Genomic DNA, 72,089 nt, shown 5'->3' with positions numbered 1-72,089 from the left:
CTAATATGATAACAACAATCAGCATTTATTTAGGCTTTACAATGTGAAAGCACTTTCCCTTTGTTCCTCATAGTTATATGACCTCATATAAATCTGTAGTCCTCAGTGTCCTCATCTAGAAAATAATGGGCTTAGATTAAATGATCTCACACTTCCCATTTAGCTTCAAATCCATTATCCAGTGACATTATAGTACACATAGGCACAGTTCAGAATAATATCACAATGTCCCTGGTCAAATGAACAGTTATTGTTTTACTTTATTTTATTTATTGGTTTGTAAGTCATCCCAAGGATGCTATTTATCAGAGACTCATAATATCTTATTGGTCTATATTAACTTAAGAGAATTTCCTCCCAAGAATGGGTATCACTGGATCAATATCAGGTTAAGTTGCTTTAGAATGGCCAAATTTTGGATGACATTCACAGCATCCATTTACATCCAAATTTGAAAAAAATGCCAGGATGAAAGATTTCCCAGCATACCTAATAGGAAAACCTAGTCATGGTAGCTAGTAATAAGGGCCCACACTACAGTGGTGCTAAGAGTGTTAGAGCTGATAAGGAAAGGGCAGATTAAAGATAACTGGCCAAGGTAGAATCGGGCAAAGTAGTACTACCCGATAAAAATTTGAAGGAAGAGCAAAAACAAAGCAGCCAACCAGCTCAATGGTTTGTTTGACCTTGGAACATAGAAAAGAGGGAGAATTGGAGTATCAGAGGTAACAATTAAGTCAGAGAAGCAGGTTTATGGAGAAGAAAAGGAAGTAAAGAAATAAGCATTTATGTGGCACTACTATGAGCCAGGCACTGTGTTAAGAAAAACAATAAAGAAAATCAATTTACCAGTATCAAAAACTAAAAGGGTGAATTCACCACCAATAAAGTAGAAATTAAAACAATAATTATGAACTATTTTTCCCAACAGTTTGACAATAAATTTGACAACCTTAGTGAAATGGATGAATATTTACAAAACTATAATTTGCCCAGATTAACAGAAGAGATAATAAAATACTTAAATAACCCCATCTCTAAAAAAGAAAATGAACAAGCCATCAATAAACTCCCTAGGAAAAAATCTCCAGGGCCAAATGGATGTACAAGCAAATTCTATCAAACATTTAAAAAACAAATAATTCCAATATTATATAGACTATTTGGGAAAAAGGGAGAGGAGTCTTACCAAATTCCTTTTATGATACAAATATGGTGCTGATACCTAAACCGAGAAGAGTCAAAACAAAGAAAGAAAATTATAGACCAATTTCGCTGATGAATATAGAGGCAAAAATTTTAAATAAAATATTAGCAAAAATATTACAGCAACTTATAATGAGAATAATACACTATGAACAGGTAGGGCTTATACCAGGAATGTAGGGCTGGTTTAATAATAGGAAAACTATCAGCATAATTGATCATATCAACAACAAAACTAACAGAAACCACATGATCATCTAAATAGGTGCAGAAAAAGCTTTTGACAAAATAAAACACCCATTCCTATTAAAAACAACATTAGAGAGCATGAAAATAAATGGAGTCTTCCTTAAAATGATAAGTAGCATCTACGTAAAACCTTCAGCAAGCATTATATGTAATGGGGATAAGCTAGAACCATTTCCAATACGATCAGGGGTGAAACAAGTCCATTATCACCACTGTTATTCAGTATGGTACTGGAAACATTAGCTTTAGCAATAAGAGAAGAAAAAGAAATTGAAGGTATTAGAATAGGCAAAGAAGAAACAAAGCTATCACTCTTTGCAGATGATATGATGATATACTTAGAGAAGAAGAAATCGAAGATATTAGAAAAGGCAAAGAAGAAACAAAGCTATCACTCTTTGCGGATGATATGATGATATGCTTATAGAATCCTACAGAATCAAGTAAAAAAGTACTTGAAATAATAAACAACTTTAGCAAAGTTGCAGGCTATAAAATAAACCCACACAAATCATCGGCATTTCTATATATTACCAACAAAGCCCAACAGCAAGAGATAGGAAGAGAAATTCCATTTAAACTTGCTTTAGTAGACATTATAAAATATTTAAGACTCTACTTACCAAAAGAAACCCAGGAACTATATGGACATAATTGCAAAACACTTCTCACACATATAAAATCAGATCTAAATAATTGGAAAAACATCAGTTGCTCATGGGTAGGCTGAGCTAACATAATAAAAATGACAATTCTACCTAAGTTGATTTTCTTATTCAGTGTCATACTAATCAAACTACATAAAAATTATTTTATAGAGTTAGAAAAAATAATAACAAGATACATCTGGAAGAACAAAAGGTCCAGATTATCAAGAGAACTATGAAAAGAAATGCTAGGCAAGGTGGCCTAGCCATACCAGATCTTAAATTATATTGTAAACCAGCAAACATCAAAAATGCTTGGTACCCGGCTAAGAAATAGAGTGGTGGATCAGTGGAATAGACAAGACACAGAAGTCAATGACTATAGTAATCTACTGTTTGATAAACCCAAAGATCCAAGCTTCTGGGATAACAACTCACTTTTTGACAAAAACTGCTGGGAAAACTGGAAAAGAGTATGGCAGAAACTAGGCATAGACCAACATCTTACACCATATACCAAAACAAAGTCAAAAACAGTACATGCTTTGCATAAAAAGGCTGATACTGTAAGCAAACTGGGAGAGCAAGGAATAGTTTACCTGTAAGATTTATGGAGAATAGAAAAATTTATGACCAAACAAGAGATAGAGAACATTATAAAATGCAAAATGGATAATTTTGATTATATTAAATGGAAAAAAATTTTGCACAAACAAATCCAATTCAACCAAGATTAGGAGGAAAGTAGAAAAGTGGGAAATAATTTTAAAACCAGTGTCTCATTTCTAAAATATATAGAGAATTAAGTCAAATTTATAAGAACACAAGTCATTCTCCAACTGACGAATGGTCAAAGGATATGAACAGGCAATTTTCAGGTGAAGAAATTAAATGTCTACTACAGCAATTTTAAATGGAATTTCTCTTCCTATCTCTTGCTGTTGGGCTTTGTTGGTAATAATATATAGAAATGCCGATGATTTGTGTGGGTTTATTTTATAGCCTGCAACTTTGCTAAAGTTGTTTATTATTTCAAGTACTTTTTTACTTGATTTTGTAGGATTCTATAAGCATATCATCATATCATCCGCAAAGAGTGATAGCTTTGTTTCTTCTTTGCCTTTTCTAATATCTTCGATTTCTTCTTCTCTAAGTATATCATCATATCATCTGCAAAGAGTGATAGCTTTGTTTCTTCTTTGCCTATTCTAATACCTTCAATTTCTTTTTCTTCTCTTATTGCTAAAGCTAATGTTTCCAGTACCATACTGAATAACAGTGGTGATAATGGACTTGTTTCACCCCTGATCGTATTGGAAATGGTTCTAGCTTATCCCCATTACATATAATGCTTGCTGAAGGTTTTACGTAGATGCTACTTATCATTTTAAGGAAGACTCCATTTATTTTCATGCTCTCTAATGTTTTTAATAGGAATGGGTGTTTTATTTTGTCAAAAGCTTTTTCTGCACCTATAATCATATGAAAAAATGCTCTAAATCACTATTGATTAGAGAAATACAAATCAAAATGAGTCTGAGGTACCACATCACACCTATCAGATTGGCTAGAATGACAAAACAGGACAATGGTAAATGACAGAGAAGGTGTGGGAAAATCAAAACATTAACGCATTGTTAGTGGAGTTGTGAAGTGATCCAACCATTCCAAAGAGCAATTTGGAACTATACCCAAAGGGCTATAAAATTGTGCATGCCCTTAGATCCCAGTTATACTACTATAGTTATGTATTGCAAAGAGATCATTAAAAAAGGGAAAAGGACCCACATGTATAAAAATAGTCATAGCAGCTCTTTCTGTGGTGGCAAAGAATTGGAAATTGAGGGGATGTCCATCAATTGCAGAATGACTGAACAAATTGTGGAACATGAATGTAATGGAATATTATTGTGCTATAAGGAATGATGAGCGAGGAGACTTCAGAAAAACCTGGAAAGACTTATATTGACTGATGCTGAGTGAAGTGAGCAGAACCAGGAGAACATTGTATACAGTAACAACCACATTGTGCGATGACTGAGTTTGATAGATTTAGCTCTTCTCAGCAATGCAAGGATCTAAGATGTCCATAAAAGTCTCATGATGGCAAATGCTATCCGCATCCAGAGAAAGAACTATGGAGATTGAATGCAGATCAAAGCATACTATCTGCTCTTTTTTTTTCCTTCTGTTTTGTTTGGTTTCTTCTTTCTTGTGGTTTCTCCTATTGATTCTAATTCTTCTTCACAACATGACTAATGTGAAAATATGTCTAATAGGAATATACATGTAGAGTCTATATCAGTTTGCACACTGTCTTGGGGAGGAAAGTGGAGAGGGAGGGGGAGAAAATTTAAAACTCAAAAACTTATGAAAGTGAATGTTGAAAACTAAAAATAAATTGATAAAATAAAATGAAAACTTAAAAAAAAGAAGACAATAGGCTACATTTAGGGCATATGACCTTCCAGACACCAGTGGGACATGGAGGTAGAGGGCCTTGTTCGCAGTTAGAGATTTGGTTCTGTTGGTCAGACGGAATATCAGAACTAGAGAGAGAGATTGAGAGTCATCTACATAGAGATTGTAATTGAAGCCACAGGAAGGAATCAGACTGTCAAGAGAAAGGATAGAAAAGGACAGATTTTTGAGCCCCCATATCCAGGTAGGTAATAAGTAGCAAGTGATGAGGACTGAAAAAATTATTTAGCAATGTATGAAGATTTAAATAATAATAGTCTTTACACAATAAACTTTGGCCATATGAAAGGTTTTTTTTTAAACAGAATGACAGGGAAGTATCCTCCATTTCAGCTATATAATTTTAAGACACATACTTAAAGCAGTAATATGACAGATTTGATTAGGTGTAAGGGAAAAGTTTCTGGTCATAAAGCCTATTAGACACTTGAAAGGATTTTTAAGGGAAAACATTTTTTTAAGAGTTTTAAAAAATTGTGTGGTTGTTCATCCACCATCAAGCTGTAGGATGGACTGGAAGTTTTATGATCATTTCTAGCCCAAGGTTTTTATGAATAAATATGTAAATATGAAATATATACATAGACATATATGCATGTATATATAAAGATACATAGTAAATTAATATATATGTGCATATGTATTTATACATGCACAAATCAGTCAAATGGGATATTCATATATGTGTGCATGTATGTATGCTGTATGTATGTATGTTAAGGCAGAGTGATTACAGAGTTTCATGAGAGTTGGCAGGGCACATATCTCTCCCTCAACAAAATTTGGAGATGGACAGTGGCACCTTGTTAAGAGAACAATTAGCAGCTCCCTACTGGTTTCCAATGACTGAAGCTGCCCTCATATATATGAATGGTGGGACTAAGGAAGATGAACTCTTGTCGCAAGAGCCATCCCTCTGAGCTGGATGAGCTGAATGGCAAGCCATTGTAGGTACTTTGGGCTTCTTTTCACCAAGTCCATGACCAGAAGACTGATTATAGCACAGAAGAAAGGACCTGATGGACAGGGGAAGACAACCCATGCTTTCAAATAACCTCTTCCCATGTGGTAATATTGATAATGTCAAGGGCAGAAAATGGCAGTTATAAGTGGTTTCCACCTTGCTGAGTACAGGTCAAAAGTCAGAGAATAAGCATTCCCAGACTAAGAGATCTTAGTAGCTGTAGGACTCATACTACTCCTCTAGAAGTACAGGACAACGGCATTCACGTGCTTTTACTTTTGAACTAAGTGGTGAGTTCCCGATGGTAAACCTCAGATCCCAAGGTACTCACCAGGGAACTGAGAGAGTTCCTGAAGAAGTTAATAGCGCACACACACACACACACACATTATACACACATATATACATGCACATGTATACGCTTGTGACTACATGTACGTATATACATAAACATTTGTATATATTTATGCATGCATACATATATGTATGTATGCATGTTTTTGCTTAAAAGGATTGTTCATGGGCTATGATACTGAGTTCCAGACTCCTGTGTCAAGGAGTAAGTACTGCAATTTTTTTTAGGCAGCATGATCCCACTATCAAGGCTTCTAGCCAGAGAGAGTTTTGGGGCAGCAGCAGCCTTCAACAGTTGCCTCAAGAGTAACCTCCAGATCAGAAGTTCAGAGATCCAGCCTTCTAAAGAAACAAGGAAAATTTCTGAGACACTTTCTTCTTTGAAGGAAGGAAGAAAACCAGCATTTATTAAAAACCTACTGAGTGCCAGGTATTGTGCTAAACTCTTTACAGATATTAGCTCATGTGATCCTCACAACAATCACGAGGGATAATTAATATGATTATCCTTATTTTGCTATTGAGGAAAGTGAGGCAGACAGAAGTTAAGTAACTGGACAGAGTCACATGCCTACTCAGTATCTGAGGCCATATTTGAACTGAACTTTTTCCTGACCTAGTGCTCTATTCACTGTGACACCTGGCTACCTTTGAAAAAGGAGAATACCTACATGGTGCCCAAGGCTGGAGTAGAAGTGAAGACAATCTGTGACTTGGGTAAGAAAGGATACTAAGCCATGCTACCCCTGCCTGCCACTATTATAATGAATGATTTGAATAGTCCACATCCAATGGAAAAGTCAACATTGTTTAGCAAATCTAAAGTGTTGGCCTTTCAAGCAGACTTATGAAGTACTATGGAAACTTTATGCATCTCTAGTATCTGCATATGGGCTCACATGAATCCTTTGGGGGGTCTTATTTGTTTTTTTAAATTTTTAAATTTTTCTTTTCAGGAAAGTGGGGTTAAGTGACTTTCCCAGGGTCATACAACTAGTAAGTGTCAAATGTTTTGTCTGAGGCTGGATTTGAACTCAGGTCCCCCTGACTCCAGGGCCGATGTTCTATCCACTGTGCCACCTAGCTGCCCCAGGTCTTATTTCTTTGTATACATTTGTTTATAGGTTCTTTTAAGTCCTTTCCACCTTCTACATTTATGAAATAAAGACTTGCCTCAACTCATTATTACCTTGAAAGTTTGTATGGGGAACACATTACCTACATTTAAAGAAATCTATTCATTTGCTATATTTAACATAAATGAGTAAATTTTAAATGGAAATTTAATGAGTCAAAAAAAGAAAGTTGTTGTCTTAAAGCCTTTTCATTTCCCAAGATCAAATCTACTCTGAATAATTCCAGAGAGTTTGTGGAGAACAAGTTCAATATGAGTCAAAGACTGATATGGCAGACAAGAATGGGTCTGATAGTCTCATATTATATCAAAAGCAACATAGTTTCCAGGAAGAAAGAAGTGATAGTTCTCCTGTTCTCCACACCAGTCAGCTCATCCAGAGTTGTATGTTCAGTTACAAGTTGCATAGGTTAAGATGGGCATTGATAATCTGGAGGACTTTAGAAGAGGGCAATTTGAATCTTAAAGGGTCTTGTGTTCATACCATATGAGTATCAGTTGAAGGAATTTGGGGTGTTTTTCAAAGAGAAGACAAAGAAAGGACATGATAGCTACTTTCAGTTATCTTCTCACATGGAAGAGGACTTAGATTTGTTCTATTTGGCCACAAAGGAACAATTCATAGAAATTTCAAGGAACCAGACTTAGACTTGATATAATAAATATTTTCCTAACAATTAATGCAATTTATAAAAGGAATAAGCTACCTTCTCAATGGAAATCTAAAAAAATATTAAAAAACTGGATGGCCACTTGTCAGGAATATTATAGTATGGATTCCTTTAGAAGTACAAATTGGACAACATGGCCTCTGAGGTCATCTATTCAAATACCTTTATACTATTGTTTTGGAATGCACTGGTGACAGACCTTGTAGATATATTCTGTGTAAAAGTCCTTGGGAAGTGTCATTTACAAAGAAAATGGAAGAAAGAAAGAGAGAAAGAAAGGAAGAAAGAAAGAGAGAAAGAAAGAGAGAAAGAAAGAAAGAAAGAAAGAGAAAGAAAGAAGAAAGAAAGAAAGAAAGAAAGAAAGAAAGAAAGAAAGAAAGAAAGAAAGAAAGAAAGAAAGAAAGAAAGAAAGAAAAGAAGGAAGGAAGGAAGGGAGGAAGGAAGGAGGAGGAGGAGGAGGAAGAAGAAGAAGAAGAAGAAAAAGAAGAAGGAGGAGGAGGAAGGAAAGGAGGAAGAAAGAAGGAAGGAAGAAGGAAAGAGAGGGAGGGAAGAAGAAAAAGAAAGAAATGAATGAATGAAAAAAGGAAAGAAGGAAGGAAGGAAGACAGGAGAAGAGAAGAGAACCAGACCACTGAAAAGTAATGCCATAGTTTTCTGCCCATTCAATAAAGGAGCTGTTACTGATTTTTTAAAAAATGGAGATTCTTCATGTTCCTTTGTGTGCATGTGCTACGGATTATGGTATTTAAAAACACTGAAGGCATGACTGAATACAAGCTTTTATGCAAAACAAATTTCTATATTATCCATGTCCAAAAATGCATATGAGATTCTACATATTGAGTTTACCATCTCTATGTAAGAAGGCAGATAATATTCTTAGTCATCAGGCCTATAGAATCATTGAAATGTTTCAAAGTTGTCCATTTTTACAAAATTGTCTGTGTACAAATTGTTCTGAGTATTCTCACTTTGTCTGCATCAGTTCACACAAGTCTTCTTAATTTTCTCTGAAACATTCATTCTCAATTTCCTATGGCCCAACAGTATTCAATCATATTCACAGACCATAGTGTGTTCATGTAACACATTGAGGTTTCTGAGATCTGTATTTCATCAGTGTAGACATGACCTCCACCAATACATGAAATTATTCCATTTCTTTGAACTTTTCCCTCTGACCTAATACTGCACCCCCCAAAAAAATAAAATAAAATCGTCAGACCACAACAAACCTGGTAATGAATCTCTGAATTTAACCACGCTGATCTTCATGACATCAAACAAATTGCCCATATCTGGGCACACACTCAAAATCTTCCCAGATTAATAGATAAAATGTGCATTATATTTCTATAGGATGTATTCAAGTTGGCAATCTTGGCCCATTCTCCTATATTTGGAAAGTTTTCATAGAAGAGAGTAATGATGCTTTATTTATAAGTAGAATTTACCTACAATATGTTGTTTACAGGAAACACATTTGAAAAAGAGTGACACATACAGGGTAAAGGTAAAAAACTGGAGCAGAATATATTATGCTTCAGCTGAAGTAAAAAAAGCAGGGGTAGCAATCCTGATCTCAGACAAAGCAAAAGCAAAAATAGATCTAATCAAAAGAGATAAGGAAGGAACCTACATCCTGCTAAAAGGCGCCATAGACAATGAAGTAATATCATTACTAAACAGATATGCACCAAATGGTATAGCATCCAAATTCTTACAGGAGAAGTTCAGGGAGTTACAGGAAGAAATAGGCAGCAAAACTATACTAGTGGGGGAACTGAACCTCCCCCTCTCGGCACTAGATAAGTCTAACCACAAAATAAACAAGAAAGAAGTTAAGGAGGTGAATAGAACATTAGAAAAGTTAGGTATGATAGACCTCTGGAGAAAACTGAATGGGGATAGAAAGGAATATACTTTTTTCTCGAGTACATGGCACATACAGAAAAATTGACCATGTACTAGGGCATAAAAACCTCACAATCCAATGCAGAAAGGCAGAAATATTAAATGCATCCTTTTCAGATCATGATGCAATAAAAATTATATGTAATAAAGGGCCATGGAAAGATAGACTAAAAAATAATTGGAAACTAAATAATCTAATCCTAAAAATGATTGGGTCAAACAACAAATCATAGAAACAATCAATAATTTCATTCAAGAGAATGACAATAATGAGACCACATACCAAAACCTATGGGATGCAGCGAAAGCAGTTCTTAGGGGAAGTTTTATATCTCTAAATGCTTACATAAATAAAATAGAAAAAGGGAGATTAATGAATTGGGCATACAACTAAAAAAACTAGAAAAAGAACAAATTAAAAATCCTCAACTAAACACCAAATTAGAAATATTGAAAACCAAAGGAAAAATTAATAAAATTGAAATTAAGAAAACTATTGAACTAATAAATAAAACTAAGAGCTGGTTTTATGAAAAAACAATAAAATAGATAAACCTTTGGTTAATTTAATTAAAAAAAAGAAAGAAGAAAACCAAATTACTAGTATCAAGAATGAAAAGGGTGAAGCTACCACCAAGGAAGAGGAAATTAAAACAATAATTAGGAATTATTTTGCCCAACTATATGCCAACAAATTTGACAATCTTAGTGAAATGGATACATATTTACAAAAATATAAATTGCCCAGATTAACCAAAGAGGAAGTAAAATACTTAAATAACCCCATCTCAGAAAAAGAAATTGAACAAGCCATTGATGAACTCCCTAGGAAAAAATCTCCAGGGCCACATGCGAATTCTATCAAACATTTAAAGAACAATTAATTCCAATACTATATAGACTATTTGGGAAAATAGGTGAAAAAGGAGTCTTACCAAATTCTTTTTATGATACAAATATGGTGTTGATACCTAAACCAGGAAGAGTCAAAATAGAGAAAGAAAATTATAGACCAATTTCTCTAATGAATATAGATGCAAAAATTTTAAACAAAATACTAGCAAATAGATTGCAGCAACTTATCACAAGAATAATACACTATGACCAGGTAGGATTTATACCAGGAATGCAGGGTTGGTTCAATATTAGGAAAACTATCAGCATCATTGAGCATATCAACAACAAAACCAACAGAAACCACATGATCATCTCAATAGATGCAGAAAAAGCTTTTGATAAAATACAACACCCATTCCTATTAAAAACACTAGAAAGCATAGGTATAAATGGAGTCTTCCTTAAAATAATAAATAGCATATATCTAAAACCTTCAGCAAGCATTATATGTAATGGGGACAGGCTAGAAGCATTTCCAATAAGATCGGGGTGAAACAAGGATGTCCATTATCACCACTGTTATTCAATATTGTACTGGAAACCTTAGCTTTAGCAATAAGAGAAGAAAAAGAAATTGAAGGCATTAGAATAGGCAAAGAAGAAACAAAGCTATCACTCTTTGCAGATGACATGATGATATACTTAGAGAATCCTAGAGAATCAAGTAAAAAACTACTTGAAATAATAAACAACTTTAGCAAAGTTGCAGGCTATAAAATAAACCCACATAAATCATCAGCATTTCTATATATTACCAACAAAGCCCAACAGCAAGAGATAGAAAGAGAAATCCCATTTAAACTTACTGTAGACATTATAAAATATTTAGGAGTCTACCTCCTGAAACAAACCCAGGAACTCTATGAACACAATTACAAAACACTTTTCACACAAATAAAATCAGATCTAAATAATTGGAAAAACATCAGTTGCTCATGGGTAGGCCAGCTAATATAATAAAAATGACAATCCTACCTAAGCTAATTTACTTTTCAGTGCCATACCAATCAAACTACCAAAAAAAAATTTTTGTAGACCTTTAAAAAATAATAACAAGATTCATTTGGAAAAACAAAAGGTCCAGAATATCAAAGGAACTGATGAAAATAAACGCAGGGGAAGGTGGCCTAGCAATTCCAGATCTTAAATTGTATTATAAAGCAGCAATCATCAAAACTGCTTGGTACTGGCTAAGAAATAGGGAGGTGGATCAGTGGAATAGGTTAAATATGCAAGACACAGTAGTCAATGACTATAGTAATCTATTATTTGATAAACCCAAAGACCCCAGCTTCTGGGATAAGAACCCACTCTTTGAAAAAAATGCGGGGAAAACTGGAAAAGAGTATGGCAGAAACTAGGCATAGACCCAAATCTCACACCATATACCAAAATAAAGTCAAAATGGGTTCATGACTTAGATATAAAGGCTGATACCATAAGTAAACTGGGAGAACAAGGAATAGTTTACCTATCAGATCTATGGAGAACAGAAGAATTCATGACCAAACAGGAGATAGACATTATGAAAAGCAAAATGGATAATTTTGATTACATTAAATTGAAAAGTTTTTGCACAAACAAAGCCAATGCAACTAAGATTAGAAAGGAAAGAAATTTTTACAACCAGTCTCTCTGATAAATCATTTCTAAAATAATAGAGAATTAAGACAAATTTATAAGAACACAAGCCATAGATATGAACAGGCAGTTCTCAGATGAAGAAATTAAAGCCATCTATAGTCATATGAAAAAATGCTCTAAATCGTTATTGATTAGAGAAATGCAAATCAAAACAACTCTGAGGTACCACATCACACCTATCAGATTGGCCAACATGACAAAACAGGAAAATGATAAATGTTGGAGAAGATGTGGGAAATTGGAACACTAACATTGGTGGAGTTGTGAAATGATCCAACCATTGGAGAACAATTTGGAACTATACCAAAGGGTACAAAATGTGCATACCCTTTGATCCAGCAGTAGCACTTTAGGGCTATATCCCAAAGAGATACAAATGGGAAAAGGACCACACATGTAAAAATATTCATAGCTCTTTTTAAAAGAATTGAGAGAGGATGGGAATGGCTGAGCAAGTTGTGGTATACGTAATGGAATACTATTGTGCTATAAGAAATGATGTACAGGCTGACTTCAGAAAAACCTGGAAAGACTTATATGGTCTGATGCTGAGTGAAGTGAGCAGAACCAAGAGGACTTTGTACACAATAACAGCCACGTTATGCAACGACTAAGATTGTTAAACTAAACCCTTCTCAGCATTATGAGGATCAAAGACATCTCCAGAGGCCTCGGGATGGAAAATGCTGTCCACATGCAAAGAAAAAACTGTGGAAGTAAAATCGCTATCAATTATTTTTACCTTCTGTTGAGTTTTGTTTCATCTTTCTGATGGTTCCTCTTATTGGTTTAAATTTTTACTTACAACTTCACTAATGTGAAAATATGTTTAATGGGTATGTAAATGTAAAGCCTATGTCAGATTGTGCACCGTCTTGGGAAAGGTGGGGGGGAGGAAGGGGGAGAAAAATTTTCAACTCAAAAGCATATGGAAGTGATTGTTGATAAATCAAAATAAATTAATAAAAAAATATAAAAAATGAAAGTAGAATTTAAGGGTCTCTATGCATAAATGATGTTAGTTACAATTAAAAATCTACAATCCATCACACATCTGACAATATTTCATTTATACAATTTCTCCTTGGTGCTAATAACTGAATATTGAAATTTATTTTGCTGTTATTTTCAACCAACTTTATTTTTTTTTCCATTTTTCAAACACATGGGAGAGGAAAAAGTCATTAGTGCTCCAAGTTGTTTTGACATTCTTACATTTTACATCCCTTTATGAATTATCAATTATAAATTGAATTACATGACCTTGAGGAATCTCCAAAAACAGAAAGAAATGTGGTAAGGTGAAAAGAGCACTGAAGTTAGAAGCACAGAACCTGAGTTTGAATCCTGGGTATGCTGCTTAATACCAGAGTGACTTCAGGAAAGTTGAGGGTAGAAATTGGCTTTACTTTTCTTTTTATTTGTTGTGGTTAGCACAATGCCTGGCACATAGTAACATTTGAAAATCCTTTTAAATTTGCTCTCTGGGACTGTTCCCTTATCTGTAAGATGAGGGGATTGGTGAATTGTTAATGTATAAGATCTTCCCTACCCACAGCCTAAGCCAAAGGACAAGGAACTTCCCTAACACATTGTTCTGGGATTTGTTTCAACTGAGACCTACCTTGGGGAACTATTCCTTAAAAACAAGTCTTGAGGGAAACATCCAGGGACTTGGCCAGTTCCCGGGTATTGACTCAAGACATTTTTGACATGACAAAGATTGTTTTTGAGGTTGGAGAGTTTTGGCCCAAACTCTCAGGTCCTTAGGATTAATCACCTATTCCCTGGCTCCCTGACTTCTTTGTGTAGGGATGATAAAAAGGGTCTTTCTTGGTAAAGTGACTTTGGGAGTTTCCCTCAGAGAGGACACTCGGCCATAGGGACTTTCCCAACTGAGACTCTGATGGCTGTGGTACAAGATTCCCCCAGCCAGATGTTCAAGAGTTTATGCTTCCTCGGATTGGTGATGTATTTCTTCTTTATCTTTCTTTCTGTATTGTATAATCTTCTAAGATTGTATAATCATATATAATCACATTTATGTGCATGTACCTTTATTATTATCATCATTATTAAACCATTTATAAGCTAGGAAAACTGTGAATGTTTCTTTGTGGGTACAGATATGAACCCGTGAAACAAGTTATAAGTGCTGTACAACCCATAACACCTTGCTGTTACAGTTGGAGTTGATGATCTTTTAGGTTCTTTCCAGCACTAGAGCTCTGGTCTTATGATTACTCTTAAGTTTCCATTTCCATTCATTAACTCTCACTTTCTCTCTAGTTTTCTACATTTTAAACTCAATATCTTGAGAAATAAAGTCTAATTTTTTTTCATGAAAACTGGCATCTCTTCCCAATCTCCCCAGTGTCTTGAGAACCACCATTATCCTCTAAATTCCTCGGCCTTGGCCAAGTCATTTGTTTCTTTCTACCCTAAACCTGGCACACCCAGCCCATCTTTAAAATTTGGCTGCTTCCATCAACTTTCTTTTTAGATCCATTCTTTACTGCATAGTTCCATATTTCCCATCCTTGCCCCTGTCCTTATCACCAAAATCTTACCTTTCTTCAGTTGTCTCTTATTTGATCTCCCTGACACATGTCTCTTCACACCAATTGATCCTGTGGCCCATTGCTAGAATTATCACCAAGTATCACCTTCATCGAGGCATTCACTTCTTTAATGGATAGATGGACTATTTTCTGAGTAGAGTGTAAGGAATTCTGTCACATACAAACTAGGTTCCTTGCAACCTTGATTCTTTAATTAACAAAATGATATTATTTCTTTAACCCATCAAATAAAAGCCAATACTTCTATCTAATAAAAATAATCATGATTATAAAGTCTCTACCACAATGGGTTGCTAGAAAAAAAATTATGCCCATTTCCCTTCTTTTTATCCCTGTTATTATCTCCCAACTGATTTCCTTGCCTCTATTCTCATGCCAAATTGATCTTCATTTATGGCTAAGTTCAAAATTTGCTTCTTCCACATTCCCACATTACCTCCATTCCAATGCTTGCTTGATTCTCCATTGCCATTGTTGTCATATGCTTTTTACGTTGCCTATATGTTGCCTTTTGAGGATTGTCATTTCATGTGCTTTTGTTCTCTTACCACATGCCGTACGTAATAAGTTTGTCATAAAATGTGGATAATAATACTAGTACTACCTATCTCTTTGTTTGTTTTGATGAAAGTGCATTATAAACTTTAGACCCCTGTTATTTTTTTATGAAATCCGTGCCATTTTTATGTCTCCTCCACAGCATCAAGTTTTTTCTTTTAAACATATTGGAGGACCAGATCTTGGCTGGACTGAGTGTAAAGAAAAAAAAAACAAACTAACTAATATCTGAACCTTTCTACAGGTTTGCTACCTGGGGATAGTCGGCAATAAGGAAAGGCTCTCGCACGCTGTTTCTTTATACGCTAGCAAGACCAGCACCCAAGTCAGTACAGTGATAGCTGCTTCAGAAAGATCATTATGCTCATGGTTTTTCTTTTCTTTCTCCCCAGTCCCAAAGAAGATCACATTACAGCTGAGGGCAATTCAGTCCAATATCATTTGGAGCTAACGGTCTAAATGTTTGTAGAATTCCCCAGAGCTGACTTAGGCTGATTCCAGGTGAAGGTGCCAGAGCAGTGCAATGAGAACAGCTGAAAAGAAGCATTTTACAAAGGGTATTATGAAGAGACAGCACCAAGGAGTAATTCAAGGGAAAACAGGAAAATACAAAGAAGCACATTAGGACTCTGTAGGGGTGTGTGTGTGTGTGTGTGTGTGTGTGTGTGTGTGTGTGTGTGTGTGTGTGTGTGTATATATACACATATATATATGTATATATATGTATATATATAATGTATGTATATGCATACGTATGTATATGCATACATATGTATATGTATATGTATGTATATGCACATGCATGTATATGCATATGTATGTATATGCATATATGTGTATATGTATATGTATATGTATATGTACATGTATATGTATATGTATATGTATATGTATATGTATATGTATGTGTATGTGTATGTGTATGTGTATGTGTATGTGTATGTGTATGTGTATGTGTATGTGTATATGTATATGTATATGTATATGTATATGTATATGTATATGTATATGTATATGTATATGTATATGTATATGTATATGTATATGTATATGTATATGTATATGTATATGTATATGCATATGCATATGTATATGTATATGTAACCATATGGATATTATGTATGTATGTATGTGTATATACACACATAGATATACGTGTGCATGTGCATTGTGTGTGTATACATGCACATGTACACATAGATGAGGCAGCTAGGTTGATCAGTGGTTAGAGTTGGATCTAGAGTCAGGAAGAACTGAGTTCAAATCTGGCCTGACACTTAATACCTGTGTGACCCTGGGCAAAGCATTTAACTTCTATTTGTTTTAATCACTGGAGAAGGAAATGGTAAACTACTCCAGTATCTTTACCAAGAAAACCCCATGAACAAGCATTCCTGTGCTACGGTCCACAGAGTCACAAGGCTTGGACACAAGTGAACAACAACAATACATGTATATATATACATATAATATATACACATATATACATATATACATATATATATGTGTGTATATATGTGTATATATATACACATATATACATATATATATATAATATACAAAGATGTGTGTTTATTATATATAATGCATACACATGCAGATAATGCATATTATAATTGTATGTTTACATATCCACGCATGTATGCATGCATGTATATTTGTGTGTTTGTATAAATATGTTTGCATCTAAATATATACATATAGTATATACATATTACATAGGACTTTTGTCTATTTGAGCATAGACAGCTGTCTTTAGGGTCAGCAAGCCCAGGGTTCAATTTCCACCTCTGATACAAACTAGCTTTGTGACCCTGGAGAAGTTGCTTGACCTCCCAGATCACCCAGGCAAGTCTAAAAATGATAAAGTTGCAGAACACTTGCTATTCTGCATTTACAGGGAGAGTTTCATCATCAGGATCTTCCTACCCCAATAAAAGAAAAGAAAAGAAGGAACAAAGGGAAAGAAAGAAAGGTAGAGAGAAAAGACAAAGAGAGAAGGAAAGAGAGAAAGAGGGGAAGGAAGGAAGCAAGGGAGGGAGGAATTGTTCATCAGGTTTGCAATCATTATAGGCAGGTTCATTTTTAGTACAGTGGCTTGTAGGCTTGGAGTGACAAAGAGATGCTAAAAGAACATCGCTATCTAGGTGGGAAAGAAGAAACACTCCCACTAGATTGGAGTCTCGTGCTGGGCAGTGTTCTCTCACACCAAATACATAACACAGAATCATAGAATTTCAGTTTTTAAGGACCCCAGCAGTCAAGAAAATCAACCCTTAGATAGAAAAGAATCCCCTCTACCACATGCCAAACCAATGGTCATCCATCCTCTGCTTGAAGACCTTCAGTGAAGGAGGATGCACTATCTTCTGGGACAGCTCCTTTGCACTTCAATGTGGTTCTAATTATTGGGAAAATTTTTGGTTTTGTTCTCCCCCCTGACAACATGCCTAAAATTGTCACTTTGCAATGTCATCCTATTACACTACTTCTACTCTCTAAGACCAAACAGGAAATTCTTCCATGTGGAAGTTCTCCAAATGCTTATAGTCAAATATCAGGTGCTCTATAAATCCCTTCTCTTCTCAAGGCTAAACATCTGTAGATCCTTTTAGCAATCCTCATAGGGATTATGGAATAATCCTCATACGGCATGAACTCAAGGCCTCCTCTGGCAAGTTATGTTGAAGAAAAAAGGAGTAGAAGCCCTACTATTATAAAGGGGGCTGCTAACAAGCTAAAGAATACCTAAAAGAGGATGACCAGGTTTGGTAAAAATCTTGAAGTGGATGCAGTAAGAATAGTACTGGCTTTGGCGTCCAAAGAGGTAGGTCCAACTCCACCTCTTCTATTTTGTGACCATCACTTAACCTCATCATCTGTAAAATGGAGTTAGAGTAAAAAATCCTGAAGCCAGAATCCTCTTAGGGAGCAACTGCATCTTTGCAATGATGCCCTGAGGCAGAGTCATTGGCCTTGCTCAGTTTGATCCAAGAGCAAGGACTTTTAACTTTGACTCTCCAGTGTAGAACATATAGTAGGTACTTAATAAATGTTTGTTGGTTGATTAATTGAATCAGGGACAATGAGTGGAAGTAGCAAAGAGAAATAATTAGGTATAACTTTAGAGAAATTTTCCTAATGATTCACTATTGATCGATTGATTCATTCATTCATTCCTTTATTTATTTATCTGTTTGTTTGTTTATTTATTTATTTATATTTTTGGATGAGATCCATTGATTTAATTGATACTAATGCGAATAGTCACCTGTTCTGTTCCTTATGGTCTTAGAGAATTGTATGGGGTACTGAGAGGTACCAAGTAACTTGCCCAGGGTCACACAGCCAGTATGTGTCCAAAATGAGTCTTGAGTCTTAAGTTTTCCTGCCTCCAGCACTGCCTACTTCCTAACAATTAGAGCTCTCCACAAAAAGAATAATACACCTAGAGATGTTGACAGTTCCTCTTTACTGGAGGTCTTTAAGCAGAAGTAGGATAAGCCCCTGTCTTGTCCTTAGAGATTCATGTTTAGGGTTGGGCTCAAACAATCGGGACTCAGGGATCTCTTCAAGCTCTGAGATTCTGTAATTCCACAACTAGCTAAGAAATCATATCATACAACAGACACTAGGGATGAACATAAACAAACAGATTTCTGAAAAGTGTGTGGATAGTGGCACAGTGGCATTACTTCAGGATTTGGAGCCTGAACTACTATTATTTAAAATTTATTCAGTGATCTGCAAGAGATGCTTAGAGAAATCCTGCAGTTTGCAGCTTCTATTAAACTGCTATTCTTGAGAGTCACTTTTCATTCTGATTGTGAGAAACTACAGGAAGATGTCAGATGCCCGAGCATGGAAAGTTTCTCCTTTCCTCAGTTGATCCTCTTCAGAGTAACCAATTTCCAAGAAATGGATATAGTCATGGCACATTGTGCTCACAAACCTTCAGTAGTTACCTATTGGCTCTGAGATAAGGTACAAACTCCTCAGCCTAGCATTCAAGGCCTTCCACAGTTGGTCTCCAAACTCCCTTCCTGGCTATATTTTACACTAGTCTCCTGCACACATGCCATGCCACAGTCATATTAGGCTGCTGGTGGTTTTCTTACTTCAACACTCCATCTATTCATTATGTGAATTTACACAGCTGTTTCACCAAGCCTGGAATACACTACATCCTTATCTCTGCCTCTGAATCTACATTTTCCTTCAAGGATTAGCTCACAAGCCGCCTTTGCAGTATAGCTTTTCCTAGTTGCCTGCCCCGAGCTGTCAGAGTTTACTCAGTCTTCATATTACAATGTAATTATCAGTCTACGTACATGTTGTATCACATCAAAACTCTCCATTCCCAAAAAGTAAATGCCACAAAGTGGGGTTAGGGTATATTTTATTGGTCTCTTTCCATAGCTGCATCTCCCGTGATAGTGATGTCACCATATTTGTACTGAAATGTCACAGAACCTAGTGTACCACATATGGAAAAAAAATCAACTAAAAGTAACAAAGATGAGAATCTTTGGGTATCTGAGCAAGCCGAGGATAAACTGAGGCGATGCATGTTGGAGGTGAAAGAATTTTAAGAGCATTGAGAGATCACTTTTCATGATGTATGAAAGAAAAAAATTCCCAAATGAATGAGAATAAGAAAAAAAATCATAGACAGTAATACTAAAAAGGTTTTTGAAAATGAATGAATTAATAAAAAAGTGAACAAATGAAAAAGCATTTATTTACTGCTTACCATGTGCCAAGCACTGTAAGTGCTGAGTATATAATTAGAAAAAGCAATACAATTTTAGCTGTAAAGGAGCTAACAACCTAATTGGTGGAGAAAATATTTTTTAAAAGTTAATCTGCTTAAGTTTTACCTCTACAAAATCTTTACAAGAATAATGTTCACATCTGCTAAGGGAAGCCTTGATGAAAATATAAGAACAGGCAGGCTTTTGTAGAAAATCTTGGGTAGCAGAGAACATATCTATGGTCACCCCAATTGACTGAAAAGTGCAGAGCACTCAATGACTCCAATAATCATTTCATTATATTGGTCAATATAACTTTAAAAGACGTTTTCAAGCAAGGTGGTCATCATGCTTATACTGAGATCATAAATGATTCCTTGACCAGTCAAACAGACAAATATTTTTGTCTGATGCTCCTTTGAACATTTGGACATAAAACAGCAAAGCTACCAAAATGAGATCCCTAGCAATCAAAAGAGTTGGATAATAGACAGGAAGCCCATATATTCTATTGGCATCTCTTATTTAGACCCACACAAGAATATCTCTAGCATGTTGAAATGGCCCCCATTGGAGGACATATAGGATATGGACAAGAGTCAGACTGGATAAAAAGGAACCCTTCTAGGGTTGAGTCCAGGATCCCATGAAAGTTGGCCAATTTGACTAGAAAAGAGAATATAAAAAAGGAATGGAGCAACATATAATATGAGAATATACCGGAAGAAGCAAGAAGCATTTACACTAGTATTAAGTGATGGCATTCTAGCAGGTAAAGTATTTGTTTTGGGTCCAGGACTTAATTTCTTTGGTACGGGCAGCATGTGTCAGAGACAGGATTTGAATGGGTGTCTTGCTAACTCCTAAGCTAGTCCTCTATCTGCTATTCTGCAATGCTTCCTTTACACCCCAGAAATATCAACTAGTGGTCACTTGAAGCTGGCAAGAGAATGCTAGACAAATCAGAGATGGAAAATAATAATCCCCTTAGTCCAACAAGCTCAGCTATCAAAATGATCTGATAGAACATTAGAAACAGACAAAATCAACCATTAAGATACATGTTAGAACTGGATTTTCATGATATTTTTAGGCTTTTATCTTTTATTTTGCATGGCAGGTCAGCCAATGTAGATTAATGAATAGAGCACTGCAGGTTTCAATAGAGAAGACTTGGGTTCACATCCCATTTCAAACCTTTCCTAGCTATATAAAGCCTGGGCAACTCATTTACATCTGTAAAAAGAGGAGACTGCACTCAGACTCTAAGGTCACTTTTGGTTTTAAATCCCTGATCCTATGATGCTCTTATAGACGGATCCATTTTTATTCTATTATTCTGGTAGAAGAGCTTCCAGAAGAAGGAAATTGGGATGGTGAAGGGCCTTGAGTTCATACCGTTTTAAAGTTAGAAGAAGAAAGTAGTGATGTTTAGACCAAAGAAGAGAAGGCTTGGGCAGCAGGGAAATTCAACTACTTTTAAGGATTGTCAGCTGTTAAGTAGATAAGTATTGTTATCTTTAACCCCAACAGAAAGAAACAGGAATAATGAGTAAAAGTCATAAAACAGAAAATGTTGGCTTGATATCAGGAAAAATTCCCTAACAAGTGTTCTAAAAACATTTTGGAGCTGTCCAAAAGTGAAATGGACTACCTCAGTGGGTAGTGGATTTCTCCTCATTGGAGTTTTTCCAGCAGAGTCTGGCTGGCCAATCATCCTATATGAAAATGAGGATTCTTTTTCAGATAGCGGTTGGACTAGGAAGCCACAAAGTTTTTTCCCAGTTCTAAAACTCTACTTTGGGCACTTAGATCAGTTCCTTGCATACAGCAGGAACTTAATAAATAACTGACTTTTATGATATTTGCCAACTCTACCTTTAAATATTGATTAGTCTCTAGAAAATGCATGCCATTTAAAGATATCACCTTTGAATAAAACATTGTATTTTAATCATCCCATCTGACCCTCACAATTACCCTGTGAGCTAAATAGATCATATCTTATATTCCCATGATATATGTAAAGGAATAGAGACTGGAAAAAGATCAAGTGGATTGTCTGGTGTGGCCTCGCTAGTGAGTGGAAGAAACGGTACTTTAAAACCAAGCCTCCTGATTCCTAATCCAGTGGTCATTTCATTGCAACCCTTTAAAACAAGTCAAGCTCTCATTTTGTCTTTTATAATAGAGTTTCCAGAGTTTAAAAAAAAATGTTTCTTAACCTTTGTGACACTATGAAGCCCCAGATGAGTTGCAGAGAATCTTTCCCAAACAGACCTTCACTATACATTTACCCTGGACACATTTGGCTTCCCTGGAAATCCTCCGAATAATATGATTGTGTCCGCAGGCTTCGGCCAAAATGGAAATTCCCCTCCCCCAGTGGTAGGGGGGATACTTGTGGGAAGTAGCCTTCCAAAAAAGAAAACAACAGGCAGAGGGAAGTTGTTCCCAGGAATTTTTCCCCCCCGCTGGAGCTTTGGAATGGCTTGCAGGAACTTGGTGCCAGGTGACAAACGATCTCAGTGCCCACAGCTGCAGCTGCCTCATTATCCCTTCTCCCAACCCCACTGCAAATGAGATTGACTGGGAAAGGCCACTTCCTAGTCCCCAAAGATCTTTTCTCTTGGCCCTCCACCCACTGGCACAAGAGAGGCCTCTTCACTATCTGAAAAACCCAGCTGAAGACGAAGGGTCCTTCTCTAGCACTTCGTCAAATGGCAATTGGCATGCCGCCAGGCAGCCCTTTACTCAGTCACAGCAGCAGGTTGGGAGTATAATTTTAAGTGTCCTTTCACTTTCAGTGATTATTTCCCTCTAGCCACTGACCTAAAAAATGCCAGTGCCTTTAAGGATCCTTAAGGTTAATTTGTTGCTTCTAGGAATTGCCTTAATTTGTATCAACTTGAGAAATCCCCTGCTGTGTCATAGGCGAAGTGAGAGAACACCCCGGAGGCACATCCAGGCTGGAAGACAGCAGCTCCCTATGTAAGTGGTTTCATAGAACTAGGGGTAGATGCTGTGGTGTGCAGGGTATGTATTTCTGCACCTTTTGGAAAACGTTTCTTCCCTGGTGGTGCAGGATCAAACAGGTTTATTTGAGAGGAGAAAATCTCCCTCTTGGCTATGATGAACTAAGCACGATATTCCCACTAGATGGACTTGCCTAGTAAAGTATCAGTTTTAGCATTCAAAAACCAAGGGCTTTTGATCTCATGTGTACCTTACATCGGTGTCAGCAGGTGACTAAGTTTACATCATAGAATCACAGACAAAAAGAGTTGAAAGGGATCTCAGGGGTTACCTAATCCTCAACAGAAATACTCTCCACAAATTCTCCTACTCCATTGAGCATCTCCACTGACAGATAACTCACTACTTCCCAAGAGAAAACATTTCTTCATTGGACAGCTCTCACTGCTTCCTTACATTGCTTCAAAACATACTTTCTTGTTATTTTGCGACATTGCTTCTTATTACGCTCTCTGGAACCCAAAACAAACAAATCAAACCCTTCTTCCACATGGCAACTTTTAAAAATTTCCAAGATGTCGTATCTCTAACATCTCCCCTAAGTCTGCTCTTCTCCAATTCCTTCAATAAAGTAGCCTAAGATATGACCTCCAATTGGGTCATTATCCTGGTTACCCTCTTCTGCACACATTCAGGTTTGTCAATGTCCTTCCTAAAATATAGCACCCCAAACTGAATTCGGTATTCAAAATACACTGTGACCAGAGCAGGGTACAACTGGACCATAACCTTCCCAATTCTAGATATTATACCTTGAATGACACAGCCTAAAGTCAAGTTAGATTTTTTTGACTGCAATGTCACCCTGTTGACTCATATCAAGTGCGTATTCCCTTCAAACACCCAGATCTTTTTCAAAGAACAGTTGTCTAGCCATGTCTTCCACATCCTGTATGTATGGAATGTAAGTTCCATGAGGGAAGGGACTATGTTCCAAATTGAATTGAATTCCAAATTCATGAATCCAAATTGCTGTCCAGAATGAGAACCTTACTCTTTTTAAAAAAAGATGATTTTATATCACCATTATGATTTCTTTATATTGTTTTAATAAACTCATGTTGAATTGTGTGGTTGATTTTTCAAATCCAACTCAAAACTTTCATATTTAAGGCACAGCTAGGTGGCACAGTGGATAGAGCACTGGCTCTGGATTCGGGGGAGCTGAGTTAAAATTTGGCCTCAGACACATAACACTTACTAGCTCTGTGACTCTGGACAAGTCACTTAACCCCAATTGCCTCACCAAGAAACAAAACAAAACAAACGAACAAACAAAATAAACTTTCATATTTGTGCCCATTGCATTTGTCGGTTTATCAGGATAAGAACTAGAGTTCTTTTCCATCAGGTTTGTTGGGGACCTGTTAACCAATGTGCTAGTAAACCTCACAGCTTTGTGTGATCTGCAAATCTGATATTCATGCCATTGTACCTTCTTCCTAGTCTTGCTAGAAATCTTGAATGACAGGTGGTTAAAGTGTTCCATTTACTACCACCCTCCATGTTTACATCCATCTATTAATCCTGGCTTGATGGGTCCAGTCATTTAAGTAGTTCAGATGTTTCATAATTAGGTCAACATTATAGCTCCTTGAAATTATGTGTAAATCAATTCCCCCAGGGCTTTAATCAGCATTACTCCTGAATTTCCTGTTGAAAAAATTCCATACTAGCCACATTTCCTTATAAGTGCTGTCTTCCTAAGCTACCTGAGAGCAGAAATGGTCTTTTATTTGTATCATGAGTATGGAGCATAATGTGTAGAACTTAGCACTTAATAGTTTTACTCTCTTCGTAGTCTTCAATTTGATTTCTTTCTAAGTTGTAATGTACCGTGAATCTCTGTTATACAACATTACAAGAAGAATATGATTCTTTGTAAAAGTGAGCTTGTGTTTCACAGAGGAGTTTAGGATTCTAAAGTAAAACAAAAACCAAAACCAGTTTGCATTTTCCAAGTCATGGCAGTACATTCATCTCATCTCTGTATCCAATCATCATCTAATTGCACCATTTTCTCTTCTTCTTCTTCTTCTTCTTCTTCTTCTTCTTCTTCTTCTTCCTCTTCTTCCTCCTCCTCCTCCTCCTCTTCTTCTTCTTCTTCTCCTTCTTCTTCTTCTCCTTCTTCTTCTTCTTCTTCTTCTTCTTCTTCTTCCTCTTCTTCCTCTTCTTCCTCCTCCTCCTCCTCCTCCTCTTCTTCTTCTTCTTCTTCTCCTTCTTCTTCTTCTTCTTCTTCTTCTTCTTCTCCTTTCTGTATGTGTGTGTGTGTGTGTGTGTGTGTGTTGTGTGTGTGTGTGTTGTATGTATGACTTGGGTCATCTGACTACAAATACACTCTGCCTTAAATAATGTGGCAGTTTCTAAAATCATAACATTTTAAATGTGGTGTATGGAAGAACATATTCATATAAGGAGCCTTGAGAGGGGAAAAAAAATAACCATCAATGACGGTGGGTTCAGGTTTTGGGCACTTGCCCAAGACCACCACAGGTGAAAATGGAACCATTTGTAATTACAGGATGAGAAGAAAGGCAAAAAGAAAAGAAGACACTAATGCAGAGCTTAGGGAATATAAGAGTGTTGCAAAGCCCATTGTCTTCTATCCTAACAATGAAGTGATTGTGGGTGTTACATATATTATTATTTCCATTCTTATAGATGAGTAAAAGGAGGCTCAGAAAGCTCAAATGACTTGACCATGATTACAAAAGCTTGGAACCACTGGGTTAGGGTTGGAAAATTATTAAGTATGTGTAAAGTATGGAAGAAATTAGTTTTAGACTAACACCTCATATGTTATGCAAAGGTAAGCTCCAAATGTATATGTGAACTAGATACAAAAGGTCACATCATAAACACATTAGAGAAATAGGGAAGAAATTATCCATCATACTATAGATATGAGAAGTGTTCATGACCAAACAAGGGATAGATATGATCAGAGAATATATTTTATAAACTTTTAAAAGTTTTCCCAGACAAAACTAATACAGTTGAGATTACAAGAGAACCAATTAAGCGGGGAAAAATATTTGTAGCAAGTTATTCTGACAAATGTCCTATCAAATTTCTAAGATACATAAGGAACTACTTCATATTTAAAATGATAATAGCAATGCTCCAATTGACAAATGGTCTAGGGATAAAAATGACAGTTCTCCAAGGAACAAACCCATGCTACCTATAGCCATACAAAAAAAAATGTTTCAAGTCACTAATAATTAAAGAAATGCAAATTAAAACAATTTTTTTAAGTTCTACCTAATGTGTATCCAATTTGCAAAGATGACCCAAAAAAGAAAATGAAAAATTTTGGAAAAACTTCAGGAAATAGGCACATTGATGTTCTGCTGGTGAGGCACTGAATACATTCAACCATTCTGGAAAGCAATTTGTAATTATGTGCAAAATGTTTCTGAACAGTTCATGTTCTTTGACCCAGATATGCTGACGCTAAGCCTAAGTCTCAAAGAGATCAAAGAAAAAGAAAAGGTCTCGTATGTAAAAAAATATTTATAACATCACTTTTTGTGGAAACCAACACTCCCCCACCCCCGAAACTAAAGGGATGCCAATAATTTGGAGAACAGCTGAACAAATTTGGCATATAAATGTAATGATGTAAGAAATGAGAAAAAAGATGGTTATGAAGAGACATGGAAAACAATGTATGAACTGATGCAGCCATGTGACCAGAACCAGAACAATTTGTACTTTAATATTAATACCATAAAAATGATCAATTTTAAAGACTTTAAAGAATTCAGACCAACTAATCAACCATAATTCTAGACTGATGAAGAACATTACCCACCTTGTGACAGAGAGGTGATATAATAATATACAGAATAAGAAATGCATTTTTGAATGTGTGCAAGGTAGAAATGTTTTACTTGACTATGCCCAGGTTATACAGTATCTCTCTCTCTCTCTCTCTCTCTCTCTCTCTCTCTCTCTCTCTCTCTCTCTCTCTCTCTCTCTCTCACTTGTGCACATTTTGTTGCTATCTTTCCAGTGTGTGGAGGTAGAACAAATGAATATTCGACCACTTGAAATTTATTTTTAAAAACTATAAAGGAAAAGTTTTATGTACTCTGCCCCCTTATTCCAGCTGTGATTGACAACTTTCCTTCATCCCACTTCTCTCTGTGCCATGCCCAAATTCTCATTGCTTCCAGACACAATAACCACAGAATCCAGAGCATGGAAAATGGGCTATCATGTCTGTGTGTGTGTGTGTGTGTGTGTGTGTGTGTGTGTGTGTCCGTCCATCAGCCAGTGCAATTCTTCCGACAGCCAGATGTCAGAATTCCATCACTTACTATCTGAAGCCTGATATTTACTAAGTGGTCATATAAGTAGTTTAATCTCTGGATCAGGATGGGGAACAGGCACTTAGGAGGTTAAATAAATTGTCTGACATCAGTCCAGAGTGAGTCAATGATAATCTCCAGAGCAGCACTCAAGCACTAAGTTTCCAATCTGTTGCTTAGCTTGCTTAACTCTTCACTGAGAAGGCAGGCCTCCTGACTCTGCTAGGCTGTGCATCCTTTTATCATCAACTGTCTTTCTGATCACTGGCTCAGCAAACTCTAGTCATATTAAGTCAGAGACCACCATGGGTTTTAGCCCATTAAAAGCATAGTCCTCTATCAAGGTGGTTTGATGTAATAAGAAAAAGGCAGTGGGTTTGGAGTCCAGAGGCCTGATTTCGAATGCCAGATCTACTGCTTACATATCTGTGTAATCTTAGGTAAGACCCTTAACCTCTCTGGGCCTCACTTAAAAATAAGAGCTAGCTTTTATTAGTGCCTACATTGTTCCAGTCACTGTACTAAGTGCCTCATAAATATTGTTTCATTTGATCCTCACAAGAACTTTATTATTATTTCCATTTTATTTATAAGGAAACCGAGGCAAACAGAGGTTAAACAACTTATCTAAGATGACACAGTTAGTAAGGATTTGAACTCAGGTATTCCTGACTCCAGGTCCAGGGCTCTATCCACTGTGCCACCTCGCTGCCTCATTTTCATCACCCGTAAAATTTGAGTGGGTTGAAGTACATAGTTAAGGACTAATTTTCCTTGCACTCAATATATAGCATCCTGTGACCTATGTACTTTATCAACTGAATGTTTAAAATAAGTATGTTGGTTCAATATATTCAATCTAGGGCAACTAGATGGTGCGGTGGTTAGAATACCCTGACTGGAGTCAAGATTTTGAGTTCAAATTTGGCCTCAAACACTTACTAGCTGTGTGACCCTGGGGCAAGTCACTTAATCTTGTTTGCCTGAGTTTCCTCATCTGTAAAATGAACTGGAAGAGGAAATGGCAAACCCCTACAGTATCCTTGCCAGGAAAACTCCAAATGGGGTCACAAAGAATAAAGAACAGCAACTATCCTTCCTGCATGAACCTTGAAAACAAGACCTGGCTGAAGAAGTACCCTTGATAGTTGTTGCATGACCATAGATAGATACTTACGGACCCTCTTCAGTGACCCCAACTAACTTTCTAAGACTATAAATTGTGTTATGTGAAGATAATTTTGATGTCCCTCCTCAATTTAATCAGTATTTTTGCTCAGGTCATTATGATTTAATGGGTATCGGTGTGTGTAAGTGGAATAGAGTTAAGTTAGGGACCACTAATATTCCTAATAAATTGATTGGTCATGCTTAGAACTCTGTCTAAGTGACTTGTGTTAACAGACTGGAATTTTGTGGCCCAAAGTGTTAACCTGAATTTCTGGAGAGAGTTTCCATATTGGTAAGTGCTTACATTCATGAAATGATAGATCTGGATTGTCTCCTTCCTACATTCCCCCCCCCTTCAAAAAATAAATTAATGTTTGGCCAACTTCTCAAGGACTTTGTGCCTCATTTCACAACGTGGAAACATACGTTATTTTGGTACAAAGCTGAAAGCAGTTTAGGATACTGAAAATGTAGGTGGTCTGTTTGTTATGCACACATGTATTGTGCACGTGAAAATGAATCATTTCATTCATTCAGAATCCGTGTATAATGTCTACAGAAATGTGGGATGTAATGAATGAATGCATGGATACATTTATACCTACAATTTTTAGTAAATATTTTCATTAAATCTCCACTTAGCTTAACTCTTACTACTATGCATTATTGGATATACTTTAAGAATGCAATGATTCACTTTGTATACATACACCTATATACAGCAGTTCTGTGGAGACACTTATCCCCAGACACTTTTCTGTACAGAAATATGCCAACCATACTTTTTTTCCACGTGTCCACACTGACCGAACAATCATTTTTCATAATCCAGTCTAGAGGAGTCAACCTGTTTCCTAGTGTGTTAAAAATAATTTCATTACACTTCTAGCTAACTGAAAAACCAAAGATGAATTTGTTTTGTTGTTAATAAGGAAGAGTGTGCTATGGATAGTGGAAAGGACAGCCTTAGAGACAGAGAGATTTGAGTTGATTTTCTGACATTAGTACAGAAAAACCTATGTGATCATGAACAAATTACTTGAAACTTCTCAGTGCCCCAGGCAGCTCTCCAAAATGATAAATTATAATTCTAAATCCAAATGGGTGAGTTCTCTAAACTGGTGAAATCACAAGTCTATTCCCCAAATAAACAGTATCAAAAGTCTAAAAGCTGATAGGAACCTGAGAGTTCTAGGAATCTAGTCCTTCCCCTTATTTTCCAGATGAGGAAACAATTTCAAGAAGTGGTTTGCGCAAGAGTCATACATCTAGATAAAGAGCAGAGCTAGAATTTAAATCAGAATCTTTAAAACAAGAGGCAGCACTTTCCCCACTATACCACACTGCCCCCCCCCTTTATATCAAAGCACTCAACTTCGGGGTTTAGTAACTTACATAAAAATGTAATCAAAATTAAATATTGTAATGATTGCATTTTAATATATTTCGTAATTCTACGCATTTTATATTATGCATTTAAAAGTATGATGGGGGAGGGGGAACAGGCTTCATCAAATTGCCCAAGAGTCCAGGATGCAAACATGTTAAGAGCCCCTGCTTTGTAAACTACTACTAAATATTGTTTGGGCAGCCGATTCTATGATTTCACTGCCATGGAGGAATTCCCTTCTACCAACCCAGATCAGCACCGAATTTCAAGGACTGATACTTGCATAGCTCTATACTGTTTGCAAAGTATCTTACAATCTCAGCAGCAGCACGAGGAAACTCTTGTGTTTTCACATGGAGATTGTTTTTGGTTGTAGTTGTTTTTCTTTTTGAGGGGGGAGAGGGGCATTTTTATTGCCTTCATTGTACCAAATTTTAAAAAATCAATAAAGGACTGTTCCTAAAAATAAATGGAGAGCTGGCTCCCAGTGCCTCGTCGACACATCTAAGGCACCATCAGACGCAACCGAGACCCCGCTGCCCCCAGCGGCAGGACTGACCCGTGCCGCCCCTCCCTACCCGGCTCCGCTCCATCCACGAGGTCCTTCCTCCTTTCCGCTCCTATGAGATCGAGGGACTGGACCAGATCCACGCTGCTTTGAATGCTCCCAAGGAATCCCTGATCCCAGCGCTGCCCGATCCAGCTCCTCCATCCCTGGAAGCACCAGGTGTCCTGGGAGGCGTCCCAACCCCTGCACTGCTCCCCGCCTCCACCCCGCTGCCCAGGATGCTTTGACCGCTCCAGGTTCCATCTCTAGAGAAGCTCGCCCTCCCCATCACTCAAATAGTGACTGAGACCCGGGCTGGAAGGACGGGACAGCAGCGCGCCACCTGGAGGCGTCCTGGGAACGCTGCAAAAAATCTGGGAAAGAGAGGGGTGGGGGTGGCGGTTCGGTCCAGGAGTAGACCAAGGCTCTGGACTGGCTCCCCAGGACCACCAGAGTCAGCACCCTCTCTTTTCCCTGTACTGCCTGGCTCCCCCTCATACCAGCAGCCTGAGGATGCACTGCACTATTGTTTCGGATGCCTCTGCAATGCCTTGCATATCCTGGAGAAAAAAAAAAAATTGGGATGCACACAGATGGGTAAGTGAACAGGCAGCAGTGTGACACATAGTGGAAAGCTTTGCAGTCAGAGGACCTGGGTTCAAATAATGCCTATGTCATTTAGTACCTGTGTGACCTTGGACAAATCACTTAACATTATTGAGCTTTATTCTCCTAGTCTGGAAAATGATGTTGCTAAACTAGACCATAGGTTCTTAACCGGTGTGTGTGTGTGTGTGTGTGGTGTGTGTGTGTGTGTTGTGTGTGTGTGTGTGTGTGCGCATGTTCTTTTGCAATGTAGTGAACCCTGTAGTCCCTTTTGGCAGAGTGGTGAAGCCTAAAACCCCTTCTCAGAATCAGATTTTTCAATGAATAAAATAAAACACACAGGAATGCGAAAGAAATCACATATTTAAAAAAGTATAGATGGATTTTTTTTTCCCCTTCGAAATTCTCAGACCCTAAGTAATCTGTTTTTGGGCTTTAATTTAAGATCTCCCTTGGACAGAAGATCTGTGCGATCCTTCTTAAATCTATTTCTGATTCATGGTTAATCTTGAGGAAAGATACACAGGGAGTCTCAATCCCCTTATCTATTTAGATTTCTTGCAGCTTTCTTTAAAAAAAGAATTAAACGAAGAAAAGATTTTAACTTCCTTAACTACAACAGAACAGCACGTGAGACACGTCCTTCAGGTCTCAAGCATTGACATCCTTACTTTAGCAGGAGTATGCCAGGTTTATGTAGTACACTGAGTTAAGTACTGAGGGCATGTAGTTTCTGGCAGATGTGTGACTGACACATAGGAAGCATTTTATGTACTTGTTAATATTTTAATGCCTAGTATTTATATAGTATATTAAAATTGTAGGGATGCTTGTGGGGAAAAGGTACTAAAGATATTGTTGATTCCTATTTTATAGATAAAGAAACTGAGACTTGGAGAAATTAATTGATCTGGTAATGTGCACAAAGCTTGCAAGTGACAGAAACCAGATTTGAATCCAGGACTTTGTGATTCCAAGGCTAGCAAACTGACCCTGCAAACCAAGTGAGTTTCTCTTCAACCTGAAAATGTGTATACTCGAAATGGATGCTTAATCAGTCGGTTGACTGAATACAGCATTTGAAGTATTATTTACCACAGCATGTATTTTACTGTATAATGATCTGGCATTTGGATTATTGTTATTATTATGTTTGCATATTCTGTATATAACATGATAAATGAGGTTTTCTCCTTTCACTTCACTCCTGCCCTGTAAAATCTCCACATTCCCAGATTGGGGGACCACTTCCATTATGAACCCATTCCTAATGGCTCCACCCGTTACTTATCTCTCCCTCCTGTAATTACTGTCTATTACTTTGCCTCTACTTTGCACTGTATCTGCCTACATGCTATGTCTCCCCCCGTAGAATAGAAGCAGCTTGAGGACTGCAACTATTCCTTTTTGTCTTGTCCCAAAATCCTGTATTCACATCTTTTCTGTCACTTGCAGGCTTTGTGCTCATGACCAAGTCATTTAACTTCTTCAAGACCTCAGCGTACATCATTAACACTTCACAAAACGTTTGTTGAATTTAATTGAGCTGTCTTATAAAATAAAACTTTAATATTTGACTTTTGAGTTAGAGAATCTTGTGTTATGGTCTATTCATTTATTCATTCATTCATTCCATAAATTGATATTAGTGCCTGAAACTGATATAGCACGTAGAGGTTTTACAAAGCACTTGTCTTGCTGTTACATCCAAAGCAAAATATCAACTACATGGTCTGTCCTTTTCTGCAGTCTGATTTGACCCAAAGCTTCGTTCTATGCTGTATGGGTACCTCTTTAGGAAATGAAAACTCTTAATAGCTTCAAGTTCAAATCAGTATTTCAAGAATTTTTGGCATGATTAAAACATTACAAGCATGTATTTCATTAATATTTCCCCTGAATTGTTGCATTTTCTGTATTTAAGACACCACAGATGGCTGTCCCAAGAGAAATGCATTAAGCATGCTCAAATGCAAAGGAAAATGGGTTTGTTTTGTTTGGTTTTGTGCTGTTCTGTTTTAATATATAGAGAGAGCAGGTGGCATTTGGTTGGGAAATGTCAGCCCTTAATGGCATCATTTTGTAAGTCTGAGGGTATGTCCTGCAAATTAATGGGGTTTCAGAATAACTGTGAACCATCAAATGGAATGGTAGTATTGTTTGGCTTGTGGAGTCACTGATCTTTTGAAATATAATGACTGCAATTGATTGCTTGTTGACAGATTGATGCAAATAACCTCATCTGAGATCTCAGAGAGGTTCACAATTAACAGTGGTGTTTAATAACATTTCTGTTTTGTGGATTCAGTACACTGCCCTGGGATGGAACAAGGAAATAATAGAATAAAAGTTCAGAGACTTCCTGGAACTTTCTAGCATAGTATCACCATCTTTCCAGCTTTTACCTTCTAGGACAACGAAGTCTTGAAGTGCTTACCATGTATTTGTTCACTCAACAAACATTTATTGGGCCGTTGCTGCAGGGAAACCACTCTGCTGGGCTCCTACAAGGAGATACATTACCATAGCACTATGGTAAATATTGTGAAGAGCATCTCAGAAAAGTGTGTCCCCTTGCTCATTAAAGCCTTACTGTCTAAGATAGCAGGAAGGAAGAACCATAGAATTTAAAATTTTAAATTTAAATTAAATTGGAGGGGCAGAGATATGGTACAGTGCATAGAGTACTGGTCCTGAAGTCAGGAGGACCTGAATTCAAATCCAGCCTCGGACACATAACACTCACTACCTGTGTGACTGTGCAAGTCACTTAGCCCCAATTGCCTTACATAAAAAAATAATAATAATAAATTAAATTGGAACCATAGATATTATCTAATCCAAGCCTCTCATTTTATGATGAGAAACTGAGTGAGATCCATTAAGGTAAAGTGACTTGAATAGTGTCAAACAGGTAGTAAGCAGCTGAGCTAGAAGTCAGACGAATCCAAGTGTCTTTCCAAGAACTGAAACTAACAGTTTAGGGGACCAGGGAAAATAGATGCTCAGGGAAGGAGGCAAAAAACTTCAACATCCCCCATATCAAACCAACTTTATAACTGACAATGTGAAACTAATAAAAGATATAGAGAAATGCAGGTCAGAGGTAGAATTAATTAATCTAATTCTTAAGTTCTTAACTTTTTTTGTGTGTAGTGGAATTTTGGCATTCTGGTGAAACCTATGGACCTCTTCTCAGAATCATGTTCTTAAATGTACAAAACACATATGATTAAAAGCAACCAATTATATTAAAATGCAATATTTTTGCAAGATACAGTTATCAAAACAAGAAAAACAACCAAGTTCATAGACTCCCAAATGTGCTCATGCACACACACACACACACACACACACACACACACACACACACACTCACTCTCATGCCTGAAAACTAAGCAAGAGAAAAAAGAAGTGAGTTAAGCCTTGGCTCAGTTGTAAAGAATGTTTAGTAGAATATATAGACTTATTCTTCTGAAAAATCCACCTGGAATAATCCATTTACCTTCAGGTGCCCATATGAGAAAAGAAAATCGATTTAAATACTCAAGAGGCAGAGTTACACATAAAAGAAATCACTAAACACTGGTTGTTTAATGGCACAGGAGTATTGAAAGGAAATTTAGATAAAAGAGAGAGACACTGAAAGAAGTCATGTATTCCTAAGAGCCATTACCCAATAGATAGATTGTAAAATGATATAAGCAAGCAGTTTTCAAAGAAAAAAAATCCATTATCAATAAAAATGTGAAAAATACTCAAAATTACTAATAATTAGGGAAATACAAAATTTAAAAATAAAGATTTGAGTAATTTAAAGAAATCATGCACATTAGACTGGCAACAATGTTGCCAATGTTGTAAAAGTTGGAAAGGCTATGGTGAAAGACTTATTGATGAACTATTGGTTTAGCTATGAATTTGTCATGTCATTCTGGAAAATAATTTGGAACTATACTCAATAAGCTTCTAAATTGTGCATACTCTTTATTAGGCTTTATTAGGCTTATGCCACAAAGAATTCAAGGAAAGCAGAAAAAGAACTATATGTATGTATATGTGTGTATACACATATATGTATGTGTATATATTGTATGCATATATGTGTGCAAATGTGCACATATACATGCACATATGTATGCATACATGCACACATACATACATGCACACATATATACACACACTCATTTGTAGTATACGAAACATAAGTGGATGCCTCAAGTTAGATGGAATGGCTATTGAGGCAGCAAGCAGGCCTGGACAAGCAAGGTGGCTCCTCTGGAGCTGTGGATAGCTGGAATGGTTGCCTTGAACCTAGTGGAATAGCCTATCATCGAAGCAGGCAGAGGCTAGGATCTGTGGATATGTAAGCAGCCAGAGATGTTTTAAATTAAAGCTTAATCATCAACTTAAAAGTTTTGGGAAATATCTTACATGAACAAAAAGAATTTTTAAAAAGTTACATTACATAAATCAGGTCTCCACATTAGGACCTTATGCAGTTCGCTTGGACTTAGAGTTTGGTGTGATGTCAGTCAAGTTGCTGAGTTATTTCAGACTCTTTGTGACCCCATCTGGGGGTTTCTTGGCAAAGATATTGAAGTGGTTTACCATTTTCTCCTCCAGCTCATTTGGCAGATGAGGAAACTGAGGTAAACAAGGTTAAGTGACTTGCCCAGGATCACATGGATATTAAGTGTCTAAAGCCAGATTTGAACTCAGTAAAATGAGTTTTCCTGATTTGCAGGCAGGCACTCTATCCACTGTGCCACCTAATAGCTCTGATCACTCAAGTAGAATTTATCAAGTGCCTATATACAAAGCACTGGGGATACAAAGAAAGGGGGGAAAGACTTTCTTCTCAAGGACTTCACAATATAATGGGTGCGACAATATGCAAAAATCTATGTACTGATTATATTTTTACAAGATAAATTGGAAGTAGTCTTAAAGGAAAGACGCTAAGATTAAGGAGAATGAGGAAGGTTTCTTACAGAAGATGGGACTTCAGCTGTGACTTGAAGGAATCCAGAGAAGCTTGAGTATGGAGCTGAGAAGGGAGAGCATTCCAGGCATGGGAGCCAGCCAAGGAAGACATTCTGAGACAGAAGGAGAAAGAACCTGGGGGCCAGGGTCCCTGGTTCATAGAGTCCATGAATGGAAGGAAGGTGCAAGAAGATTGGAAGGCAGAAAAGGAACCAGATTAGAAACGTGTTTGAAAGCCAAACAGAAGATTTTAGATTTGATCCTGGAGGTAATAGGGAGTCAGTGGAGTTTCTCGAATGGTGGTGAGGGTGACTTGGGCAGAACTGTACTTTAAGAAGATAGTGGTATACACATTTATCACTCCCCCCCCCGGCCCCCTACCAATCCTATACTCTGGGCCTGTGTTACACAAGATGGTCATCACTAAGGAAGCATAAATGTATTTAATGACATGTTTTAAACATAAAATGCTTCTTCTCTGGAAAAATAAAAACAAAAACTCTCCAAGTAGTAAAAAATTCATTGCATATTCAGAGCCTCTCTTTTAAATTATTCCATCTTAATCTTCCCCAGTGCCCAACATAGTATGGTGTCTTACACATGGTAGTACCCAAATGAATGAAGTGAAACAGGATAAAATTGTATAAATACAAATTCAGGAAGCACTTTTATTTTCTTTTTTAAAGTTCTGTATTGTAAACATAACCATACCTATAATTTATATAGATAATGAATTTGTATGTTTATATTCTTTCATTGTTCACTATGATTAGGGTCATCAAAACTCTATTTGGTCTGAAATAGTTCCATTGGTTATAGCCACATTTAAGGACATCCCCTTCTCGTCAAGCTAGGAGGCAGCTTGACTAATGACTAACATCCAAGACCTGACTTCAGGAAGACCTGGGTTTAAATCCTGCTATGTATACTTGCTAAATGGGAGTTCCTGGACAAGTCAACTGATTTCTTTAGTTTGAATATCCTTGTCTGTGAAATAATGATAATAATAGCACCTGCCTCCCAGAACTGTTTCAAGAAAGATGAGATTATGTAGGCAAAGCCTTGGCAAACTTGAAAGTGCTCGCCAAAGGTCAGCTATTATTAACATGCTACCCTGTGTCTTGTTCCCTAGTGGCTACCAGACTGTGCAAGCATCTGCCCACAGATGAGGCAGAGTGACTTTCCTGACCAAATCTTTTCTTGTTCTTAGAGGACACCAAAAAAGAGAAACACCAAAAGAGGGGGGGAAATTCTCAAGAGAATAGATCAAAGAGCTTGAGTCTCACTCTGATTTCTTTTAGGTCCAAACCTAATATTTTTTTTGGGCCCACAGGGCATGTGGATATGTGTTTTTTTTTTTTTCACAGCTGCCTACATATAACATGGTGTACCCAAGAGTGCTTTGCTTCAAATTGTACAACCACCTGCAAGGGGCTAGGAAAGGGTCTAAGTGATTCATCTCCCCACCACTCCTCCTCTGTAGTTTCCTTTCTGCAAAAATCTGCTTGAAATGTTAGAGTGATACAACCTTTCCCCTGTGCTGAGAGATCTGGCTCCAAGCCTTTGTCGTTGAAACCAAGGCAAATGTTCCTTCCATTTGCCTTATTATCCTGTGTAAATAACATCTGAAGATTCCTTGAGCCTAGAAAAAGGAGAGGTTTATGGTTCATGTCAGGACTGAAATACTGTATTAAAAAAAAAAAGCTGTCTGCCTAATAATTCTTCTTTCACCAGTTTCTAGGTCACTGTAATATTTATTGATAGTCTGAAGAATCTTTAAAGCCATAAAAATCATTTGGGGGGATATAGGACTCAGTTTCTTCCTCTGTAAAAGGAAGGGGTCCAACTAGATGGCCCCTAACGTCCCTTGCAGCTCTGCATCTCAGATTCTAAGAGCCTAAGTTAGCCATTTTAAGTTTCCAGGCTAACAGAAAATGTGCATACTGATAGAGAGCCAGCAGTCTCGTGTTGAATTTAGCACCTCCAACAAAAAAAAAGGGGGGGACCCTTCAGAGGGCCCCGGATATCTTTGTAACCCCTGGTCTCCAACTCTCCTTATTCAAAGAAAAGCAGTATGCACACTGAACCTGTTGTAACTTTCCAGAATCTTGCATGTTACAACCCAACAATGGTGATCCTTTGTATCTCTTGCTCATAGCATTAGGATGCTGTGCATTACATCAAGCCAGAGACGGAAGCAATGTCTCTCCGCAAGTCTGTCAAAGGTTTCCAAATATAGATTAAAAGTCCAGCCCTGTCTTTTTTCTTTTTTTCAAGAGGCAAGGGAGAGTTCTTTTAAAAGCTTTTTAAAAAATAAGGTCGTGTTCCTTTCCCATCTACAATTATAATAGCCACTCAAAACTCCCCCATGTCTGGTACAATTTATTGCATGCTCTTGGCGATGGAATGGCTCTAGATAGAGAGACTGTTACCGGGACTACTTTTTTCCTATTCAGTTGGAGAGTTTAGTGGAAGACTTCTTTCCTTTCCCTCAATATTATCCCTGTGAAAATGAGCTGTTAAAAAAAAAAAAAGGAAACGTTGGTTTACACTGCAGATTGGACAGAGCCTTGAAAGGACTACATTCGTGTGACTGCAGAGAAAGGCGACGGTCTTCTCCAATGAGGATGGGATGCTGGAATGAGACTTTACCCAAAGATGCTATACTTATTAACACGACTGCCCCATTTCATTACTTTGTCACCATCCTGGCACACATCTCCTTTCCTCGTCGCCCCCTACAGACACAGTCACAAGCGTCCGCCCTCACGCACCAACACACACACACACACACACACACACACACACACCCCTTCAGTTTACTCCCTTCTCTTAGCCAAGTGTAAATAGATGAAGAGGAAATGTGTGCGTTTTCCAAGCTGTCTCTTCTGTGTCTCGAAGGTGGGAGACAGGTTTCACGTCACTTAGAGAGGTCCTGGATGGGAGGCTGGGGCGGGAGGGTGAGGAGGGGGAGGGCACCCACCGTCCTCCCTTCTGTGCTGAGCCGAGGAATCCTGGGCACGCTGGGGCTGTAATTTTCCAAACAGACGCTCTCTATCACCATTGCAAATAAAACAAAGTTAAAAAATGCGTCTCTTAGGGGTTCCCAATCATGCGGAAAGCCCTGTCTGTTTTTGAAATTGAGTTGCGCTTTGAGGAGGGAGGGAGAGAGGGAGAAAGGAAAGAGGGAGAGAGGGAGAAAGAAGGAGGGGGAGAGAGAGAGAGAGAGAGAGAGAGAGAGAGAGAGAGAGAGAGAGAGAGAGAGAGAGAGAGAGAGAGAGAAAGAATCTGAACAGAGCGCGCCAGCCAGAGCCCCAAGCCCACTTCCTCCCTCACCAGGGGATCTGGCTGCGATGTGTGAGCGGACTGCAGCCGCAGCAGCAGCAATAGAGGCAGCAGCAGTGGCGGCATCTTTTCCTAGCTGGCGGGGGAGATCCCGAGGCTGGGGGGCATTCTGGCCCAAGCTCCGGGTGCTGGGATGATCAAGGGGGCGGCTCAGGGCTGTGGATGTTTCATTCCCCAGTTTAGGAGGGGAGAGGGTGGGCAGGCTATTGATGGATTGGGATTCCTCGTATCCAGTTCAGCGTGGCCCTGGATGCCCCGATCTTCTGCTGAATAGTCACGGCGCAGAGGCCGGTAAGTACCTCCCGATTTTCGTTATTTCCGGGCCAGTGAAAGTGGCGCTCTGGGCACAGCAGCTGCCAAAAGACCCGGCCACCGCCGTTATAGGCTGTGCCCCTCCACCAGTACTCTCCAGCTTTGCCCTTCTCCGGTCCCCAGGAGCTCTACCAGGAAGGGGGCAGGGCAGCAGGTTCCCACTGGCAGAGGGCTCCCCTTCTGGACCAGGGTTCCGCTTGCATTTGCTCTAAATCCTGGAACCCAATGGCGCGGATCTAACCATATGGCCATTTTTTTTTCAAGCCCTCCCCCCATCCCTTCCCTTTTCTATGCCTCTTCCCCGTCTGGTTAAGGCTGGCATAAATAGTTGGATCTGGTCCACCCTCAACCCCGCCCGCCTCCTCTCCTTCCCGCCCACCACCCACCTCCCCTTCACTCTTTACACCATCCACCCACCCCGAGGGAGCAGGGTAAAAGACGCCCTGAGAGCGAAAGAAGCTATCCCACCTTCAACCGAACTGAAGGAGGCACCAGGCAAGGATCACCCTGTGAGTGACATCCTTTCCAGAAGAGGGGTGAGGGGCGAGGAGAAGAAAGAATGCAAGGAATGCAGCAGGATCCAGATCGCGTTGGGCTCCCAGGGATCGTACACTTCATGCCCTTATCTGTCTGAGAGGACCTCGCTCGAAAATTAAACTGATACTGTCCTTAGGAACTTCCGGCTGATAGCGATCGAGGACCTCCAAAGCCGAGGCCCCGAGGTCCCAAGCACTGGGGTCTCTGGAGTAGCTGTGTTTGGCGCTCCCCCCACCCTCAAAAGGTATGCAGCGACTATTTCTCCTTTCACCTTATCTTCAGGACTCAAAAGTGGAAACACTTAAAAGGATTACAAGTGTGGTTTGGTGGCATCTCTGAAAGTTGCTGGCTGGGGAAAGGAGAGAGAGAAAGCAAGGCGATGGCGTTATGGATACAATTCATCTTAAGGAGTTTGCTGCTCTCCTAGCCAAGCCACTCAGAGCAAACGCGGGGAGTGCTTTAGTCCTCAACATGGATAGGTATTGACTGAGCTCTTTTTTTACTTTGCTTAATTGAAATCAATAACTTAACCTCAATGTATTTTAGTGCGGGTATGCCTCCTATATTTGTGTAGGCATGGATATGCTGTCCATTTTTAAACGATTCTTGCATTTTATTTTTTTTTATTCTTGAATGTTGTGCTTGAATGTTGAACTGAATGTCTAGTTGGAGAATGAAAGGGAACAGGAGACTGATGAATGTGTGTCGAACCCTTGTTAATTAGAGCAGTTGATAAGCAACAGCAATAAATAGGCCAGGTGAAAGATCTGAGGCTTCCCTTCCCTCCCCCCACCTCCATCGGCCTGTATATGTTGCTCTTAGAATTAAAAAAAAAAAAACCGGTTTTAGCTTTTAATACTTTTTCACCATTCTGAACACCAATTCATTTTGCCTGGATGTCAGAGGATTAGGGAGGGGTTTGTAAGAGACTTCGGAAAAATGCATGATGCAGCGTTTAAATTATTCTGATATTTATTTTCGGAGGGACAACTCTTTCAGCTTCCATAGTGGCACATTCACTCAATTCCGGAAAGATTTCTTGGAATTAAAGAGTAGGGGTGATGCTATTTAACAGCTTCCCTAGAGCCTGCTAGAGTTGGGGAGAAAGGACTCCTTGTCCTGCTCTTTGATAAGCAAATGCTGCCTAGTGTTCTAGTGCACAGATCTGATGCATGGGGACTGCTTGGGGTCCCTCTAACTTTTAAGACCCTCACCAAGGAAGCAACCTTGAAACCATGGATGGGGAGAGGGAGAAAAAGGTAGAAACAGAGTTAACTGTTTAGCTGGGGTCCACGAGCTTTAAGGAGTGTAGTTCAAGAGAAAACAATTTCCAATTCCAGGGAGGGTCATTGACAATCACTGCGTTGTAGCAAAGGACGAAATTTCAGTTACCCCTTGCTCCTCCAATAGATCCTGAGTTCTAATGAGATCCTGGAAATATTCTCCAGGCACTGCGTGGTGGTGGGAGGCAGAGGGTGGAAAGAGGAGAGTGGTGGGGGTAGGGGAGCTGAGGGAGAGAAGGCAATTGGATTGTTCATAGGCGAGATGGGGAACTCAGTGGTGTGTGTGTCTGTGTCTGTGTGTATGTATGCGTGTGCATGCATAGGTGCAGGATGCCAGGGTGGTTTACCTTGAATACGAAGGAACTGGGGTGGGTCTAGCGTATAAGAGGGAAAATCGAACCCACTTATGGCATAGAATGTGAGACGATCTTTAGCAGCGTCTACATTGCTTAATTGACTGCAGTTTCCCATCGTCGCTCCTGGGACCTGGGATGGGAATGTGCATGCATTTTTAACGCCTGTTCTCGTGCACTGAGGAATTGAATGGCTGGAAGGAGTGCATTGTTTATCTGGGGTACCTAGGTGTTTGAAGCTCGTAAGTTTCAAAATGGACAATCAAGGGGTGTGTTTTTCTTGACAATTTCCTTGCGACACTTGATGGAAAATCCCTCTGCTAACTTTCAGTCCTGGGGAAAAGGAGAAGGAGCCCAATGCTGGGGCCACAAGGTCTCCCCCAAGTGGATCTCTGACCACACGAACCCAGAGGAAGACGGCCAGCTGGGGATCTCCTCTAAGCAGTCTCCTTTTGTGCCCACCACTTTTCCCACCTTTCCTGATTTCTCAACAAAGCTGCACTCACTACCTTTTTGCGGGCTTTCCTGTGAAAAGGGGTGAGGATGGAGCTTTAAAAAGGAGGAAAAAAAATCCTTTTGGAGACTGATGGGAAGATCTGAATTGCCTGCTGGTCCTAGCCTGCCGATACCTCCCTCTGTCACGCATACTGAGCCCACTCTCCCCACCTCTCTCTCCCTTTAGAGGAGTGGGAGGAAAGGTTCTGGCATCAGAAGCAAAAGGGTTAAGGTCCTCCTCCCTGCCTCGCGCTTTTCCCGGTGGAAGAATGCGAAATGCCCTGCTGTTGCCGGAGTGATCCGGGTCTCTTCTCAGTGATTTGCTTTGCCTCCCTCCCTTTGAAAGCAGCAAGCCACCACGAGGCTGTCGATTCCCGGGGAGGAAGAAGAAGGCTTCAGCTGCGGCACCAATAAAAGGACTCCTGGTGCAAAGGGATTGAAGGCGAATGCCGGCTGCTGCTGGCCCCCAGCAGGCCCCGCAGAGGACGGGCTGGGCCAGGGTTCCAGGGCACCCGGGTACATTCCGGAGGGACTTCCTGGCCGCGGGCACGCAGCTCCCTTGTCGGTCAGTACTCGGAAAGGGAACTGTCAGGCCGGGGTATCAGGGAGGTCTAGGGGTAGGCATGCAGTCTTACTTTCCAAACCGTCTGAATCAACGGAGCTTAGCTGGACTTGGGAGTCAACCAGTCTGGCGCTGATTTCCTTGCTGGAGAGTTCAAGGCCAAGCGTCTTTCTCCAACCCTGACATTGACCTCCCCTCCCCCTGTTCCACTCGATTGAAATTATCCTCGGCGGCTGCTACTTTCCCTTTATTGGTTTGCTTAGCCAGGTCCGCTTTCCCAACCAACCACCCCACCTCCACCCCCGTGTTAAGACACACTGGCGCGCGCGCGCGCGCACACACACACACACACACACACACACACACACACACACACACACACGAGAAAACTGTGCAGTCAGGGCTGCCCAGTGCGCGCTCCCAAACCCATGCTAAGCGCGTCCCCCCTTCATTATTCCTTTTTTCGGAGCTCATTTTCATGACGTGGAGAAGCCTGATCCAGGGCAACAACACATATCCAAAAAAACAAACAAACAAAAAAACAAAAAACAAAAAAAAAACAAGCGCGCGAGAGAAGCCCGAGATCCTCCACTGTGATTGAGCCTCTCCTCCCTCCCTCCTCCCCCCCGCCCCTTGATGTGCTGCTGGTGCCCGGCGAAAGCAGCAGCAGCAGCAGCAGCGACAGCGGAGCCGGGTGCCTGCAGTAGCCCCCTTCTTCATCCTCCATTGAGTGTGCTAAGCGGCAGCTCTGCATCCTAAAGAAGCCCCATTGAAGAGCCCATCGCATTCACAGCACGTCTGAGCCTTTTTTTTCTTCCCCCCAATTTTTTTTTACCCCCTTTTGATTCAGCCTTGTCTGGAGGAGAGGAGACAGGGAAAGAAAAAGAAAGAAGAGAGAGAGAGAAGAGAGAAGAGAGAAGAGAGGAGAGAGGAGAGAGAGAAAGAGAGAGAGAGAGAGAGAGAGAGAGAGAGAGAGAGAGAGAGAGAGAGAGAGAGAGAGAATCCTTAAACTCCAGGGTTGTTGTGTTGTGTGTGTGTGTGTGTGTGTGTGTGTGTGTGTATGTGTGTTTTTCAGATGTGCTAAAAAAAAATTCCTTCAAAATAGGTAAGTCAAATACTTCTGGTGTTTTGGTTTTTCCCCTTGAATTTCTGAGACCTCAGTAGAGAGAAAATAACGAATTGATCTTAGATGGTAAAGACAGAAGATATTAAATAGATTTCATTATTTTGCAAAGAAAACTGACAGGACTGATTGATATTGCAATAGACTCCTCTTTCTCTTTTATTTTCCTGTAAATGTGTTTTTAAGTGGTTATTTGCACGAAGTGTGCTCCTCTGTCTCATGGACCCACCTTTCCTTGCAGCTGTGTGCATTATCTAATGCAAGTTAAATCCCAATTTTTTTTTCTTTCCCATTTTCCTTATAAATTCATCTCTCAGTGTGTAAGTTAGAAGCCAAATTGATAAAATACCCCTTTATGCCGTGTGTGGTGATGATAGATATGCTAAAAAGCATCTTGTTATTTCTCTTGATAGAAAAAAAGGCCATCAATTTCAGATTGCTAATTCAGTACTTTGGGAAGGACAATCAAATAAACTGCATTATTATAATTTATTCATGTAGACATTCCTTTACTTATATGATATCTAGGGAAGGAAAGGAGGACCATGTGGGAAGGAGCTCTGTATTAGTAAAATGCATTGCAGTTTTTTTTTTTTAAATTGGAGAATAGCTTTCTTTTGAAATGTATACAGTGTGATACCCCATTTATCCCCAGGTAAGTTCCAAGGTTTTTCTCATTCCTCTTACTCTCCACCCATCTCTCAAAGACCCCTCCTTCTCTCCTCTCACCTTACCCCTCTCTCCCAGCTTTTCACAGGGTCCCTTGGCTTATCACAAGATACCATAATCAAAACTGGGGTCTTAGAGCTATTCAATGCACAGATACTCTCATATTCAGTAGTCTTTAACTGTCACTCTCGTTGAACCTACCAATTCCATGGGCATGTGTTCTGGAAAGACTAATTATTCCTAAAGGCTTTAACCAAGCAAATATGTGGACAGCATTTGTTTAATTAACATCTGCATACTCTCCATAGCATGTGGTTTTTTTTTGGGTGGGGAGGGGTCTTTGTGTTGCTGCTCTTCATCTTTTATCAAGTATGCTGTAATGTTTTCTCAAGAAAATCCTAAAGTCTTTCAGGGATATCAATCCACCTTGCACATTCCAGCCAAAAGAAATAGAATGATATGGTCTCAGATCATTGTATTGCACCATCTAATGTAATAACTTTGGGGTTGTGTGTGTATGCATGAATGTATGTTTGTATGTATGTGTTTGCATGTAGACCTACATTTCAATGAACTATATTCCCACCAGGTTTTTGTTTGGACTTCTCACAGCAGCTACTGATCTTTCCTACTTCTTAGGGCAGGACTGTGATGGGTATGGGAGATACGGGTGGGAAGAAACTCTCTAATATGTAATACATCTTTATATCATGGATTCTGTCTCTGCATCAAAGTGAACTGTTTGACTCTCATATTTCTGTTTGTTATAAGAGGGCACAAGAAGGCTGCTTTGGTGAAAAGCCATTTTACTAGGTGTGACATAGGTTGAGGCAAAGGGTAACTCATGATGAAACATTTTAGTGTCTCTCAAATCCAAAATATAGGGCATTCTCGGAATATTGAACCTAGCTTAGGTTTGTTTTGAACGTTGGCTTAACAGTGGCTGAACTTTCCATAAGGCTCATAAAAAGCCCCACATGTAGGAGGAGTTTATTTTAAAATAGTGCATTATGACTAAATGCTAAAAAAAAAAAACCCTCTACATTTCTCTTGCAGTTTGATCAACACTGAGTGATGAAACCTCCCATGGCTGAATATCTCCAGAAAGGAAGGATGCTGTGGATAATTCTTTTAAGCACAATTGCCCTAGGATGGACTACACCCATTCCCCTGATAGAGGACTCAGAGGAAATAGATGAACCATGCTTTGATCCATGTTACTGTGAAGTGAAAGAAAGTATTTTCCATATCCATTGTGACAGTAAAGGATTTACAAATATTAGTCAAATTACTGAGTTCTGGTCCCGACCTTTTAAACTCTACCTGCAGAGGAATTCCATGAGGAAATTGTACACAAACAGTTTTGTTCATTTAAATAATGCTGTGTCTATTAACCTTGGGAACAATGCTTTGCAGGACATCCAGACAGGGGCCTTCAATGGCCTCAAGGTTTTAAAGAGGCTGTATCTACATGAGAATAAACTGGACATCTTCAGAAATGACACTTTCCTGGGTTTGGAAAGTCTAGAATATCTGCAGGCAGATTACAATGTCATTAAACGGATTGAGAGTGGGGCCTTTCGGAACCTGAGCAAATTGAGGGTTCTAATCCTGAATGACAACCTCATCCCCATGCTTCCTACCAATTTATTTAAGGCTGTCTCTTTGACTCATTTGGACCTTAGGGGAAATAGGTTAAAGGTCCTTTCTTATCGAGGAATGCTGGACCATATTGGTAGGAGCTTGATGGAGATCCAGCTAGAGGAAAATCCCTGGAATTGTACCTGTGAAATTGTCCAGTTAAAGAGCTGGCTTGAACGAATACCGTATACAGCCCTGGTTGGAGATATTACATGTGAGACCCCTTTCCACTTTCATGGTAAGGACTTGAGGGAAATCAAGAAGACTGAACTCTGCCCCCTGCTGTCTGATTCCGAGGTGGAGGCCAGTTTGGGGATTCCCCAGTTGTCATCCAGCAAGGAGAATGCATGGCCTACTAAACCCTCCTCCATGTTGTCCTCTGTCCATTTCACTGCATCTTCTGTGGAATACAAGGCTTCCAACAAACAGCCGAAACCCACCAAGCAGCCCCGGACACCTAAACCACCCCCAACATCCAGAGGCCTGTACCCTGGGCCAAACCAACCCCCTATTGCTGCTTATCAGACCAGACCCCCAATTCCCATCATCTGCCCTACCGGGTGTATCTGCAGCTTGCATATTAACGATCTGGGCTTGACAGTAAACTGCAAAGAGCGGGGGTTCAATAACATCTCGGAACTTCTTCCAAGGCCGCTGAATGCCAAGAAACTATACCTGAGCAGTAATCTGATTCAGAAGATCTACCGCTCAGATTTTTGGAATTTCTCATCTTTGGATCTCTTGCACCTGGGTAACAATCGGATATCTTACGTCCAGGATGGGGCCTTCATCAACCTGCCCAACCTGAAGAGTCTCTTCCTCAATGGAAATGACATCGAGCGGCTAACTCCCGGCATGTTCCGAGGCCTCCAGAGCTTGCACTATCTGTACTTCGAGTTCAACGTCATCCGCGAGATCCAGCCGGCAGCCTTCAGCCTCATGCCCAACCTGAAACTGCTCTTTCTCAACAATAACCTGCTGAGGACGCTGCCCACCGACGCCTTCGCTGGCACCTCCTTGGCCCGCCTGAACCTGCGCAAGAATTACTTCCTCTACCTTCCAGTGGCCGGCGTCCTGGAGCACCTGAACGCCATCGTGCAGATCGATCTCAACGAGAACCCCTGGGACTGCACCTGCGACCTGGTGCCCCTCAAACAGTGGATCGAGACCATCAGTTCGGTGAGCGTGGTAGGAGATGTGCTCTGCGGGAGCCCGGAGAACCTCACGCACCGGGACGTGCGCACCGTGGAGCTGGAAGTGTTGTGCCCCGAGATGGTGCACCTGGCGCCCGCGGGGGCCTCTCCCGCTGGGCCTGGCGAGGTCCACCCTGCCGAAGGCCCCACCGGCGCCTCGCCCTATGAGCTCGCCCCCCCGGGTGGCGCCGTGCCCCTCTCTGTGCTGATTCTCAGCCTGCTCGTCCTCTTCTTCTCAGCCGTCTTCATCGCTGCGGGGCTTTTTGCCTTCGTGTTGAGGAGGCGTCGGAAGAAGCTGCCATTCCGCAAACGCCAGGAGGGGGTGGACCTGACCGGGATACAGATGCAGTGCCATCGCCTTTTTGAGGATGGCGGAGGGGGTGGAGGCAGTGGAGGGGGTGGCGGGGGTGGGGGGCGACCCAGCCACCCCTCCCCGGAAAAAGCGCCCCCCGTGGGTCACGTCTACGACTACATTCCCCACCCAGTGACCCAAATGTGTAACAACCCCATTTACAAGCCCCGGGAAGAAGAGGAGGCCTCCACGGTGGTGGCAGGCCCGGAGGCTGGGGGTCCCGAAAGGGGGGGTCCAGGGACACAGTCCCCAGGAATGGGCGAGCTTCTGGGCGGGGAACAATTCCCTGAGACAGCCAAGGAGAATAACAGTAACTACCGGACCTTGCTGGAGAAGGAGAAGGAGTGGACCCTGGCAGTGTCCAGCTCCCAACTCAACACCATAGTGACCATGAATCACCCTCACCCCCACCCCCACCCTCACCACCCAGCCGGAAGTGGGGTGGTGGGGGTTGTGGGAGGCACTGGGGGGGACTTGGCTGGGTTCCGGCACCACGAAAAGAATGGAGGGGTGGTGCTTTTTCCCCCAGGGGGAGGCTGTGGTCCTGGCAGCATTCTGCTTGATCGAGAGAGACCCCAGCCGACCCCTTGTACAGTGGGCTTCGTGGACTGTCTTTATGGCACAGTGCCCAAGTTAAAGGAGCTGCACGTGCACCCTCCTGGCATGCAATATCCAGACTTACAGCAGGACGCCAGACTCAAAGAAACCCTTCTGTTCTCGGCTGGAAAGGGCTTCACAGACCCCCAAACCCAAAAAAGCGAATACCTCGAGTTAAGGGCCAAACTCCAAACCAAGCCGGATTACCTCGAAGTCCTGGAGAAGACAACCTATAGGTTCTAACGGAAAGAATAATAATAATAATAATAATAATAATATATAATAAAATTTAAAAGGTTTAGCGCTTTTTTTTTCAAAAGGAAAAGAAAAAAAAAGAAATATATCCTTTCCCCGATTTCCACCCGGTTCTAATGAGTCAGTCCTTTTCTTGCTCAGACCCTGCCCTGTCCCCAACAAAACAAAATCCGCATGATAACTAGAGAATACAGATGTATGTTCTCACCCTCCCAGATGTGTTTTGGAGGACGGGACATACTCAGATCATTAATCAATGAAGTGCCTTCGCAGAATTTTGCCAGCAAATGTTATCAATCATTATTTTTTATACTGAAACTTGAGACTTTTGACTGTGCCATGTTAAAGGTATATTATCTGGGATCTTTGTATTGATCCTAATTAAGTAAAATTCTATGTGGTTTTTTTTTTAGTAACTTTTTTTTTCTTTTGGTTTGTGGGGAAGGGAAAGAAAAAAAAATAAGGTCGGCCTTTGGGGCTTTCTCTCTTCTTGTCCACCATGGCGCAGATTTCTGTACATGTATTAACAATGCAGTTTGCTGCATGCAGAGGGGGAGGGAGGGGGCGGGTCTTGCTCGAATGTTCTCACTCTCCTGTCTCTTTTACATACGCACAGCTCCGGATTCCCACCCCTCCTCCCTTTGCCGCCTTGTCTCCGCGGGCGCGACCCCGCGCGTAGAGCCGCGCGCACGCAAGTGGATACACGCACACACAAGCATTCACTCATTACCCTTCCAAAATACCTATACCTCCCCCTCGTAAGCATCCGGCCGCCCCAACTCATCTCTGTCCCTCTGCCTCCCCCTCCTCCCACTCCTGGAATCTCAATCCTATCCCAGGCTAAATCCCACAGAACCTAAGAAGCCCACCCATGGCGCGCTTGTGATAAGCAATTTCTTTGTGACTTCATCCTGATGCCAAGATTCTTTGGAGAACATCCGCACTTTCTTATATACATATATATAAATAGATCTATCTATCTATCTATATATATAATATAAAAAGCAACTGGGTATATATATATATATAAATATAAATATATTACTAACAGCTTTGTAGATGCACTTTTAATGTTTTTTTTTGTTCCTCACAAAGGTTCAGAAACAAATGTGCATATATTTATTCTGTAATTCCAGTGACTATCAGTTGTAAAGGTAATGTTTAATCATTGTACAATGATGATGCGTCTCGTATAGCTTTCCTAATAAAAAAAAAGTTTTGAAAAAAATAGATATATGTAGAGGATACAAAGCTTGATCCTGCAACCCCCAGCTAGACCGTTCTGTCCAAGTTTGAGTTCGGATCTTCCTCCTCACCCTTCCCCCAGAACTTTTGATTAAGATGTTTTTAACTGAGCGGTGACCTGGTTCTCAACTCTGATCAACTTTTCTCCCTTCCCTCCCCCCACTCCCTCTCGAACGCCTAATGGGACTAAAAAAAAAAAAGGAAGGAAGGAAGTAAAGGAAAGAAATTAACAACACCAACCACAACAAAGGTTTGCTGGTTTGCTATTCTTTCTCCACGCATTGTGGCAGTAGCGGACTTTGCAACTGTGTTGCCAAGGTCAGTCGGGCCCAGGCTGACTTCCTAAACCGGAAGGAAAGGCGGGAAATGAGCAGTGAAAATCTCGTGGATTGCAGCTCGCGGTTGGATTAGCTCTGAGGAAGACAGAGGGAAGCCAGGGCTGTCGCAATACAGTCTTTAAAACTTGCACTGAGGGCACGTGCTATGATGCATTTTATCTTTTGAAACTTCTTCCCTCTCAGGAAAACGACCCTGAAGCCGGTTAGCTGGGAAAGTCTCCGCGCCTTGGCATTTGGTTGCTCTCACCTTTCTGCCTCCCACTTTGTGAAAAAGTCGTGCTTGAATTGAAAATGAGAGGCGGCTGCACCCTTTTCCCTCCCCTTCCTTCGAGTCATTAAAATCATGTTGGAGAAAGAAAATGGACTTGACAATAACCCCAGCTGTAGCCCACTGATGTGTGAGTGAAACCAAAGATAATAGGATTTTTAAATTCTGTATTTATTTATTTATTTCAAGGCAGTGGTATCTTGGTCTTGGGAGGAAACGGAGCTGACCCAGAAAAAAAAAAATATGAAAGTTTGAGAGTCGGCACAGACGCAGATAGACCAGGAGAGGGCACCAGAGCCCCAGCGATTCCGGGCCCCAGCAGCTACTGCACGAGCTTGTAGACCAACTTGAGTTTTCAATTTGTTCTTTCTCCAGGACCCCACAGCAGAAATCCACCCTTATACCCTGAATGTAATTCACCTGATGTCTATAATGCCTTACATCAAATTCCTTCCACCACCCCCAAGGGAATGTTGTGAAAAACATCTTCTTAAAGTTTTCTGTCCTGTTGCACCACCAAGGCTGTGCTCTTAAAAAGCCTCAATAGTGTCTACCCTCGGGAAGAGACTTTCACTAGACCAAGTATCCATCTCTGCATAGCCACAGAGATATGCATACAGATGCTGGACACCCACACAAACACACACGCAATCTCAGTGTATCTGTAGATGGTATTTTCAGGGCAAACATCTTTCTTTGCGATTGTATAACTTGTGCCTGACACTTTTGTCAATAGATTATTTTGGAAGCATACCTAGGGAGTCACCGTTACATGAAACGATAGTCTATGGATTTTTTTTTCTTTTTGAAGTGGAGGGCGCTGCACTTTGTTGTGGGGGGGCAATCATGTAGATCAGCAATGGTTTTGAATGTAGGAAAATTGATTTAGAGGTAAAGGACTCATTAGTGATGATCTGGTCCAATGCTTTCATTTTACCGGATGAAGAAACTGAGGTCCATGAATTAAGCCTGAGGTCACAGAGCCAGTAAGTGATAGAGCCTAGATTTGAGTCTGTTTTCTCCGATGCCTAATTTAGCTCTCATTTCACTGCATCTGGCTTCACTGAGAGGTCAAGTGACTAGCTCAGGGCAAAGCAGCAAGCCTGTAGCAGGCAGGACTCGAAATCTGATTTTCCAGACTTCAAGGCCAACTCACTAAACAGTATCACCATCATGCCCCCTGCCGCTCCCGAGAGGAATTTCATTCTCCAAATGTCACCAGGCATCAGAGGTGCTATATTGCAAGAGCCGCTTTGTATTTTCTTCATATATCCCTCCTTTTCCCTTCTTTCCTATTACTGCACTTGATGTTACCACTTTTTGTCTTGCTCCTTGCTTTCTCACAGCCCCTCCCTTCCTCATTTCTTTCCCCTTATTTCTTCAAAAAGAGGCATGACTAGAGACCCTGGAAATGAGTCCCAATAATTAGAACTCTTCTTTGTAACTCTGGAATCTAGCTATAGTCTTTGCCACGTTTCCAAATTCCTTTTTTATCACATCCTAAAATCAGTTCAATCCTTCTCTTTCCTAAATTGTATTATTCCTGCCTTCCTCATTCATCAAACGTTTTAGTGGCCAGGGAAAATTATAGGAACTAAACAAACACAAACACAAAACAACCTCCGGGGTACCAAGTACAAGGCTAATTTCTTCTGATGGGGATCCTGATATCCTAGATAAGACAGCACCTAGCAAAACCAGCATATTGTGCAAATCAGGTCAAAGTCCAAGCCCCAATGCTCCCGGCGTTTTAGACATCTGGAAAGTAGTGCCGATGATAAAGCAGATCAAAGTCCACTATAAGCCTAGACACGCTAATGATCATATTTTAGTTCAAATGCAAAAGCAACTATTACTTGTCTTAAACAGTGATATTCATTTCACCCCTTGAGAGGAAGCAAATCTATTCACTGAAAATAAATGTATCCTATGAGAATTGAATTTTGTATTTAAATGAGGCAATTTGAGGGCTCTAAATGGAGTATCCCCCACCCCCTGTCCCAACTCTTTCACATTTGCTCCTTAGGAACACTGGGATCAACTCTTTTAATAACAACTCCACAGTCTCTTAAAATGCCTATTTGTTGTTGTTGTTATTGTTTAAATGCAGAGGGTAATTAGAATTGTTTTATGATTTTGCTTCAATTTACTCATATTTGATTTTCAACTCTATTCTGAGTCATGATCGCTTATCACCTTAGTGCACCCAGATTTGAGAGGGATTTGCTATTATTATATCATTTTTTCCTTGAGTCATAATAATCACATCTTAGAATCCTTTAATATACAATCATTCCCAGTTCATCTAGGAGATGATTTGTGATAACCAGCCTTAAATAACACCATTTTCAGTTCAGTTCATTATTAGTTCTGACAAATTCTAAGTGTAGTTCAGTTTATCATTTATTCCAGAGCTTTGAAGACATCACATAGCTTTAGTATTGGAAGGTATCTTAGAAGTCATCCTATCTTACCCTTTCATTTTTCAAATGGGAAAATTGAGGCCCAGAGAGATTGAGGGACTTCCTCAAGGTCACACAGAAAGCAAATGACAAAGCTGGGTTATCCTCAGCTCTCAGGTCCTTCCACTCCAAGTCATATAGTCATTTTAAATTCTGATTTTCTTTAATGTTTCTTTATACTGTTTTATGAATAGTCAACCTATTGCATTTATGATTTGGAAGCTTGCAGTTGTATATGTGTTTATTTATTTAGCCAGGAATAATGACAAAGGTCCAGTTGCTGAATGAATTATAGGAGTATTTCCTCCCTTTCTTGTGGATATTATTCTTGAAACCAAATATCTGAAAATTTGAAAAATGTGCATTGCAAAATGTTGCAATGGGACAACAAATGGATTTATGTCATTCACAACACTATACCATTATAATTCTTGTTTCAGGAAGCCAAGCAAGGCACACTTGTGTGTCTCTGAAAGTAGATTCCAGAGAGCAAGGAATGCTGGGGGTTTATGAATTTGAAAGAATGTGCTTAAGGAAAGACTTTGTAGGAATTAGGACCTGGAGGAGGGGCAAATAACTCAAGATAAAACCGGAGGGCATAGTGATGGAGCTGTGCGGTCCATTTAAGTGACTGGGGCTAACTTAATTGGAACTGAGTGATCTCTAAGTTGTGATCAGCAAAAATTCAGGTCAATAGATCAAGAATAGTAAAAAAAATAATCACTACAGAAGGACTTTTTGACTGTCTCAAGGAACGATGCAAAGGGCTTACTTAGCAGGTATCCCTTCTTAGCATGTATAGGCTATATCTTTTTATATGTGTACATATGGTTATATACTTGTATATATGTGTATTACATGTGCATAGTTATACATATGTCTCCAATAAGAAGCATGTGGAAGTTTTCCAAGATGTAGTCTGTTTTTCAATTTTATATCTCCTTTCCACAATAACTGTGTGCCGCAGTTGCTGAAACAGGGCTGAGCGAATTGCCAGTATTCACTTTGAGATACTGTAATTTTTTTTTAAGTCTTCTTGGAACTTAAATCTCTGTGGGCTCCTCGTGTGCTTTGTTTTATATTTCATCCTAAAATCCATGTGAGTCACAAGTGAAAAACTTGAACCTAAAATGAACATTTATTGGAACTGGGGACAAGACCTTACGTGAAAATTATTAACTGAATTTTCAGAAGGCAATTGAAGTCAACGGAAAAAGAAATTACTTTCCTTTCCATTTTTCTTCTTTGGGAATGATACTTTTTTCAAGTGGTAAAGTTTTATAAAACTTTATTAATTAGGCTTGCCACTTAAAGGTATGTTGGGTATAGCAGAAATGTGCAAATTTTAAAGTAGTATGTAAATGAAGTTCACTTAAAAATCTGATCTACTTGGACCTTCAAAAAAAAAAGAAGAGTAATGATCATTATTTTAAATATGCAATCATTTTATAGTAGCATATCTATCTTTACCGTGCAGAGTTAGGTGGAAACTGAACAAATTGAATCCCATACAGGTAGGATTTTTAGCTGTCTTCTCTTCATATCAACAATAGTGACAGTGATGAATATGATTTAAAGGGGCCTAGCCTTGTTGGCTTCTAGCACCCTCCAACTCCCACCCCAAACTTCCCCTAGAGCCCACCCCCATCTCTTGCTCCCCATTTCTGTACCATAGAATATCTCAGAATGATACAGACATTGTCCATTTCAAAGAATGGGCGTTCCCCACACAGGTCTTTCCACTACATTTTCCAGATTGGTTCAACCTTAAAAGCCGAAGAAAGAAAACAGAGAGTGATTAACAGATAGTGGGGCTTGTCAATGGCCACCTAGTGACCCTAGGACCCAGGAAGTCTAATTTACCATGTAACCTTCCAGTTGTGTGTCAATTAGTTTTGGGCAAAACCCACATCTTTTGGTTTTCTGAGTTATTAGCAAAATAAAATGATCAGATGTAACTACACTTCAACAAAAGAAAGTGCTCTCATGTAGCATGAAAAAAATAGTCCTTAGCACTGTACTTACCTGTATTGTAAAAAAATTGGTAGTCTTTTGAAATTGAGAGCACCACAGTTACTACTACAGTATATACTAGACAAAATCAAGTAATTCCTTCTCTTGTCACGTTTTATTTAAACTTTGGGATTTATAGTTTATTAAAAAGTTAATTACTATAGCACTGTTTTGTGGTTGAGGAAAAAAACATACCTAGGATGTGATGAGTGGGTCATGTGTGGTGGATGCCTGTAAAGAAAGGACAGTCAGAAGCAGGGAGAGTGAACCAGCAAGGTCAGAATAGGGGGAAAAAAAAATCTCTGGAGCTCAAAGTTGGACACCTTGGATGTGGGTCTTCCTTTTCTCTACTCTTACTTTCATTGTGAATGTTGCTGTCAGTACCATTTCTACTTCTGATCTCAGTTTGACAATCAGGTCTTATGATTAGGGGCAAATTAATTGAACTATACCCAAAGTTAGTTTTGGGATCAGTATCAAGCATTGACTGATTTGCATATTTTCAGACAAAAACACCCACTGTTTTCGTCTCTTCACCCAGTCCAAGTTTATGATTTAAGGAATGTGCACTGAATTTGAAAATAATCAACTACACCTCTAGAGAAAGGTAGAGGAGTTGGGATTAACTGTTAAAATCAGAAAGACAGATGAAATTCATTAGTCAGAAAATGTTTCTGAAGACAATGGTCTCCACCTCCAGATATGAAAGTCTTATTTTTTCCTATTCTTAGATACCTTTGTTCATTCACTGTTATTAAAGCAACCTAAATAAATTAGCTTGATAAAATGTAATATATATATGTGAAATTCTGCTACCCCAAGTCTCCACTCTCTCAGTACATCTTATCTTTTTTTTTGTAGAAGTCTTATCACTACCTACACACTATTCTGCCCTATTCTAGGTTCATCTATTACAAAATTTAGCTAATGAACTGATATTTAACGATTCTCTTTTCTATGATAATCATCTAATTGGATAATTAAATAACCTGTCAAACTCACAAAGCAAAATTGAAAGAAATTCTAAATGTAAACACATTGTCTAAATTTAACTTCTAGGAAAATTTTACTATGTTGTTAATATTTTTCCAACTTCAGCAAAAAAAAAAAAAAAGAAAGAAAAAAAGTTACTTATTTCTACCAAACTATTGCTTCCTTTGAGAACAGTGTAGAGGGAAATTATTCTGAGGTATCAAAGTAAGCTCAGTCAGTAAGTCAACTAGCGTTTATTGAAGACCTATTGCCAGGCACTGTGCTAAGTGTTGGAGATGTGTTCTGAACTCTCTAATGATCATTGGCTGGGTGGTGTGGCTAGATGTTTTTGGAGGCAGCTTGTTGGGTCTTTCCTCAGGCACTTACTAGCTTTGTGAACCTGGGCAATCCACTTCACTTCTGGCTGTCTCAGTTTCTTCAGTTCTAAAACATGAATAATAATAATAGCACGTGTCTCACACTATTGTTGTGAGGACTAAAGCAGATAATATGTATACAAAGGGCTTAGCACTATGCCTGATAAATAGTGGGCACTATGTAAATGCTTAATCAGTTTCTCTGTTTAGATTTCCTAGCTGGCAATGAACATCATGTTTGGAGAATCTAGAAATAGTAGTGGATTTTGTAGAACATATCATCTTGGGGACTGATGCCACTTTTTTGTTTTTTGTTTTGTTTTGTTTTGGTTTGATTTGGTTCCTCTTGGTTGTTTGGTTTGGTTTTGTTTTGTTTTCTGTTAAACCATGGTGGAGCAGAAAGATGGAATTATGCTTCTGCTACTTAATAGTTCTGGCCATGTTAGGCAATCTGCTTGATCTCTCCAAGGCTCAGTTTTGTTATTTCTAGAAGGGATTGTATTGGATGACCCCTAAAGTCTCACTTTTAAATAACATAGAAAATGAGAATATATGTTCACTATTTGGGCACATGTGCTATTGTGAATTATGCAACTCACTGCTTCAGTTTTATTTCCCTCATATACCTGCTTAGAGAATCCTCCATGAGCAATGGGTGAAGAAAGGGGAAGGGGAGAAAATTCATCCATATTTTTAGGTAATGCATTTTTAACATTAGCTTAAGAAAAAATGTGTGGTTTTTTTGGTCTATACCTTTGATTTTATCTGCATGGGGAATTGCTAGTATGGAAACTCCTTCCACTGGTATCTCATCTACAACTTACAGTCTCAGAGGGTTGCTTGGGGCACTGAGAATTTGAGTGACTTGCCCATGGCCATCCCAACAGTATGTATCAGAGACAGGACTGGAGTCCAAGAGTTCCTGACTCTAAGGCTGGCCCTCTATTTATTATATATATGTGTGTGTGTGTGTATGTATATACGATATATGTATATGTTATATATAATATATATTATATATACATATATATGTATGTATATATAATATATATTATATATACATATATATATATCATGCTATTCTTCAAGTGTTTACATATGATAAAATTAACAATTTAAATGGCAAGTAATATGTTCCAGTCACTTGCTGCTTTGAGTTAGGTGCACAATTCCTTGGTTCTTCATATTGGGAAGTAGTAAGTGGATATATATACACATGCTGGATAAACACATCTTGTTACAGTGGGGATGTTTTTTGGCTCTGAATTGGACTAGTGGATGACTGAGTTCTACTCTCAAATTCTAGGATTCTACATATACATAATGGTTAGTTATGCATCATGTTTTATGAAACAAATACTAACTTAACGAACATGTGCATCTTATAGAGCAGGGTACTAATTGGCATAATTGATCAGAATGTTTAAACCACATGTTAACTGTCTTTCAGTTTCCCATCTGGACAATAAATAGACATGTATTTGTTGTTACTCAGTTACTGTTCCTCAGCTCAGTTTAGACACGTCAGTCTAGTCTTCAACTTCAGTGGCCCTCACCCCTATCTCAGATTCATAGCTTTGTTTTCATTTCTGCAGCAATCACATTCATTGCTCACTACTCCATGTATATATGTCTTGCTTATTCTCATGTTCTTGCCACCATGCTTTTCACTGGGAATGTTTGTCTTCCTTTTCCTTTGAGAATCCACATCCTTGCCTTCAGTGTCAGTGTGGGAATTTCCTTCAACTATGTAAATCACAGTCATTATATAACTCAATGGACACTCTAGGAAAGGGTGAAAAATCTTCATGCTGTAGCCAATCTGGTAGTGTGACTCTCCAAACTGAACTAGGCTGTATTTGATGACAAACACAAAGTCTACACCTAAGTCCTAATGCACATATTCCTTGCTGCCATTAGAATCCAGCCTAAAACTAACTCCTTACAGAATGACACCCCTGGATGATATTTTCATCTCACATTTCTTTTTCAGACATGTCATTGTACGTATTGTAAATGTTCTTCAGTCATCTGTGTTTATGTGTTCTCTCCTTCACTCCATTATAAATCTCTTAAGAGCAGGGATTTTGTCTTCAGCATCGTTTATGTCCATCCCATGATGCCTAGTAGGGTTCTTACACCCATTGAATGATAGAGGTTGACTGAATGATTGATTAAGGGTTAATTAACACAGCACCTTGAGGTCCTAGCAGCAGAACAATGAAAAGTTGCCAAGTGAACAGAACACTGGGACTGTGTAATCTATTCCTGTGTGCACAAAAATTTTTGAATGTATATATATATGTATTTTTATGTGTATACATCTATACATTTTGGCTGGGAAGGAAAGGATAGAAGTCAAGTCAAAAAAGCAGCTCAGTATAAGTAAAGATCACTAGCCTAATAATCAGGAGAACTGGGTTCTAGCTCTGGTTTTGCCACAAGCTGACTGTATGTGCTTGAGCAAACCCCACTTTGCCAATGCAGATCTTAGTATCTTCTGTCCAACACAGGGCTTGGACTCAATGATCTCAGAGGTCCCTTCCAGCTCTAGATATGCTACAATTCCAGGTGCATATGCTCACAAACAGCCTGATCTGGGATTCACTTTCTCCACTTTTCTCTTTTCCTCTTTAGCTGTCTGACTTCAAGTAAATGGCAGGGAGGGGATTTAGGACTGTAGTATTCTGTTGGAGGAAGCAGGGAAGAAATGAAAGGGATGAGATTATAGCACCATGAAAGTTGCTTTTCTATTCCTCTAGCATGAGCAGACCAGAATTCCATAGCACAGTATTTAGTGTACGACCTTGGATGGTTCCCCTTAGAGCATGTTCCTGATAAATACATGGCTCTCACTCACCAAATCTGTGGTAACAGGCTTTTCTGATGGCTGGCCTGATGTTGTAATGGAAACATGTGCAATATACCCTATTGTTCTCAGCCTGACTGTCCCCAAGAAAGGTTAAAATAAAGAAGGGGAGGAAGAAAGAAAGAAAAAAGAGAAAGAAAGAAAGAAAGAAAGAAAGAAAGAAAGAAAGAAAGAAAGAAAGAAAAAAAAAGAAAGAAAGAAAGAAAAAAGAAAGAAAGAAAGAAAGAAAGAGAGAAAGAAGAGGAGGAAGGAAGGAAGGAAGGAAGGAAGGAAGGAAGGAAGGAAGGAAGGAAGGAAAGAGAGAAGGAAAAAGAAAGTAGGAAGGAAGTAAGGAAAGAGCAGGTAAGATTTCATCTGTGTGGGAAGGTCCCATTTATAACCTATAAAAAAGTCAGTTACTAATATCCTTCCTTTAGAGGCAAGGGCAGTTTAAGGAGACTTTCTGGTGTGCATTAGCCAACACTGTGTGTGTTTTGTCCTTTTGGGCTAGGTTGCTTGGCTGGCTTTATCTTCATTGTGTATGACCGCTCCTCCTCCCCTGTCATTCAAATCACAGGGCAGACTGAAGTCAATCCAAGAGCAGGAGAAAAATTATCTGCCCCCTCATTAAGGGTAGAACCCTGAACTTCCAGTTAGCACTGCCCTCTCCTCCATCTCCTGCAAGGTTAAAACAAAGCAATCAGCCACAGAATTTTACTGATGGCAAACTTAGAAACAGCGAGACATGTTTATTATCTCTTAAGGCGGATACACGAACATGTAAATACATTTTGTACAAGCTGCAAACATTTATTTTCATTAAAGCTATGGATATGGAGATGAACATTCAGAGTGCTTTTTGGGTTTCTGGCATCATGCCCCTGTGGCTCCGAGCCTTTGCTATTTTGGATGCTTGACTCCTGGTGTTGGGCTCATGTTGTCTTTGAATTTGTCTTTGAACTCTAATCCCACTAGGGGTGGTGAGGAAAAAAAGCATGTTTCTGAACTGTATACATTTAACTTTTCCGATGCATTTAGAAAATCATTCAAACACCTTTGGAAGTACTGCAAGATATGATGTGTAAAAGTGACTGCCAATTCGCCAACTTCTTGTCAACTATTAAGAATACCTGACATTTCCATAATGCTTTAAGGTTTGCAAACCACTTTATAGGCATCCTTTCATTTGATCCTCACAACACTATTAAGGGGGTCCTAGAGATATTATCTTTCCAATTTTATAGGTTGAAATACTAAGGTGGAACGACTCATGCATGACCAGACAGCTAGTCTGTGTTAGAATTAGAATTAGAATTTGGGTCTTCCCAACTTCTGTTGAATACTTTACACTATGCTGCCCTGCTTGTCAATGCAGATAAATGGCACATAGAAATCCCACCTCCATTAATGACTACCTTTGTGCCCTTAGACAATCACTTAAGCTCTATGGTCTTTGATTTCTTCATCTAGAAAATGAATGTATTAGACTAAGTGGCCTTTGATTCTCTCTCAGGCCTAGGCCTATGATCCCATGGGAAAAGAACCTATAGATTTAGATTGTATGGTAGGGGAGAAAACAGAGGTAATACATTATAAATCAAAGTCAAATGATATCTCATAAAAGCATAAACCCCACCCTGTACACATCACCTTTGTGAACAACTAATGCGTTGATGTTTTAAAGTATCATTTCCTAAAACAAGCATCTGTTCCTTACCCCCACCTACATATGCACTAGTGATATCATGCTTTAATGATATTGAATTCTACTGTTGTCCCATTGACTAATGCCAGAGACTGGAGAAAGAAATTGACACTCCCATTGTGCCTTGCTTTGTAGTGCGTTCTGCCTATCCGACTTCTTCATTCTCAGTGTTTACTGTATAAGATTCCCCACCCCCAAAATGATAAGGAATCTACAGTGACTGAATCCATATTCTTATTCACTTCTATGGATTTATTAATTTTTTGTACATGCATTCTTTGAGAACGAGTTAAACATTTACCAGCACACTGCTGCATATAAGCACATTTTTTACTTGTAAACCCCCCTCCCCCATATAACAGAAACACAGGAAAGGGAAATAAATAACACTACCAAGGAAAAATAAGTCTTGAAATGTAGTACCTTCTTATATAGAAATTATTTGACAACAAATAAATGAAAAACCCTGATGCTTTAAAGTCCAAGATATATTGTGATCATAGTTAACAATTAAAATGACAAATAGCAAATTCAGCAAGCAGAGAGGAGAAAGAGAAAGAAACTGCAAGTAACATAAAACTATTTTGCACCATTAGAAATCACAGAAGAGAATGGAACAATATGTCCTAAAAACCAAAGGAGTTCAGCAAACAGTCAAAAATGATATATTCTGTAAACCTGAGTCTAATCATCAGTGGAAAAAAAAAAAGGATGTTCAGCAAGAGAGGCTTTTTGCATTGTTCCTACCATTAAAACAAAACAAAGTGAAACAGCACTGTTACTATGTGCATTTGCTTCTTTAAGTCCCTAATTTGTTCCGCTAATCTACTTTTCTATTTTTAAACTGGTATCAATAGTTGTGTTCATTACTCTTTTGTAATATAGTTTCAGATCTGGTATTAGAGGGTGCTCTTCTTTTCTACTTTTTTCTATTATTTCTCTTGAGATTATGACTATTTTGCCCCCTCCAGATCAATGTAATTATGCTTTTCTAACTCTATACACAGAGTCATTGGTAGTTTGAATGAAAGGTCAATAAGTAAATAAATTAATTTATGTAGTATTGTCATTTTTATTACATTGCCACTGCTTGATCAAGAACAATTAATGTATCTTCAATTATTTATTTTATCTTTATTTCTATGAAAAGTATTTAGTAGTTATATTTATATATTTCCTGTATTTTGGTGAATACCCAAATATTTGACATATTTTGTAGTTGTTTGAAGCTACTCTGACCATAAGTAAGATGTTGGGGTTATAACCTCCATTTACCCAGTGGTCAAACTGGTCCTCATTGTCTTTTATTTTTCACAGGTAATTTTATGAGTAAATGCCACCATGTTTGCACACAGGTCCAAATACTGCAGTGGTTTTCAGTAATTATATTTCTTCACTCTCTTCAGACGGAGGATGACAGTTTTCCCCTATGACTTTCCACATTTGAAAGTAGGAGAGACATATGACTTCTGAAATAATCATTTAACAGGTACTTATTAACCAATCTGAGGCACTACTGAGGTGCTGGGGATGCAAGTATTAATAAATGAAGTAAAAGGTATTCACAAGGCATTTCCATCCTAGTGGGAGAAACACCAAGTACATATAAAAACATATGCAGCATTAATGTCAAGCTAGTAAATACAAATATATACAGAATAATTAAATAGAAGTACTTTGAGAGGGATGGCGGTAGCAGTTGGTGGGGAGAGGAATCAGGGAAGGTTTCGTGGAGAAGCCTGAGCTACATGTTGAAGAAAGAGAAAGACTCAGTGAGAAAGGAGAACATTTCAGGCATGGAGGATGCACAGAGATGAGCTACGGAGTGTCCAAATGAGGAACAGAGAGAAGGCCAGTTTTCCTGGACCCCTGACTATGAGAGGGGAAGGAAATATCCATTGAGGCTATAAAGACAGGTTAGGGCCAGGTTCTGCTCAGCTTTAAATATAATCAAAGGAATTTATTTTGGATTCTCTGTGCAATAGGAAGTAACTGGAGTTGGTTAGATCAGATCTGCACTTAGGGAAAACTACTTTGGAAACTGTGTGGGATGAATTGGAGTGGTGAGAGACTTCTGAGGCAAGGAGATCAATTAGGAGGCTGATACAGTGATCTAGGCTAGAGGCAATCTGAGCCTGAATTAAGATGTGAGCTGTGTGAATAGAGGGATATGTTGTGAAAGCAGAATGCATATGAGAATTTTTATTAACTGTCCAGCTACGAAAAGGTTGATTGTTTTGAGGGCAGAGTTGGTATCAGTTTATTAATTCTGAATCTATCACTACTTCTGTGGATTATAGGAAGAGCTCTATGATCTCCCACCTCTGTCACTTCCTAGCATTGTGACCTTGCAGAAGTAGATTAACTTCTTTGGGCACAAATTTCTTCATCTGCAAAATGAAAGGGTTGGCCAAGACAGGCTCTGAGCATCCCTCCAGCTCAATGTCTGTGAACCTATGATCTCACTCCCAGTTTCCTCCACTGCCCTGCAAAGAATCTAATCCAATCCAATATTCATTTATTAAGTAACTACTATGTACGTGGCAATGTAGAAGCTGCATGGTAAAGTAGATAAAAGTGGTAGCTTTGGAGTTAAGCAGCCCTAACTTCAAAATCTCTTCTCCAACAATAGCTATGCTATCTATCTAGGGCAAGTCACATAAGCTCTGTGTACCCAGATTTATCTCCTAAATCCTGAAATGTTTCATCTGTCTAGGCTTGACGTTCATAAGTTTTTCTGGCATGTGTATTATGGGATTCTTTGGTAGTTTGGTGAAACCTGTGGATCCATTCTCAGATTAAAAATTTATTTTTTTATTTTAAAAATATTTATTTTTAATTTGTGGAATAAAACAAGCATTTCCATAACATAACATAATAATAAAGATGATTGCATATGAAACTATAAATCTGTTATGTACAACTTGCTATTCCTTTTAAATATATAATAAAGTTATCATGTAAATTTCTTTTTTTCCCTCCTTTTCCTCCTACTGTAGAGATGGCTACCATCACACACACACACACGCACGCACATGCACACTCACACGCATGTGCACACACATATGTAATATAGTCATACACAAAATCATTCTATACATATTTTCTATTTATCAGTTCTTTCTCTGGATTCAGATAGCATCTTCCTTCATATTTCCTTTATAATTAATTTGGGTATTTATAATAGTCAAAATGACTTAGTTGCTCAAAGTTGTTCTTCAAACAACATTGCTGTTCCTTTATACAACATTCTCTTGGTTCTGCTCGTTTCATTCTTCATTGTTTCATTTTTCTAAGATCATCGAGCTCATCATTTCTTATAGCACAGCAGTATTCCATCAAGATCATATACCACCACTTGTTCAGCCACTCTTCAATTGCCAGGCATCCCCACAATTTCCATTTTTTGCCATCACAAAGAGAGCTGCTATAAAGATTTGTTTTAGCATGTTATGGCAAACATTCATTTGCAATAAACATGTAAGTTCTTTTCCTTTTTCCCTAATCATCTTTGGAGGATCAAAGGTATGGGCAGTTTAATAACTCTTTGGGTATAATTCCAGATTGCTCTCCAAAATGATTAGATCAGTTCACAGTTCTACCAACAATGCATTAGTGTACCAATTTTTCCACACCCCCTTGCAACGTTTGTCTCCTTCTCCTTCAATCATTTTAGCCAATCAGATTAAAATCTTAAATTCATTAAATGATACATAGGAAACCAATTATATTGAAATATTTTTATTAATTAAACATATTTAAAAGTTCAGGCATCCCAGGTTAGATATTCCTTGTCTAGGTGGATGGAGTTCCATAATGAGTTCTTCATTGTGAAGAAATAGCAGCTTTTTTTTTATTCACACTGTGCTAGACCATAGGTATAGAAAGATAAATGGAAAATGATGCCTGCTCTAAAGAAGTCTGTATTCTACTTTTATGAAATTATAAGAATGCAAGAAGAAATGAGGAACGGTTTTTCCTTTTCTTTACCTATTAATGTGCATTGGTACAGTAAAAACAGCGTTCAATTTTAAGGCCAAAGGCTGATTGAATCTTGGCTCTGGTACTGACTGCTTGTGTGACCTTGGGCAAGTTGCTTAATTTCGCTGAGTCTCAGTTCATTTCCAAAATGACATGGCTGAACTAGATGTCCTCCAATGTCCCTTCCATCCCTAAATCTGTGATCTGATCATCTTCAACATGAAGTATAGCATTGAGTATAGGTAGGCAAAAGCTTTCTCTAAAACAATTCACACATCTCTGACATGTTAAGTTCCACAAAGTACTTTATAACAACCTCATTAAGAAACCAGTATTGTCCCCCTCCCATTTTATAATCACAGAGGAATGAAGTTCAAAGTAGAGAAATCACCTGCCTGTGATTTTGTAGCTGGTAAGCATCAGAGCAAGAATTCAGTTCCGGTGTCCAGATCCCAATATGAACTTCATTTGGCCCAACAACACTGCCTCTTGAAGCAAAATGGAACTTTGTTTCAGGATGATGATAGGCATTTCACAATTCAGGAAAGAAACAAGTGAAGGGAAAGAAATGAATTAAATATACAGGAGCTAATGGAAATAAAAGTAAAAATAAGAAGACTTTAAGTCTTTAGATATACATATATAAAATTATTATATATTACATGTTATATAATTGTACATATATAATATGACATATACATACAATAAGCTTTGATCACATCCCCAAGAATTGGCTTATTACCCTTCAACAATGCATCAAGTTCTAGACTTTCTTGTCCCAATCTGTAACTTTATTTCTTTTGTGTGGATTTCCCTTCCCTTGACAATTATTTTAATTCTTGAAGAAATACTTTTAAGGCTATGGTACAATTTATATATAATACATGTCTCTCTCTCTCTCTCTCTCACGTGAGCACACACGCACACACACACACATCTATCACAAACCAGATATCTAGATAAAAATGGGAAAATGGAAAATCAATTAATTATTTGGATTGTTGGTATTTCTGAGGCTAAACAATTTTAAATTTACCAAATATCTATATTATTTTTTTAAAAAAATGTTTACTTTTACTCCATAAGTTTTATGTCACGTATATACACTCATAAGCTGTACAACTTTAATGCACTTATAAGTTGGCTTGATTTTCTTATGCGGTGCATTAATGCAGTAAACCACTCTTTTGAAAATAGTAATTGCCAGAATGTCAACTTGAAGTTTGAAGTAACATTCAGGAATTATAATCACAAGGCATTTTATGCTTCTTGCCCTTAATTTTAAATGAACGCAGATATTAAAACATTTGTTTGGGTAAAGCCTTGAGATGATTCTGAAGAGTTTAAATGGTGTCCAGTACCTGTGAATTGGAGGTTAAACCACCAGAGGGTGCTGCTACCCACTTAATTGATTCTGTTACACCGTAAAGCATGGGAACTAGCTATCCCATGTTTTTCTTCAAAGTTATGTATGTTTTTAACAATCAGAAGATGCTCAGGGAAAATGTCAAGTTCTCTATGATTCCAAAACAGCCAAATATCTAATTTTGGTCTTTCTGTGGATGACATTGTTGGACTTAGTAGTTTAGGGCTGTGGTCTTGTTGGATTTATCCAATTAATCTCTTGACTCAGCCCCCAGCACTGGAAAACTCTGGCCTTCTCCCTTCATACCACTTTTTTTTTACCTTAACCACATGACTATCATATAATGGAACCAGTCACACAAGCACCATTTGACTGGCTACAACTCTTCGTGGCCAATAAAGAAAAAAAAACTGATACAAATATTAAAACAACTAGGGGACAATTTATGTGCTCTGGCTTCTTCTAAATACAGGCAATCCTGAGCTCAGGGATTTTTAGCACACAGTTTTTTTCTTTTATTTTTTTCTTGTTTTGTTTTGTAACTTGAATCTTCCAATAGCTGTTCCATCTAAGACTGGACAGTATCATGTAATGTGCTTTTCACTCATGTTCTAAGCTTCCTTCATCTGCTTTTCCATTCACCAGCTCCTGAAGAGTCAATATACAATCATCTGAGAAATTTGGAAGGTGGTACCAGCTCCTGATTTTTTTCTGCTCCCTTTTCTGTCATAGTCAGGAATCTCTGCTCTTGTTCCATAGCTGCTGCCTGGGCAGCTGTTTCTTATATGAACTGTGCAGAGAGTCTTTCAATGCTCACTGCCTTTTTATCAACAGTGAAGATGTGCATTGGGGTGAAGAAAAATAATGGAAGTTGAAGCTGCATAAATGACTGGCTAGAAGGGAATCTGGAATCACCTCCCTTCTATGGAATTCTGATTTTTTGGTAGCTATTTTCTTACTGTTAAAACCACCTAAATTTTACTTACTTAGAAAAATATGCATGCCAGACATAATGGTATGACAAAGTATTATTTATGGCTCCTTTGACTATGTCTTATCCCTGGGGCTCAGCCTCCCCATCTGAAGACCCTTCCATCTCTACATCCATGACCCAATGCTCCTACTAGTTTAGTGACTTTGGACATGTCTTTTAATTTCTCCTTGCCTCATATTTTTCATTTGCAAAATGAGAAAGGGAGGAGGGAGTTGAGAAAGGTTCAGACTAGATGGCGTTTAAGTTTTCCTCCAATCTCAAGATCTATGATCCCCATTCATATGAGATACTATTAGTGAAGACCTTATAAAGAAAATTACTTTTTTTTTTCCTACCAGGGCTAATATAAAAGGATCCAGAATTTGTTGGAGCAGCTTGATATTAGTACCCTGTTAGTTTAATTCAATGTTGGGATGAAATGTGGTACTTGTAAGGCATTGAACAGTTAACCAAAAAGTTTGCTTAACTCTAGCATAGTAAAGCCATGCTTGAAGCTTACAGTAGCACCTAGTTTCTAAAGAGTCATTCCTCACTATCATTTCCATATATAGCCTTATTTGGTCATCAGGGTACAGTGTGGTAGCATATGTCATCTTTAGATAATCCACCAAGTAGTCAAGGCATCCTGACTTGATATTTGAAGGGCTATTTTATGCTCTTTAGTTACCAGGAAACTGTGTCAAGTTAGAGAGGTCTCAATCTATCCCAGGGATAGATTTGTTGTATTTTAGGAAAAACTAATCTATGTTTAGGGGAGAGGAGGGTTAGGGGAATGGGGGGGGAAGTTTTGTAGATATTAGTCCTATCATATCATCATTAGGATGGGTCCTTCAGATGCAACCTCTAGAATGCCAACAAAGACTAGAGCCACATAGGTGAAAGGTATTTGAAAATCTGGAAGTCAGACCCCAAACACCCATGTTTTCATCAACTACAGGGGGTTTATTTTTGCTTACATTATTTTTGGATAATGGGCTCTACTTTCCACTTTTCCTTTCCCATGTGAAGCCAGCCAAATAATTCTGAGTGATGATTCTAATATTTTCTTAATCTCTATTTGATATGATATAAATAGAAGAAAGAAGTTCAGTAAGGCATGTAGCAGTCTTCTATCTTGGAAGTTTTCTGGATAAGCATCTATGGGTTCTTTCCTTGAAGTCATCGAGATGATTTTAAAACTTTATTTTTATTTTCTTCTTCCTTGCTTTCTTTCCTTTTCTGTTTCTGATGCCTATCTCCCACTCTTCTTTTTGTTTTATCAGCAATTTTTGTTTTGTTTTCTTTCTTTTTGTTGTAGATTTAAAAAAAAACACTGCGTTTTCTAAAGTTGTGTGACAGATAACTAATTCACACTAGCAATAAAAATAGGCTTTCTCCCAAGCAGTGGTCTAAAGATCCTTCTTGGTAGGCCTGCTGCTCATACCAACTCATCACCTATATCACAAATAGACATTTCTTGCACGTTATGGGGGACCAGACACTGGGGATACAAAAACCCCTGCCCTCAATGACTTTGATGATAGTAATAATAAGAACTAGCATTTATATAGTGTTTTAATGTTTACAAAATGCTTTATATGTGCTATCTTGTTTAGGCCCCATAACAACCCTGTATGGCAGGTGTTATTGTTATCTCCATTTTATTGGTGAAGAAACCTTTTGTTTTTTGCTGGGGTCAGATTCATACTCATTTCTTTCTGACTGCAACTTTATTTCTTTTCACGTTAGGCTACTAGGTACCTAGCAACCCAGTTGGCAAAACAGAATTTTTATATTACTCCATTTTTGCCTTTGTACCAATGTCTCCTCTCCTCTAGGACCTAGCACAGTGATAGGCATATAGTGGACACTTGATAGTTCTTGTTCATTTCATGACTGATAAAATAATAGAGAATCCACCATGCAGGAAATGGATGATTTAGAACTTGGTTGCTAAAGAAATTAAGAGATGGTTAGAAGAGATGTTCTCAGTGAGCTGCCTCTTGGAAAAAAGGGCTGGAGTTGGTATTGGAAGATCTTACTTTGGAATTTTGGCATAATCATTTACTACCTATCTGATCTGGGACAAGTCTTTTCAACTCTCTGAGAATTAGTTTCATCATCTGTAAAATGACAGGTTAGAATGAAAAGAGGTAGCCTTCAAGGTCCCTTCTAGTCTAAATCTATAAGCCTATGAATGTATTACCAAGCTTGGTGCCCTCTTTACCTAGGATCAGCAGCCTATTAAGACCTCTTTGGGATCCAAGGCACAAAGATGTTCTCCCACTCCCTGAATTATTTGCTGATTGATTGAACCAATCGATAGCATTATCGATATTAAGGGTCCTCTTAGAACAGCAACAACAAAATGTACCCAGAAAAACTCACAAAAGACAAGGAAATGAAATATCCCTATCTGACATTTCCTACATTGTCGCTGAGCCTTAGATCCTGGAAATGCTATGTACCGCCCCAGTAATCAGTAGCTCCTCCAGTGATAGTGTCTGGGATTCCAGTGTGTACTAGGCCTGAAGAAGAACATTGATTTTCTGGTCTTTGCCCTCTTCCCAGAAGTCAAGTTTTTGTGCAATAAAAATTCCCCACTCAGAAAAGAAGAGACCCAATCTCTTATTGCTTTATCTTGCTTGTTCATGGCCATTGGGAGTAACCCTCCAGACTTTATTGGATGATCCAGCACTGCTCAACATGACCTGCATGTGACCAATACTGATATTTGTGGCAGTTACTCTTCTCCATTTCCCTCTTCACGGAGATGCAATCGGAGGTTCATTAATTCAGAGGTAAAAAGAGCTTAGAGGCTATCAAGTCCAATATACCCCTCATCCCCCTGTTTTTCTTTACAGGTGAGGAAACTGAGGAACAGAAAGGCTAAGTGACTTGCCCAGGGTTACCCAGCTAGTAAGTGTCTGAGACAGGATTTGAACTCTGCTCTTGCTGACTCCAGGCCAAGTTTTCTGTGTTCTCCACCATGCTGTTGTTCATAGTTGTATTTCTTTTGAAATCTGCATGATATGAAATAAGCTACTCATGCACTCTCCAAAAATTATTTGGAAGGAAAGATTAATTATAATTCTATACTAAAAAACGTTCAGCTGGAGCATCACTTTATGGCACAGTTATAATTATTAGAATTGTAGTAATTTACAAAGTGCTCTACATATAAGAATATGCTGACTTGATGAAATAAATGCATTTGAAGTCATTAAGAACTTTTCCAAGAAAAAGGCATGTTTTAAAACGTTCATTTAAATAGATTCAGTAGAAATAAACTATGAATGTCAGTTGAAATTCACAGTTTAGATTTATCCATTTATGTGTAATATATATGCACATATGAGCATGTATGTATACATATGCACACATGTATATGTACACACACACGCATATACACTCTAATCTTTAAAAACCCTGAAATTCAGCATAACCCAACAGGAGGCCTCAAAGGTATGATTAAGGGCATAGGTGTTACTGACCTCACACAGTCACCATTAGCCAACCTTTTGGTTTCTTCTGTGCCTAAGACCTCAGCAGCTTACAGCAAAACCCAATGAATAAAACTGAAGATATTTAGAGTGGAAAGTAACCTTAGAGGTTATATCTTCCTATCTTAATGTTTCTGAGAGGCCAAAAAAGGAGAATTGGAATATCTCAAATCACACAATTAGTGTCAAAAGTCAGATTTAAATCCAGGCAGTGTATAGCAGACCTGGAATTGGAATCCATTTCGTTTGGCTGTAAATCTAGTTCATTTCCACTATAGTACACAAACAAAGCACAAAGCAACTCTCACTTAGGTAACCAGAGGCCTTAGATCCATACTGATCTTCATCAAGGCCTCTTATCCCCATTCCTCCAACTCACATAGCTTCATGGTATTAGAGAATCATGGATTCACAGAGCTTGAACTAATCACTATAACTATGCCATTAAGTGATGTTCCAGATGACAGTTCTTTAGTACGGAATCATGATTAATCTTTCCTTTCAAATAATTTTTGGAGTATGCATTAGTTCCCTTCAGGGATCTCAGTGACCATCAAGGCCAACCCCCATATTTGACACTTGGGAAAAAAGAGGAGCATGGTGATTAAGTGACTTGACTAGGATTTGGAGGAAGTTCTTCAGAATTGTGACAACATGAAAATGGGACACCCTATTCTCCAGCCCAGAGGGCTCAGCCCTCCTTGCTTTTCTATACTATATATATAGGCAGAGTAGAAGACAACTATTTCCCTCCTCAGGGATACAGCTAGCAGCTGCTTCTTTCTTTACTGAAGAGATCAGATGGTCTCCATGCCCACTTGAGGTAAATTCATTGCATGTGACTTGGGTAGAGTAGAAAAGACGACACTCACAGATGATCATAAGTCAGAAATATGCAGAATAGGTTCTTGAGTATATATAATGTCAGCAACCTTCATATTAATAGTAATAATAATAGCTGATATGTATGTAGCAGTTTAAATTTGCAAAGCTGTATGACTCTGGGCAAGTCACGTAACCCTAATTACCTCCCCAAAAAATTGCAAAGGGCTTTGCGTATGCTATTTGATCTTCACAACCTTCAATACCACCTTGTAGGTGCTATTATTATCCTCATTTAGCAGATGGGGAAACCGAGTCACAAAGGGGTAAAATATCTTTTCCAGGGTCCTGTAGCTAATAAGTGTCTGAGGCAGAATTGGAACTAGTCTTCC

The 72,089-nt window shown here is 38.9% G+C and overlaps 1 protein-coding gene across 3 annotated transcripts; it reads left to right on the top strand.

Moving 5' to 3' along the window:
• The first annotated feature begins 39,370 nt into the window (after positions 1–39,370).
• Positions 39,371–48,849, top strand: SLITRK3 (SLIT and NTRK like family member 3). Of its 3 annotated transcripts, none has more exons than XM_020988814.2 (2): positions 39,371–39,743; positions 45,843–48,849. In XM_020988814.2, exon 2 carries the CDS (start codon positions 45,861–45,863, stop codon positions 48,810–48,812), a length of 2,952 nt encoding a protein of 983 aa, XP_020844473.1. In that variant the 5' UTR covers positions 39,371–39,743; positions 45,843–45,860; the 3' UTR covers positions 48,813–48,849. The 3 variants fall into 3 exon arrangements, with proteins under 3 accessions (XP_020844473.1, XP_020844472.1, XP_020844475.1); XM_020988813.2 differs by lacking the exon at positions 39,371–39,743 and adding an exon at positions 40,052–40,780; XM_020988816.2 differs by lacking the exon at positions 39,371–39,743 and adding an exon at positions 44,028–44,099.
• The last annotated feature ends 23,240 nt before the right edge of the window (positions 48,850–72,089 follow it).

This window comes from Phascolarctos cinereus, unplaced genomic scaffold (assembly GCF_003287225.1).
Source record: "Phascolarctos cinereus isolate Bilbo 61053 unplaced genomic scaffold, phaCin_HiC Scaffold_7;HRSCAF=346, whole genome shotgun sequence".
Classification (NCBI taxonomy): Eukaryota; Metazoa; Chordata; class Mammalia; order Diprotodontia; family Phascolarctidae; genus Phascolarctos; species Phascolarctos cinereus.
The sequence above is the reverse complement of the archived record's forward strand: the minus strand, read 5'-3'. Positions and strand labels throughout refer to the sequence as shown.

Coding starts and splice junctions, on each gene's coding strand:
- SLITRK3 (XM_020988814.2), top strand. CDS start 45,861: ATGAAACCTCCCATGGCTGAATATCTCCAGAAAGGAAGGATGCTGTGG.